The following is a 72089-nucleotide window of genomic DNA, read 5'->3' on the forward strand; positions in this document are numbered from 1 at the left end:
TCCTTTCCAGTTACAAAGTATGGCATAGTTAATTAATCATTTGTCATTTCAATATAGTAAGAATCATTAGCTTTTTCCTAATTACAAAGCATTATGAAACAATCACATTCATTTCCAATTATAAAGCATAGTTAATCATTTGTCATTTCAATATAGTAAGAATCATATTCTTTTCCAGTTACAAAGCATAATTAAGAATCATTAGCCTTCTTCTAATTACAAAGCATTATTAAACAATCACATTCTTTCCCAATTATAAAGCATAGCATAATTAATTAATCATTTGTCATTCCAATAGTAATAATCATTAGCTTTTTCCTAATTACAAAGCATTATTAAACAATCACATTCATTTCCAATTGTCATTTCAATATATAGTAAGAATCATTAGCTTTCTCCTAATTACAAAGCATTATTAAACAATCACATTCATTTCCAGTTACAAAGTATGGCATAGTTAATTAATCATTTGTCATTTCAATATAGTAAGAATCATTAGCCTTCTTCTAATTACAAAGCATTATGAAACAATCGCATTCTTTTTCAATTACAAAGCATATCATAATTAATTAATCATTTTCCAAGTGACATATTATTCATTGCTGTTCAGCATTACTCAGAACTTTCTCGAACTGGTATCACTACTTTGGACTGGTAATACATTTTTTTTTTGTTAGCAATGCATTGCGTTGGGATCGATAATTAATTGCTGAGGCATAACACTATTTGCTTTTGACCTATTGCTGCAAATGAGGATAGGTAACATCATTCGTCATGAGTCAGCTGTAGCAAGGTTATGTAACAAGGCAGTATATGTGATCACATTTGTAAATGATAAACACAAATGGGTAAAAAATAAAAAATGCAAGTACTAGAACAGGTATAATAAGTAACAGGTTTAGTAAGTATCATGAAAAGCTTCTCCTGGAAAAAATACAAAATGGATTATTGACCTGAAAGAAGAAACGCACACTATGCTGAAAAGTAGTGAACTTCAAATTAACAAGTAGTGAAATGTGTATAAAATGTGTTCCATAGCTGTCCTTTCCAAAACTTTCCGTCATCCTACTATGCAATATAACACCTGCTGTCAAAACAAACTGTAACAAATACTTAAATAACTACATAGTCTAAATATAACTTCCAACATTATCCTCATCTGTAAAGAAAACTTCATTATTCATTATCCATATTATCATAACTTCATTATTATCATCACCTGTAAAGAAAAACTTCATTATTCATAATACCATATCCTTCATCATTATTCATCAGTATTCATTATCATCTGCAAGAAATCACTTCATTACTCATTATACAACTATTCCTTATCTCTAGCATATTTCATCACTAAAACTAAGATGTGTAGTTCTGTCTGACAGCCTGCATCAATCACCTTGTATTCTGAAAGAAAAAATTAGTTAAGACTGCTATTCTACGATGAGTATAGTATATTCTTGTTAATGCTTGTTAATCCTGATCCATTTACTCTTCCTCATAAAGTTATTGCATCTTCTTTTGTTTATTCCGTAGGTGAAATTCCCATTTCTGTTGAATTTATTTCTTACACGCATCATTTCTTTCTGAAATTGATGAACAAAGATTAATGTCTTGCATTTAAATCATATACCCACTAGATAATGACTGGTTTATGGTAACATAATTAACCATACAGCATAACATGACAGAAAACGTAATATGTCAAAAACATTGACAGTGTTCAGATGCAAAAATGTACACAGAATAATACAATGCAGCAGCAAAAAACGTAAAACAGTCACGATGTTGAGATATCATAGGGCAAAAAAAAAACTCAAAGTCAACTGGTGTGTTATATATCCTAACTATTTCACAATACATACAAACAAAACTGGAGTACAATCATATACACAAAAAATGGAAAATGTGCATGGTCTGATGTGTAACGACAAGAAAAGCGACCTGCTAACCTTACCTTGTCGGGCACTTGCCAAGAAAAAATACGATAATCATCAGTAATTAGTCAGGTGAACATAATTGCATTAGTAAATGGCATCATAGTGTGTTGAATCATACAGTGTCTTCATTCAATAAAGGGTTTAATATTTGACCAATGGTGGTTGCCTTTCGATTTTCTGGTTCTCAAAGTTTCGACGTGTACAACATTGGGGTGAGGAATGCTGCGAATCCGATATGGACCTGCGTATAAAAGTTCAAATTTACTGCACTTACCTTTTAATTTACTGGATAAATAGTGTGTACGCACTAATATCTTCTGTCCAACGTGAAAGTCTCGGCGTCTACAAACCTGTTTTTGCTGTCTTCTCCGGCGCTCTGCGGCACGTTTGATGTTGTTCAGCGCAATGTCAATTATTTCGTGGTGTCTTAGTCGACGACATTTAGGGAAGTTTACTAATTCTTTAATTTTGTTTGGTGGTTCAACGTTTTTCAGTATAACAGACGGAGATAGCATAGTGGATTCATTTGGAATGGAATTAATTACATCTTGGAATGAGAGTATGTGTGTATCCCAATCAATATGTCTTTTGTGGCAGTATATTCGGCACAGCTTACCAATTTCTTTCATTAATCTTTCACAGGGGTTCGAAGAAGCATGGTACTTGGATATATAAATCGGAGAAATGTTTCTGCCTCGTAACATGCGTGTCCATACGCTACTACGAAATTGAGATCCATTGTCAGAAATTACTCTCATCACATGCCCTACATGAAATAGAAAATGTTTTACAAATGCTTTCGAAACAGTTTTAGCAGTAGCTTTGCGTAATGGAGTGAAAGTAACAAATTTTGAAGTGAGCTCAACAGCGACAAAGATGTAGCAAAAACCTCTGTTAGTTCTCGGAATTGGACCAAAAATATCTACTGCGGCCATATGTCTTAATTTAACAGGTACAATGGGATATAAATGAGGAATATGTGAAGTGGTGTCTGATTTAGCTTTCTGGCAAATTTTACAAGACGCTAAAACTCGTCGTATACGTTTCTCCATGTTGGTAAAATAACAGTTCTGTCTCAGTATAAGAAAACATTTTCGTGCTCCGTAATGTGCGTAACTTAAATGAGTGTACCAGATTAATTTGTTGACCAGTTCGTCAGGAATGCATAATAACCAATTGTTGCTGTCAGGATGAGAGCGGCGAAACAGAATGTCATTGCGTACAGTGTAGTGGTTCCTAATCGTAACATTTTTCCTATCTTGCCAAAGGTGTTTAATTTCTTTCCACACATTGTCTTTATTTTGCTCCTTTGCTATGTCCTGTAATGACGATGAAATAAAGTTTTCAAATGCGACTTGCTGAATGTACATGACACTGAAATTTGTTTTGCAGAAGTTGGTTGCTACGTCTTGCTGATTGTTGCCGAGAGAACGCGATAGTGCGTCTGCTATAACATTTTGTGTGCCGGGAATGTGAACAATCGTAAAATTAAATTCCTGTAAATAAAGTTTCCATCTACTTAATCTGTCATGAGTAAATTTAGCCGAAAGTAAAAATTGTATCGCTCTGTGGTCTGCGTAAACGGTGGTATGTCTGCCACAAAGAAAGTGCCTAAATCTCGTGAAAGCCCATACAACACATAATGTTTCCAGTTCTGTAACGGAATAATTTCGTTCAGCAGGTGACAAAATGCGACTTGCAAATGCGATGTTTTTAATTACTGTTGAACCATCTTCTTCTATTTCCTGGAAAATATGTACGCCTAAAGCGGTGTTCGAACTGTCGGTGGCAATGGAAAAATCTGTAGTAAGATCTGGGTGCGACAAAAGTGGTGCATTCAACAGAGCATGTTTCAAATATCATTCTCGTGAGCAAAATTCTGCGTGTCAAAAGTAATGTTTGCGTTACTGTAATATGTAACCTGTACTGTGTCTGGTCAAATTCTGTCGCACGTGCTATTATTTACGGGAGGATGCTGTGGCATTTCGACTATTTGAACTGCTCTGTTACTTCTTACTGACGTATTACGCTATCGATGACACCTATTGTCTGTTTCATTCATGATTATTTGTTGTTGCTGATGTTGTTGCTGCTAATAAGATCGACTGTTATTAAATGTACGCTGAAAATTGTGCTCGTTATTTTTACGTCTGTCATGATAGTAATTTCTATACGGCGCATTGCGATACGAGTTGAAATAGTGTGTTGTCTGTACGTAGTTATTTCTTTGCTGCCATGCGTTACTATTTGTTGGAGCTGGGACTATACGTGCACGCGGCGAAACATTATAAAGTTTGGTTGACCTTGTAGACTGCATTGTTGGTTAGGTATGCTAAGCGGCTGACTTTCATGCTATTGTGGTGTAAAGGTCTATTGTTACCAAAAATGCGTTTGCTGTTAATTTTACACATACTGATGATTACGATTTTATCCGTAATTAAAATTACGCTGGTTCTGGAGTGCCTACTGAAAATTGTCACATTCGGTAAAAGTTTGTCACATCGGGTTTTTATTACTCGTTTCTTAATACTAGGTAGAGCAATAGTTAAAGAGCTGTTTTGATAGATATAAAGGATAGTAGAAGAGAAGGCAGCAGTGCAGAAAACTAAAGATGAAACAGCACTACTACAGCTCGGGGCCCTATGCTCGCTACGGCACATATTCATTAAAGCGTAATGAATCCCCTGAGGTCAATTACGCACTGCAAATAAATTTCAGCTTTTGTGTTATAGGCAATAGCGGTAAAATTCCAAAAGTAAATCGCTGTATTCCTTCTAATTCTAGTTTCTGCATTATAGGCAATGCTGTTGTAAATACAAAAATAAATTGTCGCATCTGGTTCAAAGCTAGCTTCTGCATTACAGGTAATAGCGGTGAAAGTACAAAAATAAATTGTCGTATACAGCTCAAAGCGTGTACCTGTGTTCTGTCATTATTAAATTCTTTACATTTTCTGGCGGATAAAAATTGCTCGTAATCTACGTTCTCGTCTTTGAATTTGAAAACACGTTCGGGTTTGTGTGTGAATCTGTTTGTCTGTGTCGTTTCGTACTTCAAGTTGCGTAGCTTTTCAAATTTTAAGTCGCGTGGCTTTTCGGATTTATTATCAATTTCCGTATTCAGAGTGTGTGAAACTTCCACTGACTCTAAATTACCTTCGTCGCGAATCTGTACTGCGTTTTTAGGGCATTGTTCGGTGACTGCATTAATTTCGTGTATCAGTGTTGCGTTTGCTGAACATTGTTCAGTGACTGCATTAATGTCATCTTTATGTAATTCTGTTGTGCTTACACGTGTGCTACTTAATTCTTGTGCAACAGTGCCAACTTCTTCATTACTGTTATTAGCACAAGCCTTAGTATCCTCACGTAATTGTTCTTTACTGTCCTGACATTGAACGGTAACAGCTGTAATCTCTTCCCTAACTTGTTTGTTCTGTTCATTAACATTATCGTGTTTTTCTCTCGGCTGTTTAATACTTTCAGAAAATTGTTTGTTCCGTTCTCTAAATTGTTTGTTTTCTTCTTCCAGTCGTTTGTTCTGCTCATCAAGTTTTTTATTAAGTTGTTTATACTGCTCACTAAGTTGTTTGAAATTTTCGTCATTTTGTTTGTTATCTTCCCTAAGTTGTTTGAAATTTTCATCAATTTTATTAAATTTTTTGTCCTGTTCACTAAATTGTTGTTTGAAATCTTCACTGTGTTGTTTGGAAGTGTTGTCCAGTTTTTCATTAAGTTGTTTATTCATTTGTAGCAAAAATGCCATAATTGGATTCGACACAACATCATCATTTCTATTCCTCGTGTTGTTTAGTGGTGTACCTGGAATTGTCTCGCTTTCCGTAACCATTTGGTTATTCTGAGATTCACAAAAAGGTTTGTCAGTCAAACATACACTGTCAGTCCCTATTTCGGAATTAAATAAATCCGTCGTACTTTCACTACATTGACCATTTTCATTCGAAAAATTTGTCTGTATGTTACTTGAATTTTCCAAACTGGGTGTGTTAAGCTGGGTAGCGCTCATTACAATAGAGCGTCCCACGTCATCAATTGTCGTCAAATTAACAGAAGAGACAATTGAGTTCGTTTGTTCATCATTAAGGTAAAAGTCATCACTAGTGGTTGGAATGCATTGATTGTCAGTGAACGCAGGATTGTCATCATTACACTGCGTGTCACAATTACTATCGGTCACGCTGTTTAAGTCGGTAATTTCATTCATAATACCTCGCGATACACTATTCACAGTCTTTCGCGGCATTTTTACAATAGTCACAAATATTCACAAAACAATAAGCACAAATGCAAAAGCAACACACAAATACAACAGAGCAACGAATTGCCGTTGACCTGTAGAGAGAAAGTCACAAGATTAGTAAAAGCGTTGCGCCAAATCCTAATTATATCTAAGCAAATAAGAGCAGATATCTGACTGTTCCTCAAAAGACTCTCAACGAAATACGATCCTGGCAGGGTAGCCAAGTGTAACCTCCCCACAAAAATTTTAAAAGAATAATATTATTTAAGAATGCTAATGGACATTGCGCTAAGTGTAACCTCTCCACTGAAATTTTAAAAACAGAAATAATAAATGAATGGGAGCCAAACGTAATCTCCCTAGCAATTAAATTTAATGACAATAAAAATGAGAATCGCAATCTGACCCAAGTGTAAGTTCCTCACGAAAATAATGAAAGTCAATTCAGTGATAAGAAAATCTCAGTGATAATGATAATTCAATTAAACCGAAATATCGGTCTTTGGCCCTGTGCAAAAATCAGAATTAAATTCTTACCTCATTGTAACTGCTAGTCAAATTTCTGCTCTTACTCTTGCGCACGGCTTGGAGTAACTGCATTGCAAATAATAATATTCTTTTTTTTGTAATTTAACTGAAACTTTTCTTTAAGGGAAGTGGAACGAAATCGTTAGTTCAATGAAATAATTTTTTTTTTCTTTGCAAAATTGCTTTTGAAATCAAAATTATTATTGGGGCACTTGTTGGAAATTAATTACAATAAATAAACTTTACATTATCTCATGATTACCTTAATTAACAATATACCTCATTCAGCATCTTGACCAGTGTTGCCGACAGACTACATCACACAACCGCACTGGGCTGCTACTACTGACCGACTGCTCTGCATGACGACTACTAGCGTACTCCACGACTACTACTACTGTACAGCTCGCAACACTCGCGCGGTCAAGCGCAGACTAACCACGATAATAGGCTCTCTGGTCAAAGATTTTAACGTGCCTCACCATCGCTGCTACGTTACATACGTGTTTCACAGATACGAAGAAAGTAAATTGGAAAAAGAAAACACCACATGGCACACACCCGTATCATCTAACACAGCCACACATTGATCAAGACACATCCAACACATGGCTAAGAAAAGGCAATATATACAGTGACACGGAAGGATCCATGATTGCAATACATGATCAAACAATAAACACCAGATATTACAGCAAGCATATTATTAAAGATCCCAATACCACAACAGATAAATGCAGACTTTGCAAACAACAAATAGAAACAGTAGATCACATCACAAGCGGATGTACAATACTAGCAAATACAGAATACCCCAGAAGACATGACAATGTAGCAAAAATAATACATCAACAGCTTGCCTTACAACATAAACTTATAAAACAACACGTTCCCACATACAAGCATGCACCACAAAATGTACTGGAGAACGATGAATACAAATTATACTGGAACAGAACCATTATAACAGTTAAAACAACACCACATAACAAACCTAACATCATATTCACCAATAAAAAGAAAAAATTAACACAACTAATCGAAATATCCATACCCAATACAACAAATATACAAAAGAAAACAGGAGAAAAAATTGAAAAATACATCCAACTGGCTGAGGAAGTCAAAGACATGTGGCATCAGGATAAAGTTGACATTATACCAATTATACTATCAACTACAGGAGTCATACCACACAATATCCACCAGTACATCAATGCAATACAGCTACATCCAAACTTATATATACAACTACAGAAATCCGTAGTTATTGATACATGTTCAATCACCTGAAAGTTCCTAAATGCAATGTAACATATACTGTACAGTTAAAAGGAAGTCACGCTTGATCAAGGTCCACGTCGCTTTCCATTTTTGACCAGACATAACGTCTGAGTAAAAAAAGAAAGAATAATAATAACAGTAATGACTATGTATATGAAAGTAAACATATTTTTCTTTTATGAATGTCCATCCTATTGCTAGTTGGGAATTTTCTCGTTATGTTCTTGCTGCTTGTGAGTTATTCTCAACGAGCAGAGACATAAGACGATAGAATGGGGTGAAAGAGATATAGAAGAGGTAGATAGGTTAGGGGAAGAGAAATAGAAAGGTAAAATTCGAAGCTATGATGGAGAGGAGAAAGAAAGAGATGAGAGGGGCATAACAATGGTGGCTATACCGTCCCTAATATGTAAGTTTTGAGTTCCCTCTTGAACGTTGAGTGGTTCTGGATAAGACGCAGATCACAGGGGAGCGCGTTCCATAGTCGGATGACTGAGATGGAGAATGACATGGAGAAAGATTTTGTGTTATGTAAAGGTACAGCCAGGATGCTAGACGTATCCGATCTGGTATTGCGGTTGTGGAATGATGATAGATGTTTAATGTGGGAAGATAAGTATTGGGGGCACCAGTAGCTGAGAAATCGATGAAGTAAGCACATCGTGTGGAGATCGCGTGCCTTATGTGGGCGTATCCAACCTAGCTGGGAGTATGAAGGACTGATATGATCATACAACCGTATATTGCATACTTATCTAACGCAAGCATTCATCACTAGCTCGAGGCATTTCGAATTTTCACTATTTGTGCCGTGTTGAACTACAGCACAGTAGTAAAGATTAGGCAAGACTAGTGTTTGGACTAATTTTTGTTTAACATGGGTTGGAAATATTTTTCTAAATTTTTGAATTGCATGTAGGGAGGAGAGCGATTTCCGGCAAGCTGTGACTGTTTGTTCTTCCCAGTTTAGGTGTTCATCCATGATTATGCCTAGGTCTTTTACTGTTTTTTGGTATGGTAGTTGAGTACCATTGAGTAGTATTTGAGGGACTGTTTCGCGAAAGTACCGGCTGATTAACTTTGGATGAGATATAAGTATGACCTGGGATTTCTTGGGGTTTAGTTTCAGACCTAGGTTCTGTGCCCATCGATAAACAGAGCAAAGATCTGCGTTCATACTCGCTACTGCGTCAGCAATATTCTTGGGGCTTGCACTTATGTGCAGTTGGATGTCGTCGGCATATAGATGGTAGTTGCATGAGTGAATCACTAAAGAAATATCATTAATGTACAGTGAGAAGAGTAATGGGCCAAGGATGGAGCCTTGGGGAACTCCAGAGCGCACGTTTTTCCATGATGACTTTTCCGACCCACAAATGACTTGTTGACTTCTGTTTTTGAGGTAGCTGTCGAACCAGTGTACTGCGCTGTTTGAGAAATTCAGCTGTTTCATTTTAATTAGCAATATTTTTCACATGCTTCAAAAGCTTAAAGAACACCTTCGAGAAATTCACTCTGATAGTTATGATGTGATGCAAACAAATTTGAGGTTGTGGCTTCGTGAACAAAGTCAAACCTTCTGCATGACGAATTAACAAGCTGGTCTCTCATTGGGAGAAATATATTCGTCGCCAGGGTGACTATGTTGAGAAACAAATACGTAGACAGGAACAATAAAGATGCAGAATGTTCATAAAGTTTTTTTTAACAGCTTTATGAGTTTTCACATTAAAAGTTCGGAGGCATTATTTTTCAGCACATACATGCAGATGCCAAAACCGTAAGAAAACCTTTTGTTGTTGTTGTTGTTGTTGTTGATGTTGTCTTCAGTCCAGAGACTGGTTTGATGCAGCTCTCCATCCTACTCCACCCCGTGCAAGCTTCCTCATCTCCCAGTACCTACTGCAACCTACATCCTTCTGAATCTGCTTAGTGTATTCATCTCTTAGTCTCCCTCTACAATTTTTACCCTCCACGCTGCCCTCCAGTGCTAAATTGGTGATCCCTTGATGCCTCAGAACATTTCCTACCAACCGATCCCTTCTTCTAGTCAAGTTGTGCCACAAATTCCTCTTCTCTCCAGTTCTGTCCAGTAACTTCTCGTTAGTTATGCGATCTACCCATATAATCTTCAGCATTCTTCTATAGCCCCACACTTCGAAAGTTTCTGTTCTTTTCTTATCTAAACTGTTTATCCTCAATGTTTTCACTTCCATACATGGCTACATTCCAAACAAATACTTTCACAAAAGACTTCCTGACACTTACATCTATACTGAATGTTAAAAAATTTCTCTTCTTCGGAAACGCTTTTCTTACCATCACCAGTCTATATTTTATATCCTCCCTACTTCGACCATCATCAGTTATTTTGCTCCCCAAATAGCAAAACTCATCTACTACTTTAAGCGTCTCATTTCCTAATCTAATTCCCTCAGCATCACATGATTTGAATACATTCCATTAACTTCGTTTAGCTTTTGTTCATGTTCATCTTATATCCTCCTTTCAAGACACTGATCTTCCAGGTCCTTTGCTGCCCCTGACAGAATTACAATGTCAGCGGCAAACCTCAAAATTTTTATTTGTTCACCATGTATTTTAATTCCTACTCCAAATTTTTCTTTTCTTTCCTTTGCTGGTTGCTCAATATATAGATTGAATAACATCGGGGATAGGCTACAAACCTGTCTCATTCCCTTCCCAACCACTGCTTCCATTTCATGCCCCTCCACTCTTATAACTGGCGTCTGGTTTCCATACAAATTTTAAATGGCCATTCGCTCCCTGTATTTTACCCATGACACCTTCAGAATTTGAAAGAGTGCATTCCAGCCAACATTGTCAAACGCTTTCTCCAAGTGTGCAAATGCTAGAAACGTAGGTTTGCCTTTACTTAATCTATCTTCTAAGATAAGTCATAGGGTCAGTATTGCTCCGAGTTTTCCAACATTTCTACGGAATCCAAACTGATCTTCCCCGAGGTCCTCTTCTACCAATTTTCCATTCGTCTGCAAAGTATTCGCGTTAGCATGTTGCAGCCGTGACACCTATCAATACTTGTTTTCTCTGGGATTGGAATTATTACATTCTCCTTGAAGTCTGAGAGTATTTCGCCTGTCTCATACATCTTACTCTCTAGATGGTAGAGTTTTGTCATGACTGGCTCTCCGAAGGCAGTCGGTAGTTCTAATGGAATGTTGTCTACTCCCGGGGCCTTGTTTCGATTCAGGTCTTTCAGTGCTCTGTCAAACTCTTCACGCAGTATCGTATCTCTCATTTCATCTTCATCTACATCCTCTTCCATTTCCATAATATTGTCCTGAAGTACATCGCCCTTGTATAGACCCTCTATATACTCCTTCCACCTTTCTCTGCATTCCCATCCTTGCTTAGAACTGGTTTTCCATCTGACATATTGAAATCCATACAGGTGGTTCTCTTTTTTCCAAAGGTCTCTTTAATTTTCCTGTGGAGAGTATCTATCTTACTCCTAGTGATATATGCCTTTACATCATTACATTCGTCCTTTCACCATCCCTGCTTAGCCATTTTGCCCTTCCTGCAGATCTCATTTTTGAGAAGTTTGTATTCCATTTCGTCTGATTCATTTACTGCTTTTGTTTTTTCTCCTTTTATCAATTAAATTCAGTATCTCCTCTGTTAAATTTTCGTCTCCCTTCACTATGTGCATAATTTCTCTTCGTCATCTGCGGAGCTAGTTGGCATATAAACTTGTACTGCAGTGGTAGGCGTGGGTTCCGTGTCTTTTTTTGCTACTGCGACCACTACGCTGTTCGTAGTAACTTAACCACTCTCGTAGTTTTTTATTCATTATTTAACCTACTCCTGCATTACCCCTATTTGATTTTGTGTTTATACCCTTGTAGTCACCTGACCAGAAGTCTTGTACCTCCTGCCACCGAATTTTACTAATCCCCACTACATCTAACTTTAACCTATCGATTTCCGTATTTAAATTTTCTAACCTACCTGCTCGATTAAGGGATCTGACATATGACGCTGCCGATCCGTAGAGCGCCAGTTTTCTTTCTCCTGATAACGACGTCCTCCTGAGTAGTCCCCGCCCGGAGGGCCGAATGGGGGACTATTGCACCTCCGGAATATTTTACCCAAGAGGACGCCATCTTCATTTAACCATACAGTAGAGCTGCATGTCCTGGGAACAGTTACAGCTGTAGTTTCCCCCTTGCTTTCAGCCATTCGCAGTACCACAACAGCAAGGCCATTTTGGTTAGTGTTACAAGGCCACATCAGTAAATCATCCAGACTGTTGCCCCTGCAACTGATGAAAAGGCTGCTGCCCCTCTTCAGGAACCACACGTTTGTAAGTAGGCTGTTTATGTTTCTTATTGGCAACGTTACGTAGCGGTCTGTATGAAAATCACTGGCTGTGCTGTGTGCAGTCTGTGGCTAGTTTGCATTGTTGTCTGCCATTGTAGTGTTGGGCAGCGGCAGCTGGATGTGAACAGCGCGTAGCGTTGCGCAGTTGGAGGTGAGCCGCCAGCAGAGGTGGATGTGGAGAGAGAAATGGCGGAGTTTTGATATTTGTAAGAATGGATGTTATGAACTCCTATATATATTATGATTTCTGATGATATTAAGGTAAATACATTGTTTGTTCTCTATTAATATCTTTCATTTGCTAACTATCCCTATCAGTAGTTAGTGCCTTCCGTAGTTTGAATCTTTTATTTAGCTGGCAGTAGTGGTGCTAGCTGTATTGCAGTAGTTCGAGTAACCAAGATTTTTGTGAGGTAAGTGATTTGTGAAACGTATAGTTTAATGTTAGACAGGGCCATTCTTTTGTAGGGAATTTTGAAAGTCAGATTGCGTTGCGCCAAAAATATTGTGTGTCAGTTTAAGCACAGTCTTGTATAAATTTTTCTAAGGGGACGTTTCACGTTTTGTCTGGTCTGTCAACAGAGACCCCCCCCTTGTGGTTGCACCTACTGTACAGCTATCTGTATCGCCGAGGCTCACAAGCCCCCCTACCAACGGCAATGTCCACGGTTCACGGGGGGGGGGGGGGGGCGGTAATTTAAAATGGTTGAATAATAGTGAAATACTAATTGCTTTTCAGTAATATAGTTCTGTCGAGTTCAAGTAACTTCCGTTCTGATTTCTGCAAATATATATTTTGTATCAGCCTCCATGTCTCACTGAATTCTATTTCTCTCTTCGGCTCTCGCCATCGTAAGTGACCTACTGTTCTGACCGCACTGCACGAGTTTGCAGCACATAACAGGCGCATACACAAAATGCTGCTCTCCTCTTGGCCATTCTGTTTGTGGCCAGCTTCACGATGTGTTGCTAATTAGTCTGTTCACACAGTATGCCACGCTCCACCACGAGGCAATGGCACACCACAACAGACTTGTACACATTTACCAAATGAGGCGGCACAGCCTTGCATAGAGTCCTCGTGGCCGGGATGATTTGACTAGCGGTACCAGAAGCGAGATAAATCTCTCGGGTCTCTCATGATTAGTGCAAATAAGCTGCTGATTTGGTCCGTTAGTTACGGCTTGGCGTTAGAGTGGAACGGTGTGGGGGCACAGAGTGGGAGCGCGCGGTATTGTTAGAAGAAAAGGCGACAGTGGGGTAGGGGGTGGAGGGGGGCAGGGAGGAACAGAAACTTGAGAGAGATATGAACAAGATGAAGTTAAGTGTTGTCGGGAGCGAGTAAATTAAATGGAAGGATATTGACGAATGAAGCGTAATAAACACCTCAAAAGCGAATGTTTCGGATTGTGGGAGAGGAGATCAGAGAAAAGTGGTGTAAGACTTCGCAAATATTTCCCTCCTCCGTATAGAATGAAATCAGTACTTCTGCTCAGACTCTTGTCATATCACTAGCTCTATGGTCGCAGGTTCAAATCCTGCCTCGGGCATGGATGTGTGTGATGTCCTTAGGTTAGTTAGGTTTAATTAGTTCTAAGTTGTGGGCGACTGAAGACCTCAGAAGTTAAGTCGCATAGTGCTCAGAGCCATTTGTGATGTGTTGGCAGAAGAGCCAACACCGTGTTGCTAGAGGAGGCCGAAATGCACGCGTTTAAGCTCACGCAGACTGGCGTGAGGTCTGGAACAGTTAAAGGAGTTGAGTCTACTAAATAAAGTACGGAGCTCTTGGAATAGTTAACTTTAATCCATAATTGGAGAACATCGTTCTTGATGATACATTAATTACAATCTCAATATAAACTGGTAGTGGCGCCTTGCTAGGTCGTAGCAAATGACGTAGCTGAAGGCTATGCTAACTATCGTCTCGGCAAATGAGAGCGTAATTTGTCAGTGAACCATTGCTATGAACGTCGGCTGTACAACTGGGGCGAGTGCTAGGACGTCTGTCTAGACCTGCCGTGTGGCGGCGCTCGGTCTGCAATCACTGACAGTGGCGACACGCGGGTCCGACGTATAGTAACGGACCGCGGCCGATTTAAAGGCTACCACCTAGCATGTGTGGTGTCTGGCGGTGACACCACAATTTGAACCATATCACTAGCTAAAGACAACCAATGGACGAATATAGGAAAATAAGATACAGGGGACAGGAAAACGGTACGCTGGACAGGCTAACCTGATGGTCTGAGACAATACCAATACCTGACGTCTCCGCTGCCATATTAGGCACCGCCTCCGTCTCCAAATGGGTTACCCATTTCGGAAAATCTTACACTACTTGAAGGCAACGCGCTCTTCAAAGATCAAAATGAAATCGTACTTATCAACGGAGAGATGATATAGAAAGATGTCAGCTGGGCTACGTCATGGGTTAACGACTATTTGACAAGCAAATAATGATCTTTGCTCAGATCATAACCCAGAAATGATGAATCGTAAATGGAACCCTGCGTTAAGATGAAACTGAAAGACAGTTACTACAGACTTAAGCAAACGCAAAAGAAGTGACATATAGCGTTTTCCAGAGAAGTGTTATAGGCCCTCTGCTGTTCAAAATCTATGTAAACGATTTACGAGACGATCTGAGCAGCCCTTTCATATTGTTTGCCGATGATGCTGTAATTTATCGCCTGGTAAAGTCAAAATATCAAGACTTGGTAAGTGTACCTGTATATACGATGCGATATATACGATATTGCAGTGCCCTGTGTTATTCTGATTACGATACAAAGTTCCTTTGGACAGGCAGGCTTGTCCAAAGGAACAGGCCCTGCGCCGACTGCAGCCGTTTCGATATACATTAAATTCACTCCTGTAAATTGAAATAAGAACACCGTGAATTCATTGTCCCAGGAAGGGGAAACTTTATTGACACATTCCTGGGGTCAGATACATCACATGATCACACTGACAGAACCACAGGCACATAGACACAGGCAACAGAGCATGCACAATGTCGGCACTAGTACAGTGTATATCCACCTTTCGCAGCAATGCAGGCTGCTATTCTCCCATGGAGACGATCGTAGAGATGCTGGATGTAGTCCTGTGGAACGGCTTGCCATGCCATTTCCACCTGGCGCCTCAGTTGGACCAGCGTTCGTGCTGGACGTGCAGACCGCGTGAGACGACGCTTCATCCAGTCCCAAACATGCTCAATGGGGGACAGATCCGGAGATCTTGCTGGCCAGGGTAGTGGACTTACACCTTCTAGAGCACGTTGGGTGGCACAGGATACATGCGGACGTGCATTGTCCTGTTGGAACAGCAAGTTCCCTTGCCGGTCTAGGAATGGTAGAACGATGGGTTCGATGACGGTTTGGATGTACCGTGCACTATTCAGTGTCCCCTCGACTATCACCAGTGGTATACGGCCAGTGTGGGAGATCGCTCCCCACACCATGATGCCGGGTGTTGGCCCTGTGTGCCTCGGTCGTATGCAGTCCTGATTGTGGCGGTCACCTGCACGGCGCCAAACACGCATACGACCATCATTGGCACCAAGGCAGAAGTGACTCTCATCGCTGAAGGCGACACGTCTCCATTCGTCCCTCCATTCACGCCTGTCGCGACACCACTGGAGGCGGGCTGCACGATGTTGGGGCGTGAGCGGAATACGGCCTAACGGTGTGCGGGACCGTAGCCCAGCTTCATGGAGACGGTTGCGAATGGTCCTCGCCGATACCCCAGGAGCAACAGTGTCCCTAATTTGCTGGGAAGTGGCGGTGCGGTCCCCTACGGCACTGCGTAGGATCCTACGGTCTTGGCGTGCATCCGTGCGTCGCTGCGGTCCGGTCCCAGGTCGACGGGCACGTGCACCTTCCGCCGAGCACTGGCGACAACATCGATGTACTGTGGAGACCTCACGCCCCACGTGTTGAGCAATTCGGCGGTACGTCCACCCGGCCTCCCGCATGCCCACTATACGCCCTCGCTCAAAGTCCGTCAACTGCACATACGGTTCACGTCCACGCTGTCGCGGCATGCTACCAGTGTTAAAGACTGCGATGGAGCTCCGTATGCCACGGCAAACTGGCTGACACTGACGGCGGCGGTGCACGAATGCTGCGCAGCTAGCGCCATTCGACGGCCAACACCGCGGTTGCTGGTGTGTCCGCTGTGCCGTGCGTGTGATCATTGCTTGTACAGCCCTCTCGCAGTGTCCGGAGCAAGTATGGTGGGTCTGACACACCGGTGTCAATGTGTTCTTTTTTCCATTTCCAGGAGTGTATATTCGCTGTTCCGAGTGACAACCAACAGCTATAGAATGGAATGACGACAGTGGAAATTTGTGCCGGACCAGGACTAGAATCCAGACTTGCCGCTTATCGCGAGCGGTCGCCTTACCATTCGGCCATCCGTGCACATTTTTTGCATTGTATCGTAATCATAATAACACAGGCATTGCAATATCGTATTTATCTGCCGATACGGGGCAAGCGACATTCATGTACAGCGTCTGACCTATACGGAAATATAGATAATGGATGTAAGAGTACAGGTCGTAGACTCGTGCTTGACGAAATATGGAAGTTTGAGTTTGGCCATGAGTCGTGCACGGATAGCCGAATGGTAGGGAGACCGATCGTGATAAGAGGTAACGGTGACATAGATAATGATATGGGGCAGGTGAAACAGAGAGAGCGCTCTATTGGTATAACTCTCAGAACATATAACAAAGCCTCTAAAGAGACTGGGTTCATTACGCTTGTCCATCCTCTGGTAGAGTATCGCTGGGCGGTATATGATCCTTATCAGCTAGGGTTGACATAGAACGGCAAAATGTTCAAAGGAAGGCCGGCCGAAGTGGCCGTGCGGTTAAAGGCGCTGCAGTCTGGAACCGCAAGACCGCTACGGTCGCAGGTTCGAATCCTGCCTCGGGCATGGATGTTTGTGATGTCCTTAGGATAGTTAGGTTTAACTAGTTCTAAGTTCTAGGGGACTAATGACCTCAGCAGTTGAGTCCCATAGTGCTCAGAGCCATTTTTTTGTTCAAAGGAAGCACTTCATCTCGTCTGTGTTATCGCGAAATAGGAGAGACTGTGTCACGGATAAGAAAAGCGAGATGGGGTGGCAATCTTTAAAGCAAAGGCGTTTCTCGTTGCTGTGAGATCTTTTCACGAAATTTCTGTTACCAACTTTCCCTTCCAATTCGAAAATATTTTGTTGGTGCCATCCTACATCGGGAGTAAAGATCATCGTAATAAAATAAGAGTAAAAAGAGCTAGCACGGAAAGATTTAAGTGTTCATTTCTCCCGCCCGCTGTTTGAGAATGGAACGGCGGGGAAATGGTCTGAAGGCGGTTCGACGAAAACTCTGCCAAGCACTTAAGCGTGGTGGAGGAGCAGGAGCAGGAGGAGGAGGAGGAGGAGACGATTAATGTTTAACGCCCCGTCTATAACGAGATCATTAGGAACGGGGCATAAGCTCGGATTAGGGAAGGATGGGGAAGGAAAGCGGCCGTTGCATTTCGAGGGAACCATCTCGGCATTTCCCTTAAACCATTTAAGGAAATAAAGGCAAACATAAATCAGGATGGCCGAACGCGCGTTTGAATTTCAGTGTGCATTGCAGAGTAGTCACATGATATAGATGTAAATGCAATGTAATAGCGTGAGAAATATGTCAAGCTATAGAAAATATTATTATTACAAGAAGGATAACGGCAGAATAGTCGGGTGAAGCTGAAGAGATAACCACAAATACCAAAGATCCAAAGAACTACAAGAATTTACAGGTTGTGACTATAAGCCAGCAGTACCGGTTGTTTATTAATGAAATCGGAAAATACATACGAGGATCAGGAAAGTGGCTAGTTTAGCTTGAAAATGTTTGACAACCCTGCGTCATCATAAAACATAAGCGGTGGACGTGTGAAATGTCATGATGGACGTTTGAAATACTGACGGGTTAAAACAGCACATCTTATTTTATCTCTGACGCTGGAATTCCCGAAAACTATAGATAAGTTTCAGTGACGGTATTTCTTACACATTAGACCAAAAGTGGAATCATAATGTCATTTAACATCAGACTCTGCACATGTTGAATCCAGTTCCAAGCTCTTTCTGATGTACTTGAGTCACGGTTACACCGAGCGAGGTGGCTCAGTGGTTAGCGCACTGGACTCGCATTCGGGAGGACGACGGTTCAATCCCGCGTCCGGCCATCCTGATTTAGGTTTTCCGTGATTTCCCTAAATTGTTCCAGGCTAATGCAGGGATGGTTCCTTTGAAAGGGCGCGGCCGACTTCCTTCCCCGTCCTTCCCTAATCCGATGAGACCGATGACCTCGCTGTTTCATCTCCTCCCCCAAAAAACAACCCAACCGTCACGGTTACTTCGATTTCAACGTGGCAACAAGAAATAAAGTAAGAGAATATATCATGAACTTCCTGCTCAAAAGCGAAATTATAAACAGTTTACCTGGAAAAGCCATCACGTCATTATCTCATAATTCGCCCAGCAAGCACTAGGAAACTAAACAGTTAGCACAATACACTGATAAACTAAAACGTTATCACTACTGCATACAGCGACGATGGATACCGTCTGGTGGGGTTGCGGGCAAATGACGCAACAAAAAAGTATGTTAACTGAGCCGACAGTGACGGGGGAATTCCCTAGCGAAGTTATAGGCCGCAAATGGGGAAATACATTGAGATTAGAGACTCTGACAAACGGGACAAACGACACATTATTATTACGCAAAGCCTGTGGACGAGTATCTCGAAAACGGCTGGTTGAATGGCCGCGTGCTACTGTCGTGAGCGTATACGAAAAGACGTAGGACAGCGAAACTACCACTAGCCGCCAAATGGTTGGACGTCCATGACTCTTCACAGAACGTGGGGTTCGGAGGCTTGTCTCCTCTGTAAAGTAGGATAGATGGTAATTTGTGGCATATCTGCCGAAAGAGCACAGTGCTGGTGCACCCACAAGTGTTGCGCAGCACACCGTTCATCGCACATTGTTGAACATGGAACTTCGCAGCAGACCGCCCTACCGTGTTCACATGTTGACGCAACGACATAGTCAATTACGACTACAGTCAGTTCGGGATCACCTGGATTCGACCTTTGATCAGTGGAAACGTGGCGGCTCTACGGATGAGTAACGTTTTTGCCTCACTAACCATAGTCGTCTCCACAAACGCCGTCATCGAGTTGAACAGTGGCTCGGAGCGAACAGAGCGCCACGGACACAGGGTGCTCGGAGCAGTACTATGCTGTGGCAGACATTCTCCTGCTATTGTATAGGGCTGTGGTGGTAATCGAAGACACGATGGCAGCTGCGAACCACCTGCATCCCTTCATGCTTGATGTCTTCCCCCACGGCGATGTCATCTTTCAGCTGTATAATTGTCCATGTCTCGGAGCCAGAACCGTGTTACAGTGGTTTGAGGAATTGTATAGTGGTCTGACGTTGATGTTTCGGCGGCCAAATTTGACTGATCTAAATCGTATAGACTCAGCCTGGACCGCTATCGGGCGCCATCAACGCCTACTCAAATCAGCGGGCCATTATTCACGCGCATTGCATGACCTATACGTGGAAATCTAGTGCCACACAACTCCACAAAGCTACTAACAAACTGTCGGATCCCTGATACCCAGAATCAGTGACGTATTTCGTTCCAAAGACGGACAAAACCAGCTATAAAGCAGTAGCCATAACGTTTTGGCTCATCAGGGCATATTTCTTTTCACCAATCTCTGATGAACAATACTCAGTGAGACAAAGGGAAAAACTATATTGATTCATCTGGAACACCGCCTCCACGGCGATAGCTGCGAACCTCGTCTACACAATGCTACGAAATGCATCCCCTCCAGATTTAGAGCTATGAGACTATTTTCTGTAAGCAGTCTTGTACTTCACGGAATAGAGAAATAGCAGACGGAAACAAAATCTGCAACGTCTGTGCTTTTCAAGGCTTAAATAAGATGGGAAAGCGATGAATGCACCAGCTAATCTGGACTTCAGTAACGCATAGATATTTAGTAAGCAGAAATGTTTATCATTTAAAAGTTCTTAACCTTTCACTTGGCTCTGATAGTTCCTATTTCTTTAGTTGCTTTGATTTTCTTAAAGTCAAACTCTGGTGTATGTACCGACATTTCCCCATCTATAGTGCTGGTGCTTGTTCAGTTTAGAAGTGATGAATGTATAACCTCTGCTTTCCAGCGGTATATCTGTCTGTGTTCAAAGCTACTCAGTATAGAAAATAATAGTGCAGTAACTCTGAAGACATTTTTAGAAGCGCTTCCAGTAGAAACGATGCTACTGATAATGCGCTGATGATTATTCGTCACAGAAATGGAATTTGATATAGCACTAGACTCGGGCAGTATTCTATTGTAGATACTAAAGTATCTTGCTGGGGAGATAAGTTTGCGGTTTCATATTCCAACGAGTGTAACCCCAATAAAGTTCTATGCATGTATTAAACCCTATAGACACTAACAACATAGCGTATTAACATTTATGAATATATAAGATGATAGCGTGCAAAAAAAGAAGAAAAACTAACGCCTTTTAAAGATGGTAAAGATGCGTACATGCAGGAGAAATACGGCTGCGAGAAACTCCAAATTGCTCAGACGGTGACACAGTTTCAGTTAACGGAAACAGAAAGTACAAGTGAGGAAACCGTTGTCAGTCCCAGATGAATTTGTGCATTAAAAGGAAAACTACACGGACGGAGAAAAAAAGAACGCACCACCAAAAAGCAGTGCGACATAAGCGAAAGTTGATAGGCGACTTTCTATATCTGAAAGATGTCTATTAAAACTTCACGCCAGGCCATAAGAGTGGCACTACTAACGCCATTATGAGGGTGCAAATCAGGTTTGCTTCAAATACATGCTGTGACGGACATGAGCGTTAGTTACCTTTGACACTGGACATGTTCAGCTGATGTTAGTCAAGACCGTCTTTAAGCCCTAAAGGCGAAAACCACTTGTAAGGTGCCTCTTACGTGAGGAAGACATTTTTACCAGTTTCAATTAATTATTGTCTCTTATTGATGTATTCACGATAGTTGTTAGGAAGTGCTGTAGTCCGTAGCCGGCAATGAGTCGGAGAGCATTCCCCACACTGGCTGGCTAGGTGACGAAGCGACCATATGTTGCGCGTAGTGGGGTGGGGCTCTGCGCTTGACCGTAGCAACAAGCGTCAGCCTGGGAAATATACACGACGGGAAGTACCGCCATCTTGGCGCCAAAGTCACCGATTTTGTTTATTTATATTCAATAATTAAAGTCATTTATGACAACATGAATATTAGGAGGAGCCTCTGGATGTTTAAAAGTATTTATCATAATTTTGCCTCGTTAAAATTCACATCCGTTCATTAACAAATGCATGTCTTAGTAAGTACGAACTTGATCGGAAATCCACGAACTGTGACGAAACTAGTAAGAGATACGGACTGCGCGCCAAAGTCGGCATCGGCTTTAAGAGCTCTTCCTGTCTTGTTCGATGGTAGCCATGCTCTCGGTTACTAGTAGTTTGTGACATGAGTGTTTCATTATTGATCTAATAGGAATAAAAGTGATATTACGGCATTCTGAATGTTAATTTCGAGTAAATAGATACCACGAAGATGATCTACAGCAATTTCAGATAATTAGCTTCCACCGACAGACAGCCAAAGCGCCAATGAAGAATCTGCACGGACATTTACGAGAGCTGCACCGCGCACAGGTAGGAGGAAATCCGAGGACACGACCCACCAAGGCGAATCAAGGAATGTCCGACTTATACTCGCAAATTCCGGGTGGAAATGCTGAGCAGTTATACTGTACGTCACATATACCACCCTCTACGGACTCCCGCCTGAGTAATAACAGTATCAGTTTAGAAGCGAGGGGATCTTGTACACTCCACTGTGTTTGAACGAGGTCGTATAATAGGGCTCATAGGACCTGGATATTTCTTCTGCGACATTGCAGAAAGAGTAGGCAGGAATGTAGCCCCAGTACATGGTTGCTGCCAGTGGTGGTCACGAGAATATACAGTAGCAACAAGACGGGGCACCGGACGGGAACGTGGCATTACCGAGAGGGAAGACTGTCGTGTTCGGCGTACGGCTCTGGCGGATCGTACTGCATCAGTAGCAGCAATTTGAGCACCAGTTGGCACCACAGTGACAGAGCGAACTGTTACAAATGGGTTACTTGAAGGACAGCTCCGAGCCAGTCGCCCTGTAGCGTGCATTCAACTGAACCGAACCACAGCCATTTGCGACTTCAGTGGTGTCAAGTGAGGGCTCATTGGAGGGTAACAGAGTACCAGAATGAGATTTTCACTCTGCAGGGGAGTGTGCGCTGATATGAGATAGAGCACTTGCCCGCAAAAGGCAAAGGTCCCGAGTTCGAGTCTCGGTCGGGCACACAGTTTTAATCTGCCAGGAAGTTTCGGTAACAGGGTAGTCTGTTGTGTTTTCCGACGAAAGCTGGTTCTGCCTCGGTGCCAGTGATGGCTGTGCGTTGGTTAGGATGCGGCCAGTATAGGTCGTGCAACCAACCTGTCTGAGTACAAGATACAGTGGACCTACACCCGGAGCGACGGTCTGGGCTTCGATTTTGTGTGACAGCAGGAACATCGTTGTTGTTATCCCACGCATCCTGACTGAAAATCTGTACGTTAATCTGGTGATTTGGCGTGTTGTGCCATTCGTGAGCAGCATTCCAGCGTGTATTTTCCAACAGGATAACACTCCCCGAATATCGCTGTAGTAAGCCAACATGTTCTGTAGACTGTTGACATGTTGCCTTTACCTGCTCCGTCAGCAGATCTGTCTCCAATCGAGCACATATGCGACATAATGAGGCGACAACTCCAACGTCATCTACAATCAGCATCAACCGTCCCTGCATTGACCTACCAAGTGCCACAGGTGTGGAACTCCACCCCACAAACTGACAACTAGCACCTTCATAGCACAACGATGCACGTTTACATGCTAACAACAATCATTATGTTTCTTTGACCGATTACTTGTATACCAGCGTTTCACATTTGCAGTGTCTTATCTCGTGCTTGCGTTAACTCGTGATCTTGTCAACTTAATGAGTTACCTACGTTACCTAGACAAATATAGTCCAGAAATTTTATTACTCTACATTTATCATTTTTTGGTGGTGCGATTTTTTCCGACAGTGTATATTGAAGCAGCATACAGGGTGTATCAAAAAGGATGGCACATACTTACTCGGCTGAAAGTACACAATAATAAAAGCACAAATGTCAAGTAAACATGAGCTGTAAAACGCATACTGTAAGAGCTATGGTATATTCTTGATTTTCAATATTGTGAAACTCCAAGCTCTTTGCTTTCCATATTTTGGGAAGTGGTAGTATGGACCAAAACAAAAAAGTCCAGTAAACATCTGCTTTAAAATGCATGTGCAATTGTTCATCTTCGGTACTTTGGAACGCAAATCTTCTGATGAACAAGTGCTCATAACTTTTAAGGTATGCAGTCAAGAGCACATGTGTACTGGACAGTTTTTTCTTGTTTTGGTCCATACTACTGCTTCCCAAAATATGGAAAGCAAAGAGCTTGCAGTAGAAGAGATTTGTTTCACAGTACTGAAAATCAAGAATATCTCACAGCTCTTACGGTATGCCTTTTAGAGCCCGTGTTTACTCGACATTTGTGCTTCTACTATCGTGTACTTTCAGCCGTGTAAGTATGCGCCATCGCTTTTGATACACCCTGTATAGAAGTCCTGTACGAGTGCAACGAAGGCAGCAGGCATGTGCCAGTGAAAGATTTATTAATGTTGTGGTGTTGTAGCTATTATCCTTCATTCCAGTAAACATTATAAAAAAAGTTTACTTTCGATGGCGAAGTGTGGAGCCTAAGCCAAGGAGCAACAGGCCGCCAAACTCCCCAGTAGTGGAGGCTACCGTCCAAATACGCAATATGCACACTTAAGATATTAGTGCTGTGTCGTCTGTACTACAGTCAAATTAGGAAGTAAAATTTTGCATGTGTGAAGATCTACAACCTGTTGTTGTTGTTGTTGTTGTTGTTGTGGTCTTCAGTCCTGAGACTGGTTTGATGCAGCTCTCCATGCTACTCTATCCTGTGCACGCTGCTTCATCTCCCAGTACCTACTGCAGCCTACATCCTTCTGAATCTGCTTAGTGTATTCATCTCTTGGTCTCCCTCTACGATTTTTACCCTCCACGCTGCCCTCCAATGCTAAATTTGTGATACCTTGATGCCTCAGAACATGTCCTACCAACCGATCCCTTCTTCTAGTCAACTTGTGCCACAAACTTCTCTTCTCCCCAATCCTATTCAATACCTCCTCATTAGTTACGTGATCTACCCACCTTATCTTTAGCATTCTTCTGTAGCACCACATTTCGAAAGCTTCTATTCTCTTCTTGTCCAAACTGCTTATCGTCCATGTTTCACTTCCATACATGGCTACACTCCATACAAATACTTTCAGAAACGACTTCCTGACACTTAAATCTATACTCGATGTTAACAAATTTCTCTTCTTCAGAAACGATTTCCTTGCCATTGCCAGTCTACATTTTATATCCTCTCTACTTCGACCATCATCAGTAATTTTTTCTTCCCTAAATAGCAAAACTCCTTTACTACTTTAAGTGTCTCATTTCCTAGTCTAATCCCCTCAGCATCATCCGATTTAATTTGACTACATTCCATTATCCTCGTTTTGCTTTTGTTGATGTTCATCTTATATCCTCCTTTCAAGACACTGTTCATTCCGTTCAACTGCTCTTCCAAGTCCTTTGCTGTCTCTGACAGAATTACAATGTCATCGGCGAACCTCAAAGTTTTTACTTCTTCTCCATGAATTTTAATACCTACTCCGAATTTTTCTTTTGTTTCCTTTACTGCTTGCTCAATATACAGATTGAATAACATCGGGGAGAGACTACAACCATGTCTCACTCCTTTCCCAACCACTGCTTCCCTTTCATGCCCCTCGACTCTTATAACTGCCATCTGGTTTCTGTACAACTGTAAATAGCCTTTCGCTCCCTGTATTTTACCCCTGTCAACTTCCGAATTTGAAAGAGCGTATTCCAGTTAACGTTGTCAAAACCTTTCTCTACGTCTACAAATGCTAGAAACGTAGGTTTGCCTTTTCTTAATCTTTCTTCTAAGATAAGTCGTAAGGTTAGTATTGCCTCACGTGTTCCAACATTTCTACGGAATCCAAACTGATCTTCCCCGAGGTCCGCTTCTACCAGTTTTTCCATTCGTCTATAAAGAATTCGCGTTAGTATTTGCAGCTGTGACTTATTAAACTGATAGTTCGGTAATTTTCACATCTGTCAACACCTGCTTTCTTTGGGATTGGGATTATTATATTCTTCTTGACGTCTGAGGGTATTTCGCCTGTCTCATACATCTAGCTCACCAGATGGTAGAGTTTTGTCATGACTGGCTCTCCCAAGGCCATCTGTAGTTCTAATGGAATGTTGTCTACTCCCGGGGCCTTGTTTCGACTCAGGTCTTTCAGTGCTCTGTCAAACTCTTCACGCAGTATCTTATCTCCCATTTCATCTTCATCTACATCCTCTTCCATTTCCATAATATTGTCTTCAAGTACATCGCCCTTGTATAAACCCTCTATATACTCCTTCCACCTTTCTGCCTTCCCTTCTTTGCTTAGAACTGGGTTGCCATCTGAGCTCTTGATATTCATACAAGTGGTTCTCTTCTCTCCAAAGGTCTCTTCAATTTTCCTGTAGGCAATATCTATCTTACCCCTAGTGAGACAAGCCTCTACATCCTTACATTTGTCCTCTAGCCATCCCTGCTTAGCCATTTTGCACTTCCTGTCGATCTCATTTTTGAGACGTTTGTATTCCTTTTTGCCTGCTTCATTTACTGCATTTTTATATTTTCTGTTTTCATCAAATAAATTCAATATTTCTTCTGTTACCCAAGGATTTCTATTAGCCCTCGTCTTTTTACCTAGTTGATCCTCTGCTGCCTTCACTACTTCATCCCTCAGAGCTACCCATTCTTCTTCTACTGTATTTCTTTCCCCCATTCCTGTCAATTGTTCCCTTATGCTCTCCCTGAAACTCTCTACAACCTCTGGTTCTTTCAGTTTATCCAGGTCCCATCTCCTTAAATTCCCACCTTTTTGCAGTTTCTTCAGTTTCAATCTGCAGTTCATAACCAATAGATTGTGGTCAGAATCCACATCTGCCCCTGGAAATGTCTTACAATTTAAAACCTGGTTCCTAAATCTCTGTCTTACCATTATATAATCTATCGGATACCTTTTAGTATCTCCAGGATTCTTCCAGGCATACAACCTTCTTTTATGATTCTTGAACCAAGTATTAGCTATGATTAAGTTATGCTCTGCGCAAAATTCTACCAGGCGGCTTCCTTTTTCATTTCTTAGCCCCAATCCATATTCACCTACTATGTTTCCTTCTCTCCCTTTTCCTACTGTCGAATTCCAGTCACCCATGACTATTAAATTTTCGTCTCCCTTCACTACCTGAATAATTTCTTTCATCTCGTCATACATTTCATCTATTTCTTCATCATCTGCAGAGCTAGTTGGCATATAAACTTGTACTACTGCAGTAGGCATGGGCTTTGCGTCTATCTTGGCCACAATAATGCGTTCACTATGCTGTTTGTAGTAGCTAACCCGCACTCCTATTTTTTTATTCATTATTAAACCTACTCCTGCATTACCCCTATTTGATCTTGTATTTATAACCCTGTAATCACCTGACCTCCTGTTCCTCCTGCCACCGAACTTCACTAATTCCCACTATATCTAACTTTAACCTATCCATTTCCCTTTTTAAATTTTCTAACCTACCTGCCCGATTAAGGGATCTGACATTCCATGCTCCGGTCCGTAGAACGCCAGTTTTCTTTCTCCTGATAACGACGTCCTCTTTAGTAGTCCCCGCCCGGAGATCCGAATGTGGGACTATTTTACCTCCGGAATATTTTATCCAAGAGGACGCCATCATCATTTAATCATACAGTAAAGCTGCATGTCCTCGGGAAAAATTACGGCTGTAGTTTCCCCTTGCTTTCAGCCGTTCGCAGTACCAGCACAGCAAGGCCGTTTTGGTTAATGTTACAAGGCCAGATCAGTCAATCATCCAGACTGTTGCCCCTGCAACTACTGAAAAGGCTGCTGCCCCTCTTCAGGAACCACATGTTTGTCTGGCCTCTCAACAGATACCCCTCCGTTGTGGTTGCACCTACGGTACGGCCATCTGTATCGCTGAGGCACGCAAGCCTCCCCACCAACGGCAAGGTGCATGTTTCATGGGGGGATCTACAACCTATAAATGCTTAATAAAAGAAAACATGTTCTGCAGTAGATTGTAATGTAAATGATCTTTATTTAAATCGTACGATTAGCTAATTTTGACGACTTGTCATTTTCAAGCACATTTGTGCTCGTACGTATTACATGTCGTCATTGTCAAAAAAATTTTATGTGGAGTGAAAAATAATTTGACAACAAAGACATGTAGTTCGCAGTGTCACACATGTGCTTGAAAATGATAAGACGTCGAAAGTAACTAATCACCCAGTTTAAATGAAGATCGTTTATATTCCAGCTTACTACGGAAAGTGTTTTCTTTTATTAAATAAGGAAGTGTTTCAGGGAACCCGCTGATTCGTAGAGTCAGCGACGAGGCACGTCTGAATGTCCGAAGTAAAACAGTCTTGGATATTAAAATAGAAAGAAATTAAATAAACCAAAATGTACATGAGACAGGGACTCTGCAGATATGTAAGTTATATATGTGTGAGAAAGAGTACAAGTTAACATTACCGATTGAAAAACTATTACTGCTGTCTGTCAGACATTTTATTTCATCTGGAAATTCATCGAAAAGTTTTACAGCAGCTTATTTTACCCCTTCCTGTGCCAAAGTTAGGTTAAGTAGAGGATAGTGTAAGTCTTTCTTTCTTCTGGCATTATAATCATGAATGTTACTGTTGTTTCATTAGTGAGGAAATGTACTGAGAGGCTGTTGTAAGAATTCCCAACGTTTCAAACAGATGCCTACAAGATGTGTGACTATGAGCCCCACACATTATTGTAACAACTTTCTTTTGAGCATTGAATACTTTTTGCCAAAGTGTTGAGTTACCCCAAAATATTATTCCGTATGACATCAGAGAATAAAATTACGCAAAGTATGTTAGCTTGCTAATTTCTGTATCCTCAAAATTAGCAATTATTCTGCTTGCAAAGTTGCTGAACTTGGTCGCTTTAGGAGATTAAAAATTCGAATTTTCCAATTTAGATTCTCATCCGTATGTACGCCCAAAAACTTAGTATGCTTTACCCTGGCTACTGACTTCTGTTGAGGTGTTACTTTTATTGAAGGAACTGTACTCCCTGCAGTGGAAAATTGGGTGTACTTTGTTTTTTCAAAGTTCAGAGCAAGCCCATTCGCAGAAAACCAATCAATAAATTTTCCAAAGACATTATTTGTATCATTTTCTATTAGAGTTTCTTTTATTGGATTAATAATGTTTGTATCATCAGCAAACAATGTCAGTTTAGCTTCTTGTTTGAGATAAGAAAGGAGGTCATCCACATATATCAAGAACAAAGGGGACCTATAATTGAACCCTGTGGACCACCTAATCTAATTTAACCCCAGTTACATGAAGCAGGAAACTTCATTAAATCACTTAACCCATATAAGCTATTTGCTTCCTGTTCTGTAGATATGAACTAAACCACTTATATGCTGGTCCGTTTATACCATAGAATTCTAATTTCTGTAATGTAATGTTATGATTCACATAATCAAATGCTTTGGGTAAGTCACAGAAAATTCCTGTTGCTGACATTTTACTATTTAAACACTCGGTTACGTGGGCAGTGAAATTGTTTATTGCTGTTTCAGTAGAACAGCATTTTTGAAATCCAAACTGTGATTTAATAAGTATCCATTACTGCTGAGATGACTAACCACTCTTGAGTACATTACTTTCTCGACGAGTCTTGAAAATGCTGTAAGCAAGGATACTGGGCGGTAATTATTGACATCTGTGGTGTAGAGAGGCTCGACAGTCGCATATTTTAACCTGTCTGGGAAAAACCTTGAATAAGTGTTGCATTACAGATGTGACTCAGAACACCAGCTCTAACTGCTCCACATTGTTGTAATATGTCTTGCCGGCACCAATGATATGTGTCGCTAAGGATCGGAGGAAATCCTCTCTGGCTTCCGGCGGCTATCTGATATGGTGAAGACTGCCAGTCTCGCTAGCGGGATGAAAGCAAAGCTCACCATCTGCAGCATCGTCGACAGGACTGACTGCGGACCTTTGGTACAGAGCCGAGTGGAGGGTCTGAATCAGAGGCTGAGACGGTTATGCGACCGTGTGGGCTGCAGATTCCTCGACTTGCGCCATAGGGTGGTGGGGTTTCGGGTTCCACTGGATAGGTTAGGAGTTCACTACACGCAGCGAGCGGCTACACGGGTAGCAGGGATTGTGTGGCGTGGACTGGGCGGTTTTTTAGGTTAGATGGCCTCGGGCAAGTACAGAAAGGGCAACAGCCTCAAAGGGTGCGGGGCAAAGTCAGGACATGAGGGGACCAAGCAGCAATCGATATTGTAATTGTAAACTGTCGAAGCTGCATTGGTAAAGTACCGGAACTTCAAGCGCTGATAGAAAGCACCGAAGTTGAAATCGTTATAGGTACAAAAAGCTGGCTGAAGCCAGAGATAAATTCTGCCGAAATTTTTACAAAGGCACAGACGGTGTTTAGAAAGGATAGATTACATGCAACCGGTGGTGGCGTGTTTGTCGCTGTTAGTAGTAGTTTATGCTGTAGTGAAGTAGAAGTTGATAGTTCCTGTGAATTATTATTGGTGGAGGTTACACTCAACAACCGAGCTCGGTTAATAATTGGCTCCTTTTACCGACCTTCCAACTCAGCAGCATTAGCGGCAGAACAACTGAGAGAAAATTTGGAATACATTTCACATAAATTTTCTCAGCATGTTATAGTCTTAGGTGGAGATTTCAATTTACCAGATATAGACTGGTACACTCAAATGTTTAGGACAGAGCATCGAGTGACATTATACTGAGTGCACTATCCGAAAATTACCTCGAGCAATTCAACAGAGAACCGACTCGTGGAGATAACGACTTGGACATACTGATAACAAACAGACCCGAACTTTTCGACTCTGTAAGTGCAGAACAGGGAATCAGTGATCATAAGGCCGTTGCAGCATCCCTGAATATGGAAGTTAATAGGAATATAAAAAAAGGGAGGAAGGTTTATCTGTTTAGCAAGAGTAATAGATGGCAGATTACCTAACAGATCAAAACGAAAATTTCTGTTCCGACACCGACAATGTTGAGTGTTTATGGAATAAGTCCAAGGCAATCGTAAAATGCGTTTTAGACAGGTACGTGCCGAGTAAAACTGTGAGGGACGGGAAAAACCCACCGTGGTTCAACAACAAAGTTAGGAAACCACTGTGAAGCAAAGAGAGCTTCACTCCAAGTTTAAATGCAGCCAAAACGTTTCAGACAAACAGAAGCTAAACGATGTCAAAGTTAGCGTAAGGAGGGCTATGCGTGAAGCGTTCAGTGAATTCGAAAGTAAAATTCTATGTACCGACTTGACAGAAAATCCTAGGAAGTTCTGGTCTTACGTTAAATCAGTAAGTGGCTCGAAACAGCATATCCAGACACTCCGGGATGATGATGGCATTGAAACAGAGGATGACACGCGTAAAGCTGAAATACTAAACACCTTTTTCCAAAGCTGTTTCACAGAGGAAGACCGCACTGCAGTTCCTTCTCTAAATCCTCGCACAAACGAAAAAATGGCTGACATCAAAATAAGTGTCCAAGGAATAGAAAAGCAACTGAAATCACTCAACAGAGGGAAGTCCACTGGACCTGACGGGATACCAATTCGATTCTACACAGAGTACGCGAAAGAACTTGCCCCCTTTTAACAGCCGTGTACCGCAAGCATCTAGAGGAACGGAAGGTTCCAAATGATTGGAAAAGAGCACAGGTAGTCCCAGTCTTCAAGAAGGGTCGTCGAGCAGATGCGTAAAACGATAGACCTATATCTCTGACGTCGATCTGTTGTAGAATCTTAGAACATGTTTTTTGCTCGCGTATCATGTCGTTTTTGGAAACCCAGTACCTACTCAGTAGGAATCAATATGGATTCCGGAAACAGCGATCGTGTGAGACCCAACTCGCTTTATTTGTTCATGAGACCCAGAAAATATTAGATACAGGCTCCCAGGTAGAAGCTATTTTCCTTGACTTCCGGAAGGCGTTCGATACAGTTCCGCACTGTCGCCTGATAAACAAAGTAAGAGCCTACGGAATATCAGACCACCTGTGTGGCTGGATTGAAGAGTTTTTAGCAAACAGAACACAGCATGTTGTTATCAATGGAGAGACGTCTACAGACGTTAAAGTAACCCCTGGCGTGCCTCTGGGGAGTGTTATGGGACCATTGTTTTTCACAATATATATAAATGACCTAGTAGATAGTGTCGGAAGTTCCATGCGGCTTTTCGCGGATGATGCTGTAGTATACAGAGAAGTTGCAGCATTAGAAAATTGTAGCGAAATGCAGGAAGATCTGCAGCGGATAGGCACTTGGTGCAGGGAGTGGCAACTGACCCTTAACATAGACAAATGTAATGTATTGCGAATACATAGAAAGAAGGATCCTTTATTGTATGATTATATCTTAGCGGAACAAACACTGGTAGCAGTTACTTCTGTAAAATATCTGGGAGTATGCGTGCGGTACGATTTGATGTGGAATGATCATATAAAATTAATTGCTGGTAAGGCGGGTACCAGGTTGAGATTCATTGGGAGAGTCCTTAGAAAATCTAGTCCATCAACAAAGGAGGTGGCTTACAATGCACTCGTTCGACCTATACTTGAGTATTGCTCATCAGTGTGGGATCCGTACCAGATCGGGTTGACGGAGGAGATAGAGAAGATCCAAAGAAGAGCGGCGCGTTTCGTCACAGGGTTATTTGGTAACCGTGATAGCGTTACGGAGATGTTTAACAAACTCAAGTGGCAGATTCTGCAAGACAGGCGCTCTGCATCACAGTGTAGCTTGCTCGCCAGGTTTCGAGAGGGTGCGTTTCTGGATGAGGTATCGAATATATTGCTTCCCCCTACTTATACCTCCCGAGGAGATCACGAATGGAAAATTAGAGAGATTCGAGCGCGCACGGAGGCTTTCAGACAGTCGTTCTTCCCGCGAACCACACGCGACTGGAACAGAAAAGGGAGGTAATGACAGTGGCACGTAAAGTGCCCTCCGCCACACACCGTTGGGTGGCTTGCGGAGTATAGATGTAGATTTAGATGTAGCATATCTTGTTAGAGATGTCATCTACTCCAACAACGTTTATTTTTCAAAGATTTAATGATTTTCCTTATTTCAAAAGAAGTTGTTAGATGAAAATTAACCTGACATGGGTGTCTTAGAACTGACTCTTCGACGTGCTGCTTGGCTTTTTCTTTTGAACTGTTCTCACAAATTTTTTCAGCTTCACTTAAGAAATTCTTGTTAAATACATTAGCTACTTGTGTTCTGTTGGTTAAGAGGGTCTCATTCTCTTTAATAGTAATACTAGCGACCCCAGTGGTTACTTCTTCTATCTTCTAACAACATTCTATATTGATAAGATTTTACTACACGAGTTGTTAATTTCATCTGTAATATACATATTTTTTGATTTCCTGAAAACTCCTCTCAGTATGTTGCAATAATTTTTATAGTGTAAAGTTACTTCTGGGTCTTTACTAATTCTTGCTGTCTCATAAAATTTTCATTTTCTTTCTGACGACAGTTCAGTATCTGCAGTAATCCAAGATGTATTTGAAAACTGTTTGGTGTTACATTTAAGTGTACAAGCGTTGACGGATTGCACCCACGTCATGTTGCGCACAGACACTGTATGGGCTCCCTACAACCTCCTTACACTGGGCCCTACCAGGTACTGCGACGTTCCCAAAATATAGACATTTCACAAAATGGAAAAACCTTCATGGTGTCCATTGAAAGAGTGAAACCAGCATGGACCTTACAATCGCCGAAGCGTGGAAGCATTCCTCCAGTTCAGGATGACTGAGGATCAGGCGAGCCTATACCCAATAGAACTGAAGAGACAACGCCAAGATGCCAGAGGTCTACAGAGCAACCAGTCACATCTGTGCTCACAACGACACAACAACTTGTCGTCCGTACAAAAGCTGGATGATTACTCAAATTCAAGTACCTGTACATTCCAGGTGCCACGCACTGTAAGGGGGACGGGGTGGCTGTGTCGGAACAAGAACCCGGCTAATGAAGTGCACTGTATATTCCTTGGAAGAGTAGCTGATTTTGGATGGTTTGATGTTTATTCCTTGTTTTTTATTAGAGCTGTACTTCCAACTTTAATCCAAATAAATAAATGTCTATAAGTATATGTGGGTTTGATTTTCTGATCTACAAGTAGATGTTATGGTTTCAAAAAGTCGCATTAAATGAAATTGTCCCCTCACGTTCAATATACTCAAACTACCCCCCAAGAACCATGGACCTTGCGTTTGGTGGGGAGGCTTGCGTGCCTCAGCGATACAGATAGCCGTACCGTAGGTGCAACCATATGTGGTTCCTGAAGAGGGGCAGCAGCCTTTTCAGTAGTTGCAGGGGCAACAGTCTGGATGATTGAATGATCTGGCCTTGTAACACTAACCAAAACGGCCTTGCTGTGCTGGTACTGCGAATGGCTGAAAGCAAGGGGAAACTACAGCCGTAATTTTTCCCGAGGGCACGCAGCTTTACTAAGCAAAGAAGGGAAAGCAGAAAGGTGGAAGCAATATATATATATATATATATATATATATATATATATATATATATATATAGGGTCTATACAAGTGCGATGTACTTGAGGACAATATTATGGAAATGGAGGAGGATGCAGATGAAGATGAAATGGGAGATACGATACTGCGTGGAGAGTTTGATAGAGCACTGAAAGACCTGAGTCGAAACAAGGCCCCGAGAGTAGACAACATTCCATTAGAACTACTGACGGCCTTGAGAGAGCCAGTCCTGACAAAACTCTACCATCTGGTGAGCAAATGTATGAGACAGGCGAAATACCCTCAGACTTCAAGAAGAATATAATAATTCCAAAGATAGCAGGTGCTGACATATGAAAATTGCCTAACAATCAGTTTAATAAGTCATGGATGCAAAATACTAACGCGAATTCTTTACAGACGAATGGAAAAACTGGTAGAAACCGACATCGGGGAAGATCAGTTTGGATTCCGTAGAAAGTTTGGAACACGTGAGGCAATACTGACCCTACGACTTATCTTAGAAGCTAAACTAAGGAAAGGCAAACCTACGTTTCTAGCATTTATAGACTTAGAGAAAGCTTTTGACAGTGTTGACTGGAATACACTCGTTCAAATTCTGAAGGTGGCAGGGGTAAACTACAGGGAGTGAAAGGCTATTTACAGTTGTACAGAAACCAGACGGCAGTTATAAGAGTCGAAGGACATGAAAGGGAAGTAGTAGTTGGGAAGGGAGTGAGACAGGGTTGTAGCCTCTCTCCAATGTTATTCAGTCTGTATATTGAGCAAGCAGTGAAGGTAACAAAAGAAAAATTCGGAGTAGGTATTAAAATCCAAGGAGAAGAAATAAAAACTTTGAGGTTCGCCGATGACATTGTAATTCTGTCAGAGACAGCAAAGGACTTGAAAGAGCAGTTAAACGGAATGGATAGTGTCTTGAAGGGAGGATATAAGATGAACATCAACAAAAGCAAAACAAGGTTAATGGAATGTAGTCGAATTAAGTCAAGTGATGCTGAGGGAATTAGATTAGGAAATAAGGCACTTAAAGTAGTAAAGGAGTTTTACTATTTGGGGAGCAAAATAACTGATGATGGTTGAAGTGGAGAGGATATAAAATGTCGACTGCCAATGGCAAGGAAAGCGTTTCTGAAGAAGAGAAATTTGTTAAGATCGAGTATAGATTTAAGTGTCAGGAAATCATTTCTTAAAGAATTTGTATGGAGCGTAGCCATGTATGGAAGTGAACCATGGACGATAACTAGTTTGAACAGTAAGCGAATAGAAGCTTTCGAAATGTTGTGCTACAGAAGAATGCTGAAGATTTGATGGGTAGATCATATAACTAATGAGGACGTATTGACTAGGATTGGGGAGAAGAGAAGTTTGTGGCACAACTTGACTAGAAGAAGGAATCGGTTGGTAGGATATGTTTTGAGGCATCAAGGGATCACCATTTTAGTATTGGAGGGCAGCGTGGAGGGTAAAAATCGTAGAGGGAGACCAAGAGATGAATACACTAAGCAGATTCAGAAGGATGTAGGTTGAAGTAGGTACTGGGAGATGAAGACGCTTGCACAGGATAGAGTAGCATGGAGAGCGGCATCAAACCAGTCTCAAGACTGAAGACAACAACAAAAACAACAACCCACTTAAAACATTCTGTAACATCTTCATCTGCACTGTCTTGGGAAAATGAAATACATCCCTTCATCTACTTGGTAAAAATAAAGTGCAGCATACCAATACATCCTTCCAGTATTCTCCAGTATTATTTAAATGCAATAAATGAACATCTGTAACTGGCAGTGAACGCTAACTTTTTATTCTTCTTGATGTACACTGATCATATATCTATAACATCTTCGTAATAACTGAATCACATACATACAGCACAAAACAACAAATTATGCAACTTCTTTTTCCACACGTATTATAAAAATAGATTGTGTATGTTTTCGTATGTATGCGTGTATGTTCCATATCTTCCCCATGTATGTTCCATATCTTCTCAACCACACCTCGTACACTCTTCATTTACTGTCTGGAAAGAATCACTGTGACGATAAGAAACTCCCACCTACCAAAAGGGGGGAGGTTTAGGGGTACAAAAGCAGTGTAGTCAACGATGCGAAAGTAGCAATAATTTAGTTATGCAGTATTTGGGAGCAAGAGTAGTTTGAGACTTATAGCAAACTACTCGTTATTTTAAACCTTCACGAAATTTTTTCTCTTTGACGTCCCCCAGAAAATGATTAAAGGAACAAAGTTTGTCGCTTACTAAGTTTTCGTTGTTCATTCAGTAACATCGCCACATGAAGCCTGACGTTTTAATTTATTACTTGTGTACTACTTATTATATTCGTCCCACATATTGCAGACGGTATTTACATATGCCACTGAATGCACCAGAAAAATTACACCGTTGTACGACACTTAGTTCAGTAGATACAACGTCATAAACACTGAATGCGTGAAAAACTACGGCATCAAACAAGATAATTAAATTAATTACTTCTTTAACTCCAATTGTATTCGCAGCACATTCTGTTGATGGTATCCACATATGCCGCTGAATGTACCTAAAAATATATGTCATTGTACAGTTTAGGAAGTACGACGTGATAAACAAAGAGCCGCAGGAAGATGAAATTTCAAGGCGAAATTCGATAGACATACAGGTGAAATATGTCTACAAATGAGCCTGAAATATGTTAAACATGTGTGAAATGTATTTTTCATATGCATATGCAAGCAAAGCCATGGGTATGAAACTCACCCTAAACCCCTGAAAAGATTTCCATCAAATTTGGAACACATACCAGTTACAATCTGGAAAGAATCGAAAAAAATACTGTAGCGTTAAAAACCACCATGCCCCTATTGACGTGCGATGACGTGGAGAGAGAGGGGCAGACAAGGAGATGGGCAGACAGCGAAGGGGAAGGAGGAGATAGGCGCAGGTGGAAAGAGGAAGAAATGGACAGAGATAGGAGAGAGAGAGAGAGAGAGAGAGAGAGAGAGAGAGAGAGATGGACAGAGAGAGGGGAGAGGAGAAATGGACAGAGAAAAGAAATACAAGAAGATGGACAGAAACAGGGGGAGTAAGAGACAGGCCGAGAATGGTGGAGGAGGAGATGAACAGACAGGAAAGGTGGTGGAGATGGACAGACGAAGGGGAGAGGAGGAGGAGATGGAAAGAGAGGGAGAGAGAGAGAGAGAGAGAGAGAGAGAGAGAGAGAGAGAGACTGACACAGAGCACGTGGGGGAAGGAGGAGGAGGTGGAGGAGGAGGATGAGGAAGAAGAGACAGATGAAGAGAATGGGAGAATGAGATGGAATTCGAAGGTGTAGGTGGCCCTTGGAAGAAGGAGCAGGTTGACAGACAGGCTTGTCTGGCCAGAGAAGGGGGCAGGAGAAGATGGACAGAGAGGGGTAGCAGGGGGAGCTGGACAGATAGGGGCAAGAGGAGAGTAACAGAGAGAGGAGGAAGAAGGAGGAGATGGGTTAATAAAAGTTTCGAGTACGTAAATACCAGGGAAACGCTAGGTTTTGCAGCTAATGAAAAGTAAATATTACAATAATCGGAGGAGTGATAAGCGGTTACATGAAAAGAACATACAAGTTTTTATAGGCACATAATACAGCTACTTTCATTCAAAACATAATAAAAATGAGCGTTGTAAATAACTTATGGGTCGCTATAGTTCGCTCCAAGGGACAACAGTGTCTCATTTTCATTAATGTTGTTACAATAGATGCGCACTATATTTTTACGCCAGGTATTAAGGTTTTTTAAAATGTCGACGGCCTGTACATTTATACAACTAGCGAAGGCTGAGTTCAAGGGAAATGAAGGATGGATAGAGCATTAACGGATTACAGCAACTGCCTAAGAGTAAACAGTTTGGACCGTTCGCCGAGTATATCGTCCGTCTGTATTTATACAACTCACAGACAACAAGAGATTCAAGAAATAAAACTCGGTCCTCACCTATTCCCTACAAAATTTGGTAAAATATCTGGGACGCTACATCGACAGTAGGCTGAGATGGGCTTCACGTATTAGACAGATAATGAGATGCGAGAAAATGACCAACGTGATACGGATGTACGGATGAAAACTGACACTGCCTGAGGATCAGATCAAGGGTGCGTCATAAAAATATATGCGCCCTTTGAACAGTCAGAGAAAATTTGTTTTCCTACCGTCAGTGTTAAATTTCTGAGAAAAGATGTTTCCTCAACAGGTGGCAACACTATCGTCGATTTAGCTGCGCAACACACTAAGTGTCAGAGAACTTCCACATGGCGGAAAACGTTTGAGCTTACAAGAGCGGAAGTGGGTTATTAAGTGATATTGGAGGTTTGAGATGTTAATGCGGTTTAGAGACAGTGGAGAAGTGAGTAAGGCATTGATCAACAATCAAGGTTAGCAGTTACAGGTCTAACACACAAATTCGACATTCGCGTAACAGTGTGTGGCGTGCATAAATCCGATCAGGGCAACATCGCATGGCTACAACAAATGAAACCTCAGTTGCGGTGCTAGAACTGTATCGGCGTACAAAAAGCAAATCTTCGACGCAAGGGCCACCTGAGAGTGATGCAAGTACTAGCAGTGTGCTAGACATACGGAAGAACTTTAAATTGTCTGGCTAAATTCCACGGCTGATGCGATAGCTATGTGACGACGACACAGATTGCCGGGTACAATCTTGTGAATGGGCTCAGAAGATTGTTAGACGTGAACACACTGAATGATGTGGTGTATCATAGAAAACCACGTAACTTGGACACACTATGGGATGACATTCCTTACCTTTCCCAGAAATTTAACGCTGTGGATTGGAAAGAAAATTTCTACGATGTTTCAAGATATGTATACCTTTATCTGACGCTCCGTGTATACAGTGTGTTCATGTTGCCGGCTTTCTAGTAATAAATTAGGTGTTAATTCCGCCACGTTTGCAGTTCAAACCACTGCTAATTTTGGAGAGAAACAAACGAATAAGTTAACATGTTTTGTGTATTTTTAATCAGGAATGGAATGCGGGATAATATTCTGTGGCAACTAATCCTTAAGAAAGAATTACGCCATTGCTCAGAAACATGCTGGTAGAATTAAACGTGATCCTCACGCAAGATCATCACGCGGACATCTGTTTAAGGAGTTGGCATTTTGACTACTTTGCCACAGTATATTTATTCTCTCGTGAAGTTTATTGTGAATAACGCACTACGATCAATTTGCAGAAGCTCTCCTGCGAACCTTGCAGAACTAGCACTCCTGAAAGGTTCGCAGGAGAGCTTCTGCAAAGTTTGGAAGGTAGGAGACGAGGTACTGGCAGAAGTAAAGCTGTGAGTACCGGGCGTGAGTCGTGCTTCGGTAGCTCAGATGTGTCTCGGTCCGGCACACATTTACGCGCCAGAGCGCTGCGGGCGAGGCGCGCACGATGTGTTTGTGTTTACTTCGGCCGCTGTAAGTGCCGTTTTCCTTCTAGACCACCATGGCGCACAACTATCGGAAGAAGACATTACGTTTCAACTTTTGTCCCGACTTCGCCCGACCCAAGGCCCTGGAGGTAGAACGATTTATACGCGATGAAGTTAAAATACCACCAACGGATCTAATTGGTATCCACTTGTCCATAGTTAGCAGTACCGTCTACGTCAAAATGATCAACGATGCGGCGTGCGACAAGGTGCTTCACGAGGCAAAACGTGGACTGCGCTTCTGTCATTCCGACGGCAACGTCGGACCCGTTACCGTCGATCACGCAGGTCTCGGCACGCGGACGATAAGGATCTTCGAACTGCCGTTCGAACTACCTGCAGACGTCGTCATCGAGGCGCTCCGTCCCTATGGCAACGTTCTGGAACATGTTGCCGAACGATGGGTCCAATTTCAGACCTATCCAGTTTTAAACGGTGTTAGACAGGTCCGCATCGAGTTGCAGAAACACGTGCCTTCCTATCTACGTATCGGAGGCTGCCGTGCCATTATAATGTACGACGGCCAACCTCGGACCTGTTCCGGTTGCGGGAAAGAAGGTCACCTACGGTCTGAATGCATTCAACGACGTGTCGCGCAGCTCCCGCTGTCGGAAGCGTCCGTCACACCCACGATGACCGCCCTACCGGTCACTTACGCAGCGGCTCTTGCCACGTCTACAGTTTCGTCCAGTCCGTCGCCCGGTCCTTCCGATCGGCACGTCCCACCGCCCCAGTCACCTATGGACGGTGCAGACGTCCCACCTGACAACCTTGCCGCCGAACAGGCTCCCGCACCGGACGCTGAGGAGACCAGTACATCCTCACAACACCTGTTTGACAATTTCATTGTACCCACCGACGCCTTCGAACCAGGTCGACGCTCCTCCTTGCCGTCGTCCGACAGTGAGGAACACGTGCGCAAACAACGCTCGCCACGTAGGCGCAGACACCGTCGCCGTTCACCCACGGGCTCTCAGAGCGTTGCCACCCGCGACGACGAAGACGACACCCAAGCAGCCGACATTTCCACGCAGAGGTCGGCGGACAACTTTCACGATGAAGAAGACGTTTCGCAGGACGGGACCACTATGGAGGTCGCCACGCACAATGTAACGATCGGTGCGCCGGTTGAGACGCCTGTCTTCCCGCCGACAACTCCAGATCTCTCTCACCACGACGCAATTCCCATGGAAATTGGACAGACCCACGGCACAGGAGCATGGGCCGACGACATTGAGGAAGGTACGCCCCCTCCTCCGGATGAGTTACCTCCGCCGGACGAGGCTGCCTGTTAACATCAAAAGCGAGGCATTGCAGCTGACGGAACGGGACTTCCTGACGGTGCCCTCCTCTTACTTCCCTTGGTGATGGTAGATGCACGTCCACCACCACTGAAACAAACATACCGGTTTGCCACACTGAACATCAACATGATCGGCACTGCACCCAAGCTGCAACTCCTATGTGACATGCTTCGGGCCTCTGACGTCGACGTCGCCCTTCTTCAGGAAGTACGCCTTGCCACACTACCACCAGTCTACGGCTACGACTCATACACGTCCACATGTGATCAATCAGGGCGTGAAGTGGCTTTCTACATACGTGAAGGAATCCCACTCACGGACACGACAATCCTTCCCTGTGGAAGAGGCATGGCTGTTACCATCTTCGACACGCGCATCATCAATATCTACGCTCCGTCTGGCTCCACGAACCGTCGGCAGCGGTCCACTTTCTTCGGACATGACGTGGCGCCCCTGTTTTCCGGACGCTATGATCGCCTTATCATGGGAGGCGGTTTCAACTGTGTCCTCCATCCGCAGGACCAAGTACCTGGTTATTCGCCATGCCCGGCGCTGCTCACCTTAATCGAAGATTTTCGTCTAGTGGACGTTTGGGAGAAAATTCATGGCAATACCCCCGGTTTTACCCATTATACAGCACATTCTGCGAGCAGACTGGACCGGTTTTATGTCTCTGCTCACCTCGGCAATGAAGTCGCCCAAGCTGAACGATGGCCCCTTGCATTTTCGGACCATTGCGCCGTCATTTGCTCCCTGGCTCTGCCACCTCAGTCAGTGTGGCGCAGCAGAGGTTACTGGAAGCTTAATACCTCCCTCCTTAATGATCCACACTGCCGACAATGTATTGCCACTACATAGGCGTCTTGCGAAAGACGCCTTCCGCAGTACACATCCACGTTCCATTGGTGGCTCAAATGTGCCAAACCTGCGATCAGAAAGGCCTTCATACAATGTGGCAATGAAGCAGCAGCATGGCATCGAGACACCACAAATTTTCACTGCGCCGTCCTCCGTGAGCTCGATGCGGTCCCTCCATCACCAGACACCCACAGGGAACGACAACGTACTAAAGCTCGTCTCCTCTCTCTTCAACGTGCGCGACTGCATGGTGTCGTGGTGCGTTCCCGACGACAAGACCTCCTCCACGACGAAACCCCATCCACAATCCATTCCGCATCCGACCATAGTCGTCGACGTCGGCTTTTCGTCCCCAACATCACGACCTCCGATGGTGTTCACCACACAACACAGGCGGCGGTCGTGTCCGCCTTTGCTGAACATTATCGCCAATTTTATGATGATGAACCGATGCGACGCCCATTCCTGATGATCTCCGTCCTTCCCCTGATCGGACCCTCACCGTAGCGGAGTCAACGTCCATGATGTCTGCAATCACCGCAGAAGAGGTGGTAGATGCGATCAACAAAGGGGCCAAGAACAAATCACCCGGACCAGATGGTCTCCCAGTGGAGTTTTACCGGGCGTTCACCACGTTAATGCTTCCTCGCTGGACGGAAATGATTCAGGAACTCTTTACTCCGTCCTTCCCAATTCCACCTGAATTCGTCACTGGCATTCTTCTACCTGTGCCTAAACCGAAGGGAGGGTCTCATGTCTCTGCATGTCGCCCCCTTACACTACTGAATGCAGACTATAAAATCTATGCACGCCTCTTAGCAGCGCGCATACGCACCGTCTTACCTACGGTCCTTTCGCCTGAGCAGATTGCACGTCGTTGTGGGGCCACCTTACAAACAGCCCTAGGAGAATGCCGTGACCTCAATGCACTGGCGTCGGTTTGTCGCCTTCGTGCAGCACTGGTATCCGTCGATGTCACGAGTGCCTTTGATCGCGTTCGACACCCATTCCTCCTCATGGTGGCGACACGTATGGGGTTCCCATTGCTTTTTGTCGATGCCATTCGCCGGTTACTCCTTCCCGCGGTCTCGACGGTACAAGTCAATGGGAGGCTTGTAGGACCGATTCCTATACGCCGCTCTGTGCGTCAAGGATGCCCTATGTCTACTTTACTATATGCCATTGCACTTGAGCCCCTCATCACTGGACTTACCTCTAGACTGCAGGGCCTCACTTTGCGTGACCACACCTTTCACTGGAGGGCTTATGCGGACGATCTCCTCTTTCTCACCTGCTCCTCCACGGAACTCAATGACGCCATCCAATGGATCCACCAGTATGGACGTCTTTCTGGTAGCATTCTTAATATCCGTAAATCGACTATGATGCACATTGGGCGCGGCCTCCCGGCTATGGTGCCGACCCCACTCCCAGTTAGTGCCCCCCTTCGTTACTTGGGTATCGAATTTACGAGCTCCACACACCGCACAGTGGCCCTGGCTTACCGGCGGCTTTTGCAGTCGATTCGGCACCATGTCCGCGGTCAAGTGCACTGTAACTTAAACCAACTCCAACGTGTGTCCTATGTCAACATCTATGTCGCCCCTAAATTGGTACACGTCGCCCAGATCCTCCCAATGCCGTTACTCCTTGGCCGCCGCATCCAATCAGCCTTTGGATATTTCGTGTCAGCAGGGGCACTTTTCAAAGTCCGCTACAACACTCTAACACTGCCTCCTGCAAAATGTGGCCTCGGACTCATCAACGTGCGGGCACGCTCTTCTGCACTCTTTGTCCACGCTCTGTTGCGGCACTGGCAGGGGCCGGTCCCGTCTTTAACACGCAGTCTCTTAGATATCCTCCGACCAGCTTCTCTCGATCCACCGATCAATGTGGCACCTATTTCTCCATTATTGTACTACGTCGCCAATTGTTTCATAGAACTCAGCTACGTTCGGGCCGATCTTCCAGTCACCCGTCCTCCCCGTACAAAAGATTATTATCGTTTGTTTATGCTGTCCAACCCTTGCGACCCCATGGTGCTACAGCATCCTGACATTACCTGGCGCACGGTTTGGGGGTGTGTGCATGCACCCTTTTTACCGTCGTCTGTGTCTGCACTCTGGTATGTTTTAGTCTATGAAAAATTCCCGACTAATAGTCGACTTTATCGCATAGGACTGGCCACCTCTCCACTCTGCCCTGACTGTCAGCTCGAAGACACCGACGAGCACCGTCTTACGTGCCCCCTGAAACAAAACGTATGGCTCCTCATCCAACGAATCGTGGGCTTTTACCTCCGTGCCCCGCCAACGACGGTAACCCCGGATTTCCTGTTGTTGCCCCAGACATTTCGCTACCCTCTTGCTAAGCACCATACCCTAATCTGGTTTCGAGGACAGGCTTTAGAATATCTCTTTCGGAGTGGTCCGCATACAGTCCTTGACTTCTGGTACAAAGTTGTGACCGCGCATAGCACCCTCACCCGAAAACCATCTTACCGACAAACTTTTTCCGGTTATCTCCGCAGCGTCTTGCTTGACCCCCCTCAAAGTTGGGGTGTACCATGCCTACCTGTCACATGATGCAACACCCTTATCCACGTTCTCATGCATCGACCAAAAACAAACACAATTTTTTTTTTAAAGAGGAAGAAGACAGAATATGTTATATTTTGTTGTATTTAATGTTTTTCTTTTTTAATATTTTTTTTGTTTAACTAACAGTCATTTGTATATTTTTCAATGGTACCTTGAAGAACTCTTGCATAGTGAATATTTATGTACTTTTAGTTTGTTCAATACAAATTTTTCAACAAAAACAAAACAAAAAAAAAAAAAAGGAAAACAGGATATGTTCTAATTTGTTGTATTTCACGTTATTCTAATAATTTGTTTACCTAACACTCATTTGTATATGTTTAACTGGTACCTTGAAGAACTTTTGCTTTGTGTATATATATATATATATATATATATGTACTCTCCGTTTGTTCAATAATTAAAAAAAAAAAAAGAAAAAGAAAAAAGATGGTAGAGCACTTGCCCGCGAAAGGCAAAGGTCCCGAGTTCGAGTCTCGGTCGGGTACACAGTTTTAATCTGCCAGGAAGTATCAGTGGCTTCATGGTTGCACGTTGAGATTGTCTTTAGCACAGAAAGAGGTGTACAATACTGCCACCAAAGTTACTGATCACTTATCCAATGGTATAAAACATCTGTCAGACATTAGAGCCATATTTGAAAACAGTCTGAAAAAGGTTCTCCTTGCCAGCTGTTTCTATTGTGCAGCAGATTTTCAACTTTTACAAAGCGTAAAATTAGGTGAGTGAGAATTACTAACTTACATCTGTATTTTAAAAAAATAAAGAGAAAGAAAATGCCTGCAAAAGATCAGAATGTTGCAATATTTACATACGAGAGTGTAATGTCTGATCTATCCTCTTCTAGAGGAGCGAGACTCGCTGAAGTAAGACATACACTTTGCACTAATAACTGTTTATTCCAAGAACTAAGCGAAGTGCAACCTCTGAGAACAATGCCTACTAAACCTGAGAGCAGCAATGTACGTTGAAGCAGAGAAAAGTAACAACGACACAGCCTCACGACTCTGGTAACTCACAGGCAGTCTCCTGAAGAGCGGCAGGTGCTGTGACGGCGCGGTCCTGTCAGACTGAGAGCTCGTAGGCAGTCTGCTAGCAACTATGCTGCCCGACAAGGCGATGAGCACGTGGGCAGTCACAACAAATACTGTAAAGCGGCACCCTCAGAGGAGCTGGTAGAAGCGCAGCGTCGGACTTGGCTGACGACGAGGGTGTGCAGTATCTCGGCGGGCAGTGAAGTGGGGACAGCAGCAGGCGGTGTCCGCAGCGGAAACGTGGGGCTGCCGGTGGTTGCTCGAAGCCTGGGACGTAACTGACCCTCCGTGTTCTTATTTACATCCGAGAGGGGGAAGGGCGGTCTGTTTGTGTTTGGATGCCTGCGATACCCTTTGCACCCTTTGGATTTAGGACCATCAGTGCAAATAATTAATTATTAACAATATTGAAATTTTGGTTTCATACTTCAGTTTAACAAATTCACTTAAGCTATATTACATAATAACATTTGGTGAAGACGGATGACCCAGTGGTTTAATCTCTTCCTCTTGTGATATTCCTGGCTGTGGCCTCCAGTATTTTATTTTGCTACAAGCTCGCCTTGATGCAGCTAGATCCATGTGAAGTAGAATATGGTACAAAGTGGAGTGAGGTACAAGCGACAGATGTTACAATAGTACCAGTCCCGTGGGGGAGTCCGCCAATTGTACTGAACTTGCTTCCGACTGGTCGGCAAATTCAGGTGCTAGGCGTCAAAAAACCTAACTTCTCTTATTAATTATTTATATACTTTTCATTATGTTTAACCCAGTTTTTAGTATAACAATCTCTCATGGCTACCCTACGAGTCTATCGTTTTTGTTTATTAAATTTCACTAGTTTTGAGGACCGTAAGAGTAACGATATTGCAACCGAAGTCCTTCGCACACCTTAGGGTCGCTTTGGCGCGCCTGGGAGACGAAGTAGTGTATATCGGCTGCGCTAGTCACTCTTTCAGGGGTTCTTCAGAGCCGGAAATGTTGTGCAACATATCGGGCGTAACTTAGTTGTGGATATGTAATACTCATTCTCTCTAGTGCGTACCGGAGAACCGGACATGTGTAACATATTTCCGAAGTTGAACAGAAAAGTTACCATACATTTAAAAAAGCTATGTCGAGTGTTGCAAAAGGCAGTATAAATGTGTGAATATTTGAATACTAACGAAACAGGTACATTAATGAGAAGTTTCGCCGAATATCATAGTCAGTATTACACATCTTGCCTTGTGAAGATGCAGAGACTAACCTCGGCAAGTGGAATCCCGCAAAAAGCACAATTACAGGTTCGAATCCACAGCGTAGCAGCCTCCGCCGAAGAAGATCCCACGACTGAGGAGCTGTCTTCTGTGCTGGGGACACGGCTTTAGAAGACGACAGGTTGGTAGCAAGAACGGTCACAGACCCTTATTCAGTCTTTCCAGATATCTCCAGCTTCCAGATCTGACTTCCAAAGGGACACATAATTTACACTAACTAACTAAACAAGCAACCGTTTGGTCAATCATTATGTGAGAATCATACATAACGATAAGTAATATTGAAGTACTGAAAGTAATAAAATAAGTTGAGAATAAAATTAATTTGATTAAATAAGACATGAAACGTATAGCATATCACACTGAAGAGGCAGAGAAACTGGTCCACGTGCCTAATATCGTGTAGGGCTCCCGCGATGCACTCTCCAGTGCAGCAACACGACGTGTCACGGACTCGACTAACGTCTGAAGTAGTGATGGAGGGAAATGACGCCATGAATCCTGCAAGGCTGTCCGTAAATCCGTAAAAATGGCCCAGCATTGAAATGTTCTAACGAGTGGGAATTCCTAAGGCACCAAACGTTCTCTTCGTTTCCGATTGGAGGAAGTGAACCCAGGATTCGTCCCCAGCAACGATTCTTGCAAGGAAGCCATCACCTTCTCGTTCAAAGCGCCATTCTCTCATTTTAGGAGTCAGCTGCCGTGGCACCCATCTTCCAAACACTTTGTGAAACTGGAGCACATCATGCACAATGTGACCCGTGACTAATCTGTTAACATGCTGCAATGTCATTCAATGTCACTCGGCGGTTTTCCTTCACTATGGCTTCAACTGCTGCAATGTTCTGTGGAGTCACAACTCGTTTTGCGTGACCTGGGCGAGGAGCATCTTCCACTGAAGACGCACAATTTGCGAACTTCCTACTCCATTCGTAGACTTGCTGCTGTGACAAACATGCATCACCGTACTGAACCTTCATTCGTCGATGAATTTCAATAGGTTTGACACCTTCACTACGCAAAAAACCGAATAACAGAAGATGTGCTTCCCTGGTGCAAGTCGCAAGTGGGGCGGCCATCTTTATACAGATACTGCGACGGTATGTGTGCATCTGCACTACGCAGCCACCTACAGGCCATTCTGCACGCTGTTTTTAGCACGATTACTAACTTACAGGATAACGGCGCGAAATTTCGATTTATTACAAATTTAAGGTTTTCATTTGACTCACCCATGTAAATTAGTGCCCGCTACTGCAGGGCTGTGTGTTGCTACTCGTACGCCACATATTGGCGAGATTGGCGGCTTTGATTGTTCACGACAGCATCATGACTCTTTTGTTTGGAAATAACGTCCTAGGTGAGGCAGGCCCATACCTAACCTCCGAAACATATGCGTATATGGGGTGCCGGAAATACACAGGAGGCAGCCCTTAAATACTCAACAATGTGGACGTAAAATGACTCGTTTTACTTCAGTAGATTAACCTTAGAAATGATCCCTGAAACATGAACCAGTTTAGCTACACGTCCATCTGTCGAGGACTACTTACTCCATGCACGGTTGAATGACGTGCAGAATATGAATGTAGCTGTAGAAAGTAAAACCCGGTGCTGGTTGTCATGTCACAACAAAGCCGATGGTGTCATTAACGCAGACACTGGTCGTAGTCGTAGATATTTACTATTTCAATTGTAAATGAAATTGTGTTCTAAACCATGGATGTTCATTCAGGTGTTGCCCCCTGAATTCTCATACTTACAATACACATTGCTTCCACTAATCGACCATTAACAAAATTTCCGCTTCTCAGTGGTTCGTGGTTGCCTGGATGCTTAATATTGGTGATCAAACTGGCGGTAAATAAGTCAGCATCAAATATTCGGTGGTGAGGACGAAGGTGTGGAACACAAATGGAGAAAGTTCAAAGGAATCATGCTATTTGGTTCAAATGGTTCGAATGGCTCTGAGCACTATGGGACTCAACTGCTGAGGTCATAAGTCCCCTAGAACTTACTTAAACCTAGCTAACCTAAGGACATCACACACATCCATGCCCGAGGCAGGATTCGAACCTGCGACCGTAGCGGTCGCGCGGTTACAGACTGCAGCGCCTAGAACTGCTCGGCCACTCCGGCCGGCTCATGCTATTTGCCCTAGATAAATGTGTTCCGAGTAAGGTGTTAAAGGCTGGAAAAGACCCATCGTGGCTTAATAGCCGCTTTAGAAAACAAAGAGAACTGTATCTCGGATTCAAGAGAAGTAAGAACCTAGCTGACAAACGAAAGCTGAACGAAGCGACAATGTGCGTAAGGAGAGCAATGAGAGAAACGTTCAATGCCTTTGAAAGTAAAATTTTGTTAACCGATCAAAGTAAAAACCCCAAGAGGTTTTGGTCGTATGTAAAATCAGTAAGTGGGTCAAAATCATCTATTAAATCACTCAGTGACAATAGTGGCACCGAAACGGAAGATAACAGGTAGAAGGCCGAAATACTGGATTCGGTCTTCCGAAATTGTTTCACCATGGAAGACTGTAAACCGGTCCCTCCTTTCAATCGTCGTACGAATGTCAAAGTGGCAGGCAGGGAGATAACCGTTCGCGGAATAGGAAAACCACAACAATCGCTTAGTAGTGGAAAGGCGTCAAGACGAGATGAGATACCTACAAGATTCTACAAAGATTATGCGAATGAATTTGCTCCCCTTCCAGCAGTAACTTATCATAGATAGCTTGAGCACCGAAGAGTGCAATGGGACTGGAAGAAACCGCAGATTATTCCTGTCTTTAAGAATGCCCGTAGAATAGATGGACACAGTTGTAGACCCATATCGTTGACATCTGTCCGTTGTAGAATTATGGAACATGTTTTATGCTCAAGAATTATGACGCTCTTGAAGAAGGAAAATCTCCTCTACAAAAATCAAAATGGATTCGGCAAACAGAGATCCTGCGGACACATCTCGCTCTGTTCCTCCATGAGATCCACAGCCCCGTAGACAGTGGCTCTCAGGTTGATGCTGTGTTCCTTGACGTGAGGAAGGGATTTTACACTGTCTCCCACTGCCGTTTAGTGAAAAAAATTAAGAGATTACCGAGTATCGGAGCAGACTTGAGAATGGATTCAAGTCTTCCTTTCAGACAGATCTCAACATGTCGCTGTTAACAGATCAAAATCCACAGATGCAAAGGTAATTTCTGATGTAGCCCAATGAAGTGTGATAGGACCGTTACTATTTACAGTATGTATCAGTGATCTATTAGAAAGCTTTGGACGCTCTCTAAGGCTGTTCGCAGGTGATGCGGTTGTCTACAACAAAATAGCAAAGCCAGAAGATAGTAATGATTTACAGAATGACCTCCAGGGAACTGATGAATGGTGCAGGCTCTGTTAGTTGAGCCTGAACGTAAATAAATGTAAAACATTGCGCGTACGTAGGAAAAGAAAACCACTAATGTGTAGCTACACTACTGATGGCAAACCGCTGCGAACAATATCTTCCGGAAAAATGTAGGAGTTGCTATCCAGAGCGACCTAAAGTAGAATGACCAAACAAATAAGTGGAACAAACAGTAGGGAAAGCAGATGCCAGACTCAGATCCGGAGAATCTTACGGAAATGTAACTCATCAACGAAGGAACTTGGTCATAAGGCTTTTTGTTCGACCGATTCTTGAAGATTGTCCATCTATCTTGGATCCCTACCAGATAGGACTGATGGAAGTTACACAGAACGTGCAACGAAGAGCGGCGCGTTTCGTCAGTGGATCGTTTCGGCGACACGAGAGCGTTACGCGGATGCTCAACACACTCCACCTCCCAGGAAGAGTCGGACGAAATATTACTTCGACCTACAATACCTCTCGTGTAATGACCATGAGGAGAACATTCAAGGAATTAGAGTCAATACAGATGCTTACCGACAATCATTGACCCCACGCGATATTGGCGAGTGAAACGGGATTGGAGGGCTCATTTAGTGGTACAAAAAATACTCTTCCCCACAGTCCATTAGGTTGCTTGCGGAGTATTGTAGGGAAGCAGCCTACTCACACTGTAGTAAATTCACATCAGTTTCCATTGTGTGCCAGCCAGTCTGCTGTAACTAGCTCTGACGTCATAAATGTTGCGCAATACCTTAAAAATCAAGCAAAGGACCTAAAACTTTTCTAGCATGTCAGGAATAATACTGAATTAATGTGTGTTAAATATCAGTTCGATAACTTTAGCCGTTTCCGAGATTTGGACGTTTTTCTGAAAAAAATCATTGGCGCAACAGAAAAGAGCTAGAGACTTCAAAATTTATATTTAGATTCATCTTTCATAATGATTTAATAAAAACAGTACTTTGGATTTCACAAATTAAGACTTTAGTGGAAATTCATGATTTTCTGGTTTTCGTCTCAAAACTGAAGGAAGCAAGATAGATTAAGTAGGTTAATAAATAAGGCTAGGATGTTTAGATTTAAATAGGTTGGAGGTCCGCTATGACTATGAAGATGTGTAAAGTTTCTTTTGAATACCTATAAAATTATAGCGATAGCGGATCTCAAAAGGGCCAGTTCAGAGCTCATCTACTGCGTGCAGTGTAATTTAATTAATTCTCTCGTCCAAAGTATTTAACTTACCCACGTCAAAATTTTATTATCAATACTTACCTGCGTGCTGAATGTACGTTTAAATTAAAAGCTTCATCGGCCATAAGCAAAAGAAGCTATAAATTATTATGTAACTTGAAGTGGTGCGTTACTAGCCCAGCGGCTAGTCGAGAGAGCCGGAAAGATCAGGCGTTCCCTTCGCCGTCCGCACCGCGGCTTTATATTTAAGAACACTGCGCGAGGAAGCAAGGCCCCAGTTCTCTCCAGACGCTGAATGACACGCCATCTGTGTCGGTAGTCGCGTCGCATCAGTGTATCTGCTACAAACAGCCTCGGGTGCCGTATTAAGTTACTAGAGATACGCGGAACCACGAAAACATTTCATGTGAAGTGTTAATTCTGGGATGATTTTCATTATCTAGTTTCAGTTTGCGTATTGTCGTATTTTCACGTGCCGTCGCGGGACAGACATTCTACCAAATATTTAGCGTGGCGTTTGATGAAGTATTTTCATCAAATTATGGCGAGCATTCTTTTTAACATTTAATTCGGACATTTATAGTTGCATCAGCGCATTAGACTCTGAACTGCTCTGTTAGTTAGGTTGTAGGGATACTTGTGTTTTTTTTTTTAATCAGTGAATTTCAGAATATACTCAACTATTTTGGAAAACCGTTTTTGATTAGAAATCCCGGACAATCTCCTAATTCCTCAGAGCTATAAGCTGCAGCTATAATGGTATCTCAATTGAAGTGCGCACTAGGATCTCTAAATACTGGCTCCATGTTTTATTAAATCACTTTCTGGGTGCCAAGAAGTAAATAGAGAGCCAGTGTTGAGAACGGCGAAAGACAGCATTAACAACATTCTAAAAGCCAGAAACTGATTCAACACGCAAGCATATATCCAGCAATTAAATTAATTTTGGTTTACAAACTCATCCGCCGCCCCACAGTATGGTGTAGGTGTAAATTAAAAAACGAGTGTAATTTTGCTGTCCGATTTTTTTCAGACGCTAACGAAAGGCAATTTTTTGGCAGAAGCCTATTTTTTCGTGAGAATCTATCAGAATAATGATTTCTGGAACTACCATTTTAGAACAAAACACTAGCTCCGTTTACCTTCGTTAGAAGAGAATGTGACGAAAAAGTGACAAAGTGATGAATTAGGACGCTATTTTTTTACCATTTAATTAGTTATACAGGGTGGTCCATTGATAGTGACCGGGCCAAATATCTCACGAAATAAGCATCAAACGAAAAAACTACAAAGAACAAAACTCGTCCAGCTTCAAGAGGGAAACCAGATGGCGCTATGGTAGGCCCGCTAGAGGGCGCTGCCATCGGTCAAACGGATATCAACTGCGTTTTTTTTTAAAATAGGAACCCCCATTTTTTATTACATATTCATGTAGTACGTAAAGAAATATGAATGTTTTAGTTGGACCACTTTTTTCGCTTTCTGATAGATGGCGTTGTAATAGTCGCAAACGTATAAGTACGTGGTATCACCCAACATTCCGCCAGAGCGGACGGTATTTGCTTCGTGATACATTACCCGTGTTGAACTGGACCGTTTACCAATTACGGAAAAGGTCGATATCATGTTGATGTGTGGCTATTGTGATCAAAATGCCCAACGGGCGTGTGCTATGTATGCTGCTCGGTATCCTGGACGACATCATCCAAGTGTCCGGACCGTTCGCCTGATAGTTACGTTATTTAAGGAAGCAGGAAGTGTGCAGCCACATGTGAAACGTCAACCACGACCTGCAACAAATGATGATGCCCAAGTAGGTGTTTTAGCTGCTGTCGCGGGTAATCCGCACATCAGTAGCAGATAGATTGAGCGAGAATCGGGAATCTCAAAAACGTCGGTGTTCAGAATGCTACATCAACACCGATTGCACCCGTACCATATTTCTGTGCATCAGGAATTGTATGGCCACGACTTTGAACGTCGTGTACAGTTCTGCCACCGGGCACAAGAGAAATTACGGGACGATGACAGATTTCTTGCACGCATTATATTTAGCGACGAAGCGTCATTCACCAACAGCGGTAACGTAAAGCGGCATAATATGCACTATTGGGCACCGGAAAATCCACGATGGCTGCAACAAGTGGAACATCAGCGACCTTGGCGGTTTAATGTATGGTGCGGCATTATGGGAGGAAGGATAATTGGCCCCCATTTTATCGATGCCATTCTAATATATGCTGATTTTAAAAATGGTTCAAATGGTATTTAATCGATGGCAATCGAAATGGTACAATGGATGCTGATTTCCTACGTAATGTTCTACCGAAGTTACTACAAGATGGCTCTATGGTAGGTCCGCATGACACAATGGCGATGTACTTCGTCTAAAATTGTGAGCTATATGCTTGTGACTATTACAGCTCCATTTACCACAAAGCGAAAAAAGTGGTCCAACTAAAACATTCACATTTCATTACGTACTACATGAATATGTAATAAAAAATGGGGATTCCTATTTTAAAAGAACGCAGTTGATATCCGTTTGAGCTATGGCTGCGCCATCTGGTTTTCCCCTTCAAGCTAGACGAGTTTCGTTCTTTGTAGTTTTTTCGTTTGACGCTTATTTCGTGAGATATTTGGCCCGGTCACGATCAATTGACCACCCTGTATATAATTGCTGACTGACACTGTAGCTAAATTTGAAACTAAAGAAAAAGACACTTTCAGGGCAACTTATTATACGTGCAAGCCCTTTTGCAGAAACTTGTAGGTTGTGTGATACAAAAGAGCTACTTACTTACCTGTATTACTGAACTAAAAATTTTGTTTTCGATACCTGAATTTTACTGTAAGTGGTCAGCATTTGTGCAGCCACAGCACACATACGAATCGATTTAATAACCTATAAATTACTCGTTTCGAGCCATTATGATGCACTGTGTAAATGAGAGACGGAACACGAGAGTAACGAACTAAGGGATAGGTAGAAAAGAAGGAATTCATTAATGACCGGCAATTAGGTTCCGGGATGTCAGCAAGGAAATGGCGCAGGTGCGCTTTTAGCGGAACTGCCTGCAGCTGCGCCAGACCACTCAACGAGTTCGAAAAACTCAAGTTTGTGAGGAGGAAAGCTGCAGGCGCAAACGAGAGGCCGTTCAGCTTTCGGGAGCCGACGAGTGCTGAATATTTATGTGCGGCGAGATCCCGGGAGTTGTGTTTCAGCTTCTGTCCGTATTAACATAAAGCTCAATTGCCGCTGGAATTTTAACAGCGTATCACGACGGTTCGCTGACATGAGGAGCCACCGGTTTACGCCAAACTAGTCGTTCCTCCCAAACTTTCCTCCACAGAATCGGCAAAGTGACCCCACTAAGGGAGGTGGAGACCCTGCCATGAAATATGCCACTTCTTACCTACGCAAAGAAAATGTTTGTCTGTCTGTAGTAAGTTAAAGCTGCAAGGTGCTATCAAGATGTTTCCGTTCGAAGGTCGTAGAGTCAAGAAACAGTGTGGTAATCAGGTAAAATCGTCGTAAGTGTTGAGGCAGCCATACCACCGACGCACGTGATTGCGAGTGTTTTACGCCATTCATATTCGTAAAATGTATTTTTTTTTCCTTTATTGTAATTTTAAACACCTATACAGGTGGGCTGTCAGCAGCATAGTACGCTGCTCTTCAGCCTTAAGTGGAACAATAAACAGGGCAGAGAGGTGTTATATACAATACAAAAAACGGCAGGCAAAAAATGGAGATACAAAAGCACAATAAACAAGAAGCCGTTCACGTTGGATGAAAAAAACATTAACACTTTGAGACACGGCGCACAAAACACGGAGAACGGCGACGGTACATGTGAACAGTTGAGTTGTAACTGCACGAAACACAAAACGATGCACACACACTAAACACTGATGGCGATGATCTCCGGCGCGCGAATGTTCACTGAGCGTGTACGAGTCCAGGGACCTGCCAAGAGAGGAGGTGGAGGAGGAGGAAGGGGAAATGGGAGAGGGGAGAGCTGAGATGCCATGGGCAAAGGAGAGAGGGGGAGGGAGGAAGGGGGAGGGGAAGCCTGGGGGAGAGGGTAGGAGGGAGGGGGGAAAGGAAAGAAAAGGGAAGAGAAAGGGGGGGAGGGAGGGTGCCTAAAGGAAAGGACACAGGAGGTGGGGGGGGGAGGATCAAAGTTGATAGGAGGGGTAGATGCAGGGGAGGAGGACATCATCAGGGAGGGGGAGCTGGCGGAAGCCACCTTGGGAGAGGGTAAGGAGGGTTGAGAGATGGAGACCGGGTGGGACATGGGAATACAGGCGCGGCAGTGGGCGGGGGTGGGTGAGGATCGAGGAGACGAGCGGGTGAGGAGGGTCGAGTTTATGGGAGGTGTACAGGATCCGTATCCTTTCAAGGAAAAGGAGGAGGTGGGGGAAGGGGATGAGATCATACAGGATCCGCGTGGGGGAGGGGAGACGGATGCGATAGGCGAGGCGGAGAGCATGGCGTTCAAGGATTTGGAGGGATTTATAGAAGGTAGGGGGGCGGAGATCCAGGCTGGATGGGTGTAACAAAGGATAGGGCGGATGAGGGATTTATAGGTGTGGAGGATTGTGGAGGGGTCCAGACCCCATGTGCGGCCGGAAAGGAGCTTGAGGAGACGGAGTCGGGAACGTGCCTTGGCTTGGATCGTCTGGAGATGGGGAGTCCAGGAGAGGCGACGGTCGAGGGTGACGCCAAGGTACTTAAGGGTGGGAGTGAGGGCGATAGGACGGCCATAGACGGTGAGATAGAAATCAAGGAGGCGGAAGGAAGGGGTGGTTTTGCCTACAATGATCGCCTGGGTTTTGGAGGGATTGACCTTGAGCAACCACTGGTTGCACCAAGCGGTGAACCGGTCAAGATGGGATTGGAGAAGGTGTTGGGAGCGCTGTAGGGTGGGGGCAAGGGCAAGGAAGGCGGTGTCATCGGCAAGTAAAATGTATACGCACACAAAGTATTATATATCAGAGCTCTGTCTTCATCTCATATACGAGCACTTTAGTCAATGTGAGAGCTTATTAACAGATAACACATGTATTACCCTCTATTATGTTATAAGTAAATATTCCCATCTTGTCGTACTGCCCCTTACAATCATAGCACTATTTAGAAAGGTGTATGATGTCGAAAGATAAAAAGACTTTATGATATAAAGCTTATAAGTTGTATCCTTGGTGCGCACTATCTTTGCTACGTGCACAGACAGTATCTTTAATAAGTGTATTTTCGCGCCAACAGACTTGGTTTCACATATTGTCAGTGCACCTGAGCTTTTATTTGTGATACATTATTAGAACGATTGGAACATTGACAATACAGCACATGTTTAACAACATTTTACGATGTAATACGTGTCGTGCTCATCGGATCTTGTGAGACTCCCGCATTGAAAAGGCTCCATTTTGACGACGACGTGTCTTATATTCTGACAGAATGCATGTTATGTACATTTCTCGCAAATTTTAAAAAATTACGTTACTGTCTTAACGAAGTGTTTGTTTAATTATGTATATACACCCTGTGCTTTATTTTTGTATTTTTTGTGTTTAGGTAACTTTTGCAGTGTAACTTGAAAATTACCCGAAGGCCGAAATTGTAATCTTAATAATAAATATTTTATACAGTCAACGGCGACTACGATGTCTTTTAAGAAATATTATATGACTGTGAATCCCAACCGTGAGAAGTTAAGCATTTACTAAAACACCGTGTAAAGAAGTCCGTAACTGCTCATCCTCGGCCGACAGGAATTGTCGACACTTCAGGGCTTTTTCGAAGCACCGAAGGCGCGATGATCGCATGGAGAGAGGTCAGAACTGTGCAGCGAGTGTTCGAGTGTCGCCCACTTGAGTTGACGTAGCTTCTGCATTATGGCATTTGCGATAAGGGAACGTGCGTTGTCACGAAGCGGCAGCACCCCTTACAGCACCATTACACAACGGTGGTTTCTGACAGATATGCTGCTCCATACGTGTTCTTCGTTCACCGATGGCTGTCTACCGGTGTTTGTACTTTGGCAGCCAAGTAAAGAATAGCAGCGTGTTGGTCTTGTTTAGATACATCTGGTAATAACGTCGACTTAGTCCAAGTCTCCGCATTTATCGTACGCAAGTCGTGAAGAATTGAATGCCACACTGATCCCTTGCCATTAACACCATTAACGGGCGTGCACTTTGTGTCCCACTTCCGTTAGGACTGTGGTTTCGAAAAATAAGTCGTGGTTTATGTTCACAAAATTGCTGTATTTATTCAAAATAGACTCCACCTGAATCAATACACAGCTAAAATCGTTTTAAAAGTGTTTTGAAACACACTTTGGTCCTTTTTTTTTTAAAAAAATTGAATTTAGTACTGCAGTACAGTTTTGTTTGATGTTCTCAACCGGATCGTATTGTACCCTTTAATGGCCAACTTCAACTCGGGGAACAACCAGAAGTCGGCTGGGCCCAATTCCGGTGAATATGGTGCGTGACCAAGGACTTGATCCCCCTTGGATGCTGCCTAGGCCCCGGTTTAGGCCCGACCTCTTCCAGTGTCCTAAACTCTCTGTCGCCCCTATGGTCTTTTGGCGTCTTGTATGCAGGGTTCCAAGATTCCATCATCTTCTACACTGATGGTTCTAAGACAATAGATAGGGCGGGATACGCTTTCAGTCTCCTGGCTTAGAACACCATTTATTCCCAGGGTCATGTATTGTGTTCACAGCAGAGTTGCTAGCCATTAACAAGACCCTCCATTTTGTTACTCAGGCCTCCCTCCACGGCGTTTAAATATGTATCAACTTAGTGACCAGCTTGCAGGCTATAGACCGTTGCTACTCTCGTCACACTTTGGTCTCTGCCAACCATGACTTTCTCTCTGCCGTTGGCCCTACTGCATTCTCTGGGTCCCAAGTCATGTGGGCATTCTAGGGAATGAACTGGCTGATCATTTGGCTAGATAGGCAGACACTTATTCCGCACTCCCTTTCATGATTCCAGCTGCGGATATGCTGACCTGTGTCAAATCTCTCTTTGCCCAAAAGTGGAATGACTTCTGGTGCGCTACAGATCTCAGTAATGAACTCTTCACGACCAAGGAAATTACTACGGTTTGGCGCTTTTCCTTCCGCTCCTCTTAGAAGGAGTCCACTGGTTTATGCCGTCTACTCATTGGTCATACCAGGCTCACCAATTGTGTCCTCTTGCGTAACGAACCACCCCGTGGAGCTAGACTGATGGTGTCGCATATATTGGTGAAATGGCCCCTTCTTTTGATCCTTCGTACTAAGTATAATCGTCCAGATTCCTCATTTTTAATATTACCAGGCGATTCACGGGTGGTTGAACTGGTCCTCAGTTTCCTCCGTGAAAGTTGTTTTTATTTTCACATACAAGGTTTTGCTTTACTCCTGGAGCAGGGGGAGGATGGTTGTGGTTGGGGCCTCTCTTCATGTTTTCTCGGTCTGGGACCCATGACCACTGTCCTGTGGAGAGACTGCTCTTTTACATCTCCATTTTTCCAGTTTTTAGATTTGCACTACCCTTTTATGCCTTTTATAGTCTGACTCCTCTGACTGGATGCGTCCATTTTTAGCGGATCTCCCTCCCTTCTGCGAGTGGCTTCCGTACTGTGGGACAGATGACCTAGCCGTTTCTTCCCATAAGGCTCCTCAATTAATCAATAAATCAGGACTGTGACCCATTTGCTGACCAAATAATTCTCACGCAGCCTTCACTTTGTCTGCTGGGGCATTGTCGTGGGGGAACTACTAGGCACCTGTTCTTCGGTATTCAGGTATAATTCGACGCATTCTCGCCCACAAACGATGGAGGACTCAAAAAACTTGATGTTGCCTCGCTGCTCCACCAGCGTTTCCCGGCAAGTGGCACACACGCACTGTTACATTCATGGCCAGGACGCCAACTTCAGTGAAGCTAGGAATTTGACCTCCTACGTAGTTGTTGCTGAAACTTCAAGGGTCGTAATGCCACAACACGCCACAAGGTAGCATTACAGATTGCAAAGTCACAAAAGCAGCCTTAACGGAACTGGGACACAGTGTGTATACACCCGCAACATAGTCGCGCTACGTCGCACGTACGCTGCCGCAACGCCCTCAAACGAAAATTTTTTGATTGCCCCTTTTGAGTCTTAAAGAAGGCCTTCCATACACCGTACCAACCTGTAAAATCCATCGTCAGATTATTAACTCCCATTTCTGCCTTCACTCATTCGCATTTACCACCGGCGCCTTTCCGTGGACCCATTTCGACCGAACAAGATCTAGTTCCATATTGCGCCAGTTCGAGAAACACTTTGCCACACAAGCGACGTATCATCTACCGCCCGTATTCACCTTCGCCACTCTCAGACATTACTTGATAAGAATATTTTCCAATCTAGTGATTGTGAAAATAGATTTTAATAAGTCCTTCACATACATTCCTCTGTGACAGAAATTAATTAAAAGAATCAACACTTAATGTCCAATTTGACGTACGTAGAAACAGCCAAAATTGCTAGATACAGTATTTGTTTTTATTTGATGATTCGTTTTTGGTTACCTGAACCCATCTGCAAATCTTCCAAACGGACAGAATTGTACATTCCGTAATCGCATTCAGACAATGTTATCATAGAACATACACGTACATAAAAGTCAAGTTTTTATATGAACAATGGCAAAACAAACATACTATTTACATCATACATACATACATTATTCTGCCTTATGAGAGCAATCTGGAAACTGACTATTAATTTCCATTGAAGTTAATTCTAGAGAACTTCTAAAGATTTTAGTGAAACCAAAAAGACCCTATTATATTTTTGCTGTAGTAGAACCTGGTATCTATTAAACTTATGGTACATCCATAATGAGTACAGACTCATTTGCCTGATGATACAAGGTAACATCTAACTGATAATATGGAGCAAGATGGACAGATTGTGAAGTCAAGAATTATGTAGAAAAGAATAGGCTAAGTAATTAAAGCCAATAATTAATTATGAAAGCCTATTACTCATTAAGTACCAACATTGGAACGTTAACTTCATGTATGATCTGGATGCGACCGAGAGATGACAAAAATGTGATGACGTTCCTTACGTAAAGAAGTACTTTCCCTGATCTTCCAAACTAAATTTTTGATAACACTAATAAGTCGTAAATCATCGCCAGAAAGGCAGTTTCCTGTGAAATAGGTTCTTCGTAGGCAAGTTCTCTCTTGCGCGTGTAGCGATACACCTGCAATTTTAAATTAATGGTAAAATTATCGCTAGAGCCTGTCAACCTTGCGTTCAACACTGGTTCTTTCAGAAGTTCATGCACCAGCCTGAGTTGGCATTGTCTCAAAAGTAGGGTCATTCGGGTCACTCTGTGTAAAAAAAAAAAAAAAAAAAAAAAAGACGCACGAAAATCAGTCTCTCTTACATTTAAGCTGGCTGGACTTCTGAAGAAGGAGCAGCACGTACTTCTGCGATATCAGTATAGCTAGTCACCAGACAGCGTAGAACAACAGTTCAGACTCCCAGTTTATAGACGTTCAAGTGAATGCTGTGAAAACCGTCTGTTAGATACGTCTTTCGTATTATTTGTCGCTATGTGAGCTCCAGGTAAGTAGCATGGCTCAAAGACAAACAGTTGACTGTTTTCGTTTGCAGGGGACTAACATCTCTGGTTATATAGTGATGCATTTCTGCCAGATGTACTTTGAAAGCATAATCCTCCTGAGCAATAAGATGGCCAGGTGGCCAGGATTTGAGTTAGAATGTACCCTGGAGACGTGGAAGAACACATTTCGTTTTTAGCTGTTTCTGCTGCTGAACACTTGCACTTCGCTTGGTCGCTGTTACTTTGCATTATCAGCGACTGCGGAAGCTATCTTCCTTTGTTTTTTTTTTATTTTATACGATAACGTCTTCTGCATTTATGGAGGCTGGCGTTACTAAGGTGCACTATCCAGTATTTACAGTGACTGCGTTGCTTATTAGCATTGCTATGGGGTGATTTTATATTACTAGATTTTCAGCTTGACAGACGCGTTCTCAGTGCACACGACATTAATCTCTTTGTTCCGAACGAGACTTTCTCCGTACAAGGATAAATACCGGTTTTCATTAAGTCATCCATGGTTTTAGGTCGTCTTTGTCGTTACTTTCCTACTCATTTACTAGTAATACGGGGATCTGTGACCATACGGGTTGCAGAATAGTAACCGCAACCAGTCACAGTAGAAAGTGATTTTATTTAGCACACAACTGGTTTCCGGCTTAGGCTTATTCCCCTCCAGGTCCTGCAGAAAGGGTCATAACTTGTGTCTCTATGCTGTTCATTTTTGAACACAACCTACGACCAGCTTAGACACAGAAGTGATGGTGCTTTCTGCAGGACCTGACCATCATTTTGCAGGACAATGCTCAAGCACGTGCAGTGCAAGCTGTTACTGATTTGTTTGACTAATGTGGCTGCTAAGTGCTATACCACCTCCTGCACTCTCCTGATTTACGAGGGCTTAAGTTCAACTCGTTTTCTAAACTGAAGGAAACACTTCACGGCATTCGCTTCAGAACTGCTACAATTTTGTCGGGCAATAGACCGCGCCGCTCGAAACGTCAACACAACTGGCACTGCTAAGAGTATCCTACGACTTTCACATCGCTGGCAACGGGTTACACACAATGCTGGTAACTACTGTGGTCAGTAAAACTTTGAAACACGTATCTATTTTGTACGAGCTGTAAATAAATAGTTGGCACTATTAAAGTTCCAGCCCACGTAGTACGGTATAGTTAGACGCGGATTTCCATGTGTACTAGGACTACAAATACGCCGGTCGTGGTGGCCGAGCGGTTCTAGGCACTTGAGTCCGGAACCACGAGACTGCTGCGGTGGCGGGTTCGAATCCTGCCTCGGGCATGGGTGTGTGTGATGTCCTTAGGTTAGTTAGGTTTAAGTAGTTATAAGTTCTAGGGGACTGATGACCTCAGATGTTAAGTCCCATAGTGCTCAGAGCCATTTGAACCATTTGGACTGATGACCTCAGATGTCCCATAGTGCTTAGAGCCATTAGAACCATTTTTGAACTACAAATACGTACTTGGACACAAACACAGGAAATTAATTACAAAACTTTAATTTTCGAGGTGATGATTATAATTTTATGACTATCTCTCGTACAGCGGGGGCGTGGTACCTGGACGAAAATGGGTATCAGTAGTCTGTTCGGTAGCGTTTTCACTGCTGAGCTGGTCGCCATCTTTCGTGCCCTAGAGTATATCCGCTCCTGCTCAGGTGAGTCCTTCGTTATCTGTAGCGACTCCCTGAGAGGTTTACGAGCTATCGACCAGTGTTTCCCTCGCTCTCGTCTGGTGATGGCTATCCAGGAGTCCCTCCATACTCTTGCCCGTTGCGGCCGCTCTGTGGTCTTTGTGTGGACCCCTGGTCATGTCGGCATCCCAGGCAATGAACATGTTGACCGCCTGGCCAAACAGGCCACCAGTGAACCAACGCTGGACTTTGGCTTCCCGGAGACTGATTTGCGAGCAGTCTTATGCCGCAAAGTTTTCGCGCTATGGGACGCTGAATGGCGCGGTCTGACCACCCCTAACAAACTCCGTGCCGTCAAGGAGACGACGACTGTGTGGCAGTCATCCCTGCGAGCCACTCGCAGGGACTCAGTAGTCCTTTGCCGGCTCCGCATTGGCCACACCCGCTTGACACACAGCGTTATGCTGCGGCATGAGGACCCGCCTCTATGTCGATGCGGGTCTGCTTTGACGGTGGTCCACATTTTGTTGGTCTGTCCACTTTTAAGTGTACTCAGGCAGACGTTTGCGCTACCTAATACGCTCCCTGCTCTTTTAAATGACACTGCCATGGCAGGCTTAGTTTTGCGTTTTATTTGGGCAGGGTTTTTTTATCATTTAATCTGAGTGTTTATTATGTTCTTTTGTGTTGATTCTGGCGTTTGGCCTACGTTTTTAGACTGAGTTTTTAGTATGTTTCTCGGTGGTTGGCTTTTCCTTTTTTTTCTCTATGGTCGGCCAACCACTTTCACACCCTGTGTGATTTTAATTTGTTTTATCTGATCTCTGTCTGAGTCTTTCTCGTCCTGTGTCGTCTGCCGTCTTTCGTGTTGTTCGTTTTTTATTCTCTGTGGGTGATTTTAGTTTTTTGGAAAAAGGGACCGATGAGCGTATCAGTCTGGTCCCTCTAACCCCCACAAACCAACCGACCTAGTCTGTTCGACTGGAGAGAGAGAGAGAGAGAGAGAGAGAGAGAGAGAGAGAGGTATTGTTGCGTGGCGTGACCCGGCGCCCGCGGGCTGACCTGCGCCGTGTTTTGCATCCAATGGAAATGGGCGCGCTGCAGCCGTGGCCGGCGGCGTTTTCGCCCATCTGGCGGCGCGGCCATAGCGGGCGGCGCGGCCCTACTTACGGCCTGTTCGCACGCGACCATCTGCAATGCAAATGGGCCGACGCCGCGGCCGCCGGACAGGCGCCACCTTCGCCCGCTGCGTCGTCGCACAGCGCACAGACGAGCCGGCCTCGGAAGGCGTGCTCAGCTGATAGCATCTTCAGCCGCTCTGTGTCAGCTACCGGACTCCGACGTAAGAGGGCAACCAGGACATTGTGTGGCTTTCCAGCCATAGCGTACATGTTTACTGTCGCAATCGATCCTAGGCCAGTTCATTTCGTCTAACGTTTCTCAATAACTAGTCCGTCAGGGACTCTCTGCGTGTGGTGTTGCATCTTTGCTCAAAACCGTGTTGTGATCCTCATTTCTGAAATGACGTTTCTGCCGGACAAGTGCGGTAAAGTGGGAGGAAAATTAGGGTTTGGATCTGAAGTGCAAGCCCACATTTCTATAGCTATGTACAACTCACAAGGCAACCTCCCCATCGCACCCCCTCAGATTTAGTTATAAGTTGGCACAGTGGATAGGCCTTGAGAAACTGAACACAGATCAATCGAGAAAACAGGAAGAAGTTGTGTGGAACTATGAAAAAAATAAGCAAAATATACAAACCGAGTAGTCCATGTGCTAGATAGGCAACATCAAGGAGAGTGTGAGCTCAGGAGCGCCGTGGTCCCGTGGTTAGCATGAGCAACTGCGGATTGAGAGGTCCTTGGTTCAAGTCCTCCCTCGAGTGGGAAGTGTACTTTCTTTATTTTCGCAAAGTTATGATCTGTCCGTTCGTTCATTGACGTCTCTGTTCAATGTAGTAAGTTCAGTGTCTGTGTTCTGCGACCGCACCGCAAAACCGTGCTATAGTAGACGAAAGGACGTGCCTCTCCAATGGGAACCGAAAAGATATTTGATCGCAAGGTCATAGGTCAACCGATTCCTCCACAGGAAAACACGTCTGATATATTCTATACGACAGTGGTGACGGCATGTGCGTCACATGACAGGAATATGTTGTCGACACACCTAACTTGTACACTTAGCGAATGGGTAAAAAGACTTTTCTACCTTGCCCGATTTGGGTTTACTTGTGGATGTAATAATAACTCCCAAAAAAGTGATGAAAACATGAGTTTGTCACATAAACTGCAACAAATGAATGCAACAGTTTCACAGTCGCACAGTTTTCCCTGTGCTCTGTCAAAACATGTTTTTAACGTTTTCAAATTTTTACGTGTGTACACCGTCAAATCCTGCATATGTCAAAGAAAATCTGAACATGTCCTGGAATTTTGGAGAGTGAAGTTGATTATGTGCGAGTGCCTGAACTTTGATAATTGTCTGAAAATAAAAAATCAAACTTCCCACTCCAGGGAAGACTTGAACCAAGGACCTCTCGTTCCGCAGTTACTCACGCTAACCACGGGACCACGGCGCCCCTCACCTCACATTTTCCTTGATGTTGCCTATCATGCACATGGACTACTCAGTTTGTAAATTTTGGTTTTTTTTTCGTAGTTCCACACTACTACTTCCAGTTTTCTCGACTGATCTGTGTTCAGTGTTTCAAGTCCTATCCACTGTGCCAACTTATAACTAAATCTGAGGGGGGTGCGATGGGGAGGTTCCCTTGTAAGCAGGAGATCACTGTGAAGTGAACGGTAGACGGTGCTTAGCATTGTTCCCCGTCTCAGTGTTTCTCTCGCACCGGTTGCGCATGGAGCGTGGAAAGAATATGTCCGCGCTGAACGTGGTCTAATCTGATATTCGAAGTCCGTATGGGAACTATGCTTTCACGGCTGTAGTATATTCCTAGATCTTTCACTCAATAGTACTCCTTAAAAGTAAGCAGGCTTCCCGTGGCTGCCTGGCGACTATCCTCAGACGTCTGGCAGTCCAAATTTCTCGACAGCTCCGTGACGCTCCCTCGTGAGTCGAACAAACCTGAGACCATTCTTATCGCTTTTCTTCATATAGGTACCATGCGGTACCACTTCTGCATTATTTAAGACTGCTTGTAACCGTTGTATAGGACTTCGTACATAACAGTAAGGACAGGTGGAGCGCTGTAGCAACTGATGTCGGACAAAAACGGAAATAATCAGCGAACAAGCTGACACAGTATGCAGAAGATTTACTTAATTTGTATTTCTCAAAGTTTTGGAAGACTCATTACAAATAATGCAGCAAGAAATGAGTCCAGCTCTCGGTGTTCACAAGAATGAGTTTCCCTGAACAAAAGCACAAACAGTGGTTTCCAAGCAACAACTAGGTGGTGTCTGCATAGCATGATATAGCAAAGAGGCTCCAAGTGCGAGTGGGCTGTGTGGCTGTTGCCAGCCGCCCTATATTGGGGCAGAAGAGAGCGCTCGTGATATTTGGCAGCTGAAGGTGTGGCTCAGCAGGCATGCTCCATTGGGTCCGCCAGATCCTGCACGACTCTTATCGTCGTCTGAAGGAAACTTCCCATTGCGTTCCCATCTTTGACGCCTGTGGGGTAGTATCGCCACGTGATAGCACAGTAACCGATCTGTTTTACACACTGAGTGCATATTCCCAGTATCCTGCTAACGAACCAAACTCTGGCACCTGCCTTAAGTACAAGAATTGTCGTAGCTGTGTTGGGAAAGTACCTGAGCTCCAAGCGTTAAGGGGCTCCGGAACGCCCTATACTTGCAATGTTAAAATAACGCTTATAAATTACATCTTTCCTCACAAAGTATTTGAGGCAGGAAGTCGAACTTTTTACAGATTATTTATTGGAATATGGGCTACAGCTTAACACAGGGATTTTACAAAATTTTAGTTCAGTTATTAAAGATGATTTTTTTCAATTGTAATGAAAATTCACAACATTTTTTGCAATTTTTTATTTATATATTCAAAAATATACAGTTTTTTGGAAAAAGGCTGTGTTAAATTATGCAGAAGGTACTGTGTAGCATTTACTGAAAGTTTGAAACAAATATGTTTGGAAGATCCTTAGAAAACATGTAATTAGTATGAGAAAATAAAAGTTTTGGGAATCGAGCGACAAAGATTGGATTAACTTTTTAGTGCATTCCAGGTCCATAGGATGGATTATCTTCATCCTCTGCAAACTCCTCCTCCAGCTTCCTCTTGTTCCTCCTCCTGTTTACTCTTGCTTGTATTTCTAGACTCTTTACAGCCCTGTCTGCAGCCCGAAGGCGTTCCTTGTCTAAAGCAAGCATCGCTCGTTGTTGTGTTCGTAGGTTTTGCTACCATTTTCTTCAGTTGCAGTTACTGCAACACTGTTCCAAAAGGTGGTCATGTATGAACACTTATCACATTTCAGTTGTATTTCACTAGCAAGTCCTACGTGCTTTATTACGGAGAGTTCCAGACCAACTTCACTACAATGAATACATCTTACACAGTTTGAAAAAATTCCTTTGAGAACCGACATATCAAATATTTCATTCACATCCGATTCGCCCATAAAACATTCATAGTTTTCACTCATTGAACCAAGCTTCTTCTGTGAAGTATTTTCTTTCCCACTTTGACTGCTATGGGCAGGTGTACTTGAGAGGTTAGGTTCACTCATTTGGTTATCGTCTTTATTGTTTACAGTAATAACACATACCTTTGGCTTTCCAACACTTCTACTTTTCTTAAAAGCCTTCAGAGGATTTCTAATAACTTTACTTTTACTCATTATTATACTTCAACAAAACAGAGACTCAAGAAACAGAATTAATTACGAATATTTTCGAGATAACGACAGAGTAAATAAACATGAAACAATCGACAATCACACCAGCGATATATATTGAACCATCACAGGTTAGCCACAACACATACTTTATCTCACATCACTAAAATGTACCTGATGAACACGGACGTTAATAATAACACCATTTGACAGCAGTTTAACAGCGCCACAGTGGGTCACGCCCATGTAGAACACATTTCAAAAAAAAATTTAAAAACAGTTGTAGTCTTCGGAATTGAATAAATTATATATCTATTAAAAGGTAATAGTCTGCAGATTCAGAAAACGCAAAAAAGTAAAAATTGAACGTTTCATGATTTTGAGCCTTTTCGGAGCCCCTTAATAGAAAGCACTGATGCTCAAATCGCCATAGTTCTTGTGAAACACAACTAGCTCTTTATTCACATGAAGTGCTGAGTGCTATTGACAAGGGGTTTCAGATCGATTCCGTATTTCTGGATTTCCGGAAGGCTTTTGACACTGTACCTCACAAGCGGCTCGTAGTTAAATTGCGTGCTTATGGAATATCGTCTGAGTTATGTGACTAGATTTGTGATTTCCTGTCAGAGAGGTCACAGTTCGTTGTAATTGACGGAATGTCATCGAATGAAACAGAAGTGATTTCTGGCGTTCCCCAAGGTAGTGTTATAGGCTCTTAGCTGTTCCTTATCTATATAAACGATTTGGGTGACAATATGAGCAGCCGTCTTCGCTTGTTTGCAGATGACGCTGTCGTTTATCGACTGATAAAGTCATCAGAAGATCAAAACAAACTGCAAAGCGATTTAGAAGAAATATCGAAATGTTGCGAAAAGTGGCAGTTGACCTTAAATAACGAAAAGTGCGAGGTCATCCACATGAGTGCTAAAAAGAACGCCTTAAACTTCGGTTACACGATAAATCAGTATAATCTAAGAGCCGTAAATTCAACTAAATACCTACGAATTACAATTCAGAACAATTTAAATTGGAAGGAACACATAGAAAATGTTGTGGGGAAGACTAACCAAAGACTGCGTTTCATTGGCAGGACACTTAGAAAATGTAACAGACCTACTAACGAGACTGCTACACTACGCTTGTCCGTCCTCTTTTAGAATACTGTTGCGCGGTGTGGGATCCTCACCAGATAGGACTGACTGAGTACATCGAAAAAGTTCACAGAAAGGCAGCACGTTTTGTATTATCACGAAATACGGGAGAGAGTGTCACAGAAATGATACAGGATTTGGGATGGGCATCATTAAAGGAAAGGTGTCTTTCGTTGCGACGGAATCTTCTCACGAAATTCCAATCACCAACTTTCTCATCCGAATGCGAAAATATTTTGTTGAGATCGACTTACATAGGGAGGACGATCAAAAAAAAAAAAAAAAAAAAAAAAAAAAAAAATAGGGAAATCAGATCTCGTACGGAAAGATATAGGTGTTCATTCTTCCCGCGCGCTATACGGGATTGGAATAACAGAGAATTGTGAAGGTGGTTCGATAACTCTCTGCGAGGCACTTAAATGTGATTTGCAGAGTATCGACGTAGATGTACAACTGGGCCTCTGATGCCATTCCATTACATATTTATGCAAACTGCTACGTCCAGGTATTTCTGTGAGTTTAATGATTTGAGTTGACTCATTAGTGTAGTGTTCACAGGTTACTACTTTACTGTCTAGTATGAAGTGCTAAAATTTACATTTCATAACGTTTTTTCATCGTTACTCCACCATAGATATGTACATCGCCTGCTTATAATGTGAAGTTAATGTGTCAAGGTGCTGAAAGTGTTTGCCACTGCCGAGCCAACAGCCCATTGATGCACTGCTCTTCCATTTCATTCAGTAAATGAAACTTCCTGGCAGATTAAAACTGTGTGCCGACCGAGACTCGAACTCGGGACCTTTGCCTTTCGCGGGCAAGTGGTCTACCATCTGAGCTACCGAAGCACGACTCACGCCCGGTACTCACAGCTTTACTTCTGCCAGTATCTCGTCTCCTACCTTCCAAACTTTACAGAAGCTCTCCTGCGAACCTTGCAGAACTAGCACTCCTGAAAGAAAGGATATTGCGGAGACATGGCTTAGCCACAGCCTGGGGCTCATTCTGGAAACCACACAGGAGATGCATATCGGTCATGTCCTCATAAGGAAATCTATCGATATTGCTGTGTATCACTGTTAACGCAGAACTAACATTGCCTAGAATAATCTCAGAGTTAGAACAGAGCAGTTATTGATTCAAGTCTGAGGCCGAAGAGTAATGTAGATATTATTGTTCTCAACACCGAGTACTGCGAGTGAACTGAAGATACAAACAAGGCACACATCCTACACCTCCGCATTAACAGTGTTTTGGAGGGTTTTCAGTGCAATAGAGATGCAAAGATAAATAGGGCCACAAAATCATATGAAATGCAGTTACTCTGTTGCTAGCAACCGGAGACCACTAGTCCACTGTAGCAATGTACTCAGAAAATACCCGCGGACAACATCCAAATTTTGTTGCCGGAGTTCGGAGTCACCATGAGCAGTATACGCAATGAGCCATAGCTCCATACGTTCTATCAAAAAAAAAAAAAAAGATGTCTACAATTGTCCAAAAGTAATTTGCTTTTACTCAACAGACGTAGTCAAAAAGGTAAAGTTCTTTTGCAAGAGAAATTCGTAAATCTCTATAAATTTCATCGTAACTACTTACTTATATGACCAGAAAAGAGTGCACGTCAGACGAGTCCACGTAATTTTCTTCTCATATACGCATTTCATTCTCACCTAGAAACCCCCTCCCACAGCCTTCAGTTCTTTCTGGAATCGAATTCCCATGTATAAAACAGATTCAAATTACATTTAAAATTTGTTGGAAATCGCTAAGGGCTCTCATTATCAAGCACTGGATGAGAGTGTTGTGGGTAGCTGGCTCTCAATTTCAAGTTTTTGGCACTTCTGAATGTTTATGGCATCATATCTCCAAAACTGTGTGTCGTACAATGATCTAGTTTTGCGTGTATATCCCGTGGTATATGTGGACAGCTACACTCGAAAAAATATGTTGCGAATAGAGTTAGCAGTAATGAGGCAATAAAATAAAACGTCGTTCCTGGTGCTGAAGTTTTTCTGAACTGACAACGAAAATATAGTAAAAGATAAACTTTGTTCCTATCATTATTCTGTACGGAGCGAGCCGCAAAAGTTTCGAATTGTTCAGAAATTATTTGTGAAGTTCATTGGAAGTTGCTAGTACTCCTCCTGTAAAATACTGGACGAATATAGTCTGAGCAACTTGCGCGCCATGAACTAGGCTACTTCAGGACATATACACAGTTTCTAAATTCAATACTTCACTTACTGCATTAAAACTTTAAATTAAGATTATATCTTTCAATGCGTTAATGTCACATATCCACGGAAACGACAGCAAAGTCGTAAGCGTTAATCAGAGCGGACGAGCTACGATGCAGGCATGCAGGGCCAGAGCACAACAGGCTTACATAAAATGCCAGATGCTTCAAGTCACGTAGAAGAAATCTGTTAGGCCTGTGGCGCCCTAGGGACGGTAGCCACGCTTAAGAAATAACACTCGAAGCCGTAAATATCATTCAGTGCGAGAGTAAGACAGCGTCTGTGGAAGGTGCGCGTATGTCATGAAGAGTCTATAGCAGGCCCAGGACATGTATTTACAACAGAAGCTTCCTTCACTCCACTCAGATTCTGAAATACAGTACGTAGTGGAGAGACAATGAGATGGTGAGAGCCCTTTAACATCACGCCATGTTAGGGACTGGTGGAGTTGGAGGGGAAATTGATTGAAAAACGGATGCAGACGCTCCGAGGGGCGAATCAGGAGATATTCATGGCAGTTGGAGACGACAGGATTTGAAGATGGATGGGGCAGAGACAGATCCTCGTGAAAGTGGAGAGGTAGCAGTATTGGCAGGACCAGCCGAAGTTATTAGCCAAGAAGGGCTGGTCAGAGTTATCTCCAGTTCGGAATAGTAAATGGAATTCTCGTTGGGCAACTGCGGACTCCGGCGTTTCATGTCGCGGGTGCAGTCGTAGTTAGTACTGATAGGTTCCTCTAAGAGGCGGAAAGGTGCTAGTTAGTCACCGTCTGTGTGTAAAGACGAATACAACTTACTTGGAGTTAATGTATACTGAATTGACAGTATTCTCTGAATAAAGTCAGAAGTTGTAAAACACCCAGTGTTAATCATTCAGTACTAACTCCAATCCCTAACTTTTGTAATAAGGAAATTGCAACACCATAGTCGGGTCAAGACTCGTCTATTAAGCCAATCGACTATTCGCCTATCCCCCCAAACCCTGTCGGCCAATCCCAAGAAACACGTTTCAGACACAACAATAATCACGCAAAATAATGAAAATTATTTATTTCCCTGGAAGCTGTTAGACAGCCAGCCTGCAACAGGAAACGTATGTTTATAGCCGTTTAGTTGTACAGATTGTCGTTCCAGGTGCTACAGATTAGCC

This window comes from Schistocerca americana, chromosome 5 (genome assembly GCF_021461395.2).
Source record: "Schistocerca americana isolate TAMUIC-IGC-003095 chromosome 5, iqSchAmer2.1, whole genome shotgun sequence".
In the NCBI taxonomy this organism is placed as follows: Eukaryota; Metazoa; Arthropoda; class Insecta; order Orthoptera; family Acrididae; genus Schistocerca; species Schistocerca americana.